General features: G+C 42.4%; 3 protein-coding genes and 1 non-coding gene across 4 annotated transcripts; 1 reads left to right on the top strand and 3 right to left on the bottom strand.

The window, feature by feature from the left end:
- Positions 1–14,245: 14,245 nt before the first annotated feature.
- Positions 14,246–14,317, top strand: trnad-guc. The gene has a single exon. It is a non-coding gene; the product is annotated as a tRNA-Asp (tRNA).
- A 43,500-nt stretch (positions 14,318–57,817) lies between these two features.
- On the bottom strand, positions 57,818–59,628 carry foxc1a (forkhead box C1a). Its single transcript, XM_035169315.2, has one exon. It carries the CDS (start codon positions 59,312–59,314, stop codon positions 57,896–57,898), a length of 1,419 nt encoding a protein of 472 aa, XP_035025206.1. The 5' UTR covers positions 59,315–59,628; the 3' UTR covers positions 57,818–57,895.
- A 5,402-nt stretch (positions 59,629–65,030) lies between these two features.
- foxf2a (forkhead box F2a) lies at positions 65,031–68,096 on the bottom strand. The gene is made up of 2 exons (XM_035170747.2): positions 66,817–68,096; positions 65,031–65,467 (listed from the first exon to the last, which is right to left on the bottom strand). Exons 1-2 carry the CDS (start codon positions 67,781–67,783, stop codon positions 65,295–65,297), a joined length of 1,140 nt encoding a protein of 379 aa, XP_035026638.1. The 5' UTR covers positions 67,784–68,096; the 3' UTR covers positions 65,031–65,294.
- A 1,395-nt stretch (positions 68,097–69,491) lies between these two features.
- On the bottom strand, positions 69,492–70,788 carry foxq1a (forkhead box Q1a). The gene has a single exon (XM_035170694.2). It carries the CDS (start codon positions 70,622–70,624, stop codon positions 69,770–69,772), a length of 855 nt encoding a protein of 284 aa, XP_035026585.1. The 5' UTR covers positions 70,625–70,788; the 3' UTR covers positions 69,492–69,769.
- Positions 70,789–72,089: the final 1,301 nt, after the last annotated feature.

The following is a 72,089-nucleotide window of genomic DNA, read 5'->3' as shown; positions in this document are numbered from 1 at the left end:
GACAAATTCTTTTGGGGCAGGTTTAGCACTGTAAAATGCCACCCCATTCCCTAGAATTATAGCAGGGACTCTGCTATAAGCAGGGACTCTCCAGTGCTTTCTGGAGCAGCTCCAGCAACTTGTTGGATCGGAATATGCAAAAGAAAACGCTCTGACTACAATTACAATCATTCCCAGTATAATTTCGTGGCGTTTTTATTGTATTACATTGTCACTGCACATGTTTTTCGGTAATTTCTTACCAAAATATATGTATAGGAAGGTCAAAAATAAATGTCAGGTGTATAAACCTCATGTAAATCTATAATACCTGAAATGGTGCATGGCATAGAACAGTGCTCTCTCATATGCAAAGCTATAAAAAAATAGGTAATTTTCTGTATATATAAGGAGGGATTTCTCATGAATAAAAATGCAGTTTGCTTGTTATGTTCCTCAAAAAAAGGCAACAAGCTGGATTTCGCCTGCCAGCTTCTCTGTGTTTCCAATCCTCCAGCAACACGTTCCAGGCGCAGAGCCCACATGACCATCCACAGCTGGCTCTTATTACAAACCAATACAGTAGCCATTCTTTTTCACTTACCCCCTCCCTGTTTGGTGATGCTTATTAGAAATGTAACATACTAGTCTAGGAGTTTGTTACAGATTTATGTGCCACAGGTGCACCCTTTTAAAAACGCATTGCAATGGTTACCATACAATGTGGCCCGAGATGATATATCTACCCGTAAGAAGGGAGGGGTGTGACTAACATTGATTTTTAAAAGGCAAACTTGTAAATAAAAAGTACATGTCCTGGTAGCTCAGCTGGTGGAGAGTTTACCACTTATCCAAACTCTGCTGTAGCCAGAATTTGAATCTGGCCATGGCCCTTTGCTGCATGTCACCCTCCGGCCTCTCTCAGGTTTTTAACTTATCTTATGTTACTGTCAATAAAGCAGAAATGCCTAAAAATGTATGTTTTGTACTTTGTTCCAAGGAAAGAAATATGGATTTAACTTGACAGAGAGTTGAGATTTTCTCATGAAAACAAGGTGAAATTTAAATGTGTAGATATTTTTACCTCTGTAATGGCCATAATATCTAATTCTTATTACACTGTAAGTGAAAATAATATGCATGTGTGTATTTGTTTGTCAGGATTAATACATAATCATTATGCACATAAAAGATACAACCTCCTCACGGCTAATTTTTTTGCATTTCTTTTCATCTTAAAGCTAAGTGCATAGAGAGAAATACAGAATTAATTAATGTAAAAATATTCTAATGCACAAAATTTATACCAGTATGGGAGAAAAACAAACGATAAATAACAAATAATCACTGTATTCATTTATATAAATCCCAGTTTCGCCCACTGAGGTTTACGTCTTTACTAAATTCTATTCTCTTTAGTGTCGCCCCCCCCACCCCCACCCCGCCCAGCAGCGCTAAATGTTCAGACAGTTATGTATAATTTAGTATTTAAAGTTGGAGCAAATACGTCATCTGAATTACAATGTTCACGGGTGATTTAATTTTGACAGATTTGACATAGCACCAAACATTTTCAGAAAGAACAATAAATTACGAAGCGAACTACAGTAAATGAGCTTTCCCCCTCTCTTGCATGGATGGTCTGTATTGGAATGAATTTCCAGAACTGCGTCTTGATGGACTTTGACTGGTACCTGGTGTGTCTGTTGCCTGTCTGTCAACACCAGATACCCTGAGCATGAGCCTTTGTGTCGGCAGACCGTTTCACCGAGCGTCTGCAACTGCTGCCAACACGCAGGGATGGATCACACGCCTGCCCAGAACACAAGAGGCAGAACGGCGTCCTGAAATTGCTCCCGACTGACTCCTGGCTCGTGAGCAAGCACGGCCACGTTTAATAAATAGAAAGCATTCTTCCCTGAGCTTCACAACATGTGACTAAAGGTGATTAGTTCATGGACTGAGCTTTGAGTCGTAAGCTGGGGTTCTGACAGTGTCTGTCTCTTTCAATCTTTGCTCCAGTCTTCAAGTTTCACAGGCCGCTGCTCTCCCTCAGATCCTGTCCCCCCCCCTGCCCCTGTTTTGACTCTTCACTTTGTCTCCAAGCTCAACTACACCTCTCCAGTTTCGTGGCACCACACCTCCTGGTTGTTATCCCCCTCTGCCTCTTTCCTTTGGCTCAGTCCCCACCCTCTCATGCTGAGGGGGGACACTCAATGCCTTTAATGTGGCCTTGGCCCCATGCTCCTCCTGCCGGTCAGGCTGATCTGGGAGCAGTAGGCTCCGGCTCCACCTTGGGTGATTGATGGCAGTGATGCCCTCTCCTCTCACCCTCCACGCCCCACCCCTGGCTAGGGGGACAGCATAGCGTTTCATGAGCTCATCTATGTGGCGCCCAGGCACCTCAAACGCAGGCACCACTCTTGTCTCGTCCTGCAGGACTCCCTGGGGGACACAAAGCATGTGTGACCTCCCTTTACCCAGCCTGCAACCCCATCTGCACACGACCCTCCACTACCCTCACTGTATCATCACTGTCTCCATGCTCAATCCCTCTGACAGACGGACTTAAACATCTACTAAATACCAGACTACCCCTTTACATTTACATTTCAAAAGTGTCAACAATTTAGGTAGTGATGCAAACAATGCAAAAACAGCAGTTTAATAAATTGTAATATATGCCTTTGCCAATGTTCACAATGCAGTACTTTCTACTACACTGGATAAAGTAACCATGTCAAACATCCACTCCATTAGCAGCCTAGTATACGCAAGAATTCAACAAGTCCTCTAATCTAAACACCATATAAGTCACTTGCCCACAGCCCCAATACAACCCACATGAGCAGGGCTCCTGCAGGTTTACCAAACCTTTGTCATCATCATGGTTACAATAATAAACACATTATTAAGCTTAGGGAACAGTCGTGGTTTGATTAGGTTTAGGCACAAAAATAATTTGGTGAGATTTAGGGAAACATCATGGTTTGGGTTAAGATAACTACTTCCTTAAGGTTAGAGGACAATCGTCATCATGAATACAATAATAAACAAATGGTTATGGCTCTGGAACAGTTAGGGATAATACAAAATAGCGTAGACTACTTATTGACAGCAGTCGCCTGTGTTAAAATCTTTTGTGTTTCGTGAGCCCATCTATCCCAAACTCTACTGAGGACAATTACTACGGCCTCTAGAAGTCGCCTGATAGTAAAAACGTAACTATGGGTTAGAGTTTGCAACTTATGGGCCTTTTCTTTTTTTTACAGGCAAAGTAATCGTGGGTTTTGCAGTTTTTCAACATTGATGTCCTTGTCCGATGATGCGGACGCCACTATCATTGTTACAGTTTCCAAAAGCTTGGACAAGTTTCCAAGCAGTCATTCAGAAACTTGTTAGATCAGTATAAAATCCAAAATTATCAATTTACAATCACACTGTGATCGATTTTTTATTTGAACAACCCATTGATTAAGTCAAGAATCACAGAGTATTGTGGGGCTGCTCTTCATCCACAACAACTCCCCCTCACCCTGTCACCCAGCTGCCCACACCTTACCTTAACCTCCATTCAGGAAGCTGGGAGGAGCCTGCCCTCGTTTCCATGTGGAACATTCCAAGAGGGAAGGAATCTGAGGACACTGATCACCTAATCTCTCCGACTGAACCAGCACCTGTTGGGCAGCAGTGGAGCGGAGGGAGATATCCAGATCAGTGGCAGCTCCGAGTTGACCTGATACGTTTCCCTCTGTATCAGATGGTGCTGGCTGCTACTTGACAGCCGCTCGTCCATTTAAACAGACAGGGTGAATGATGGATTTTGATCAAACTTTGTTGTAAATGAATGTGTGAAATATCAAAACATATGTTGACGACTCATCGCTATATTTAGGTAAATAATTTAATCAGTTTCTCATCTGACCCCATCTACCCTTACCAGCATGCAGTCGACTCCATCAGTCCTACGTTCACCTAATGAAGAATTATGAGATTCCTTAAAGAAACAGTAGAACAACCCAATTGCTGTGAGAGCACTGCTGAGGGAGCCATCTGACCCAAATGAAACTGGATCATTCATGTAAGAATAGAGCACCAATGAAAAGACATACAATACAGTCTACAAGCCCTGCCTGACAACCAATCAAATATCTCGCCCAGCTGTTCATGAGGTGACCATGTGCTGAGGAGGACCCCGAGAGACTGCGAGCACGGACATAAATCACAGAGCAGGACGCTGCAGTTGCTGCTCGTGTCTACACGTGGTGAAGACATTGAGATTTTTGCCATAGCTGCTTTTGAGAACTTGTCATTAGTCGCGCTCGTGTTATTATTCTGTTTACACTTGGGTTTTGAAAATGCGCCTCTCGTGATAAAAGGCTCGCTGCCTATAAACACCTCTGGTTCTTACAAGTAACACAACACAATGTATGTTAGATCAGAGCGGACAAACAAGCGACTCCATGAGAAGCTTTTTCATTGGTTTTGGATCATTGCTAACAGTGGAATCCATGATTAATGTTCACTGCTGGCCTTTACAAATTGACTACACAGTAGATGAGTAATATATGATACGAGTGCTTTCCTGCATGCCACATGTGTTCTTTGTGTAGGCTACAGTAGGAGTGTACCCATGCTTTGGTTCCTCTTGATAAACGATCTGGATTGCTCTTGGAGTGAGGTTGTTAATGTGGCCAGTGGAGGTCTAGTTTTTCCTCTTGTCCAAGGTTATTTAAACTAAACCAACCATTCCTTGAAATGTCTCAAATCCCTTACAGCATGGGCCACAGCCTTAATGCCTGACAGAGGAACGCTGTTTTGCATGTAGCCTGATTATTATCTGCTACGCAAATTGCTAGCAGCTGGGTTGTTCACGGCTGACGGTTCCATAGTTTATGTATTGAAACTGTTGGAATGTGGACAATTACCACTTTCACTTTCTCACAAAAACCCTAATGCAGTTTACACAAACGATTCTCTTGAAAATCCTATTTCGAAGGGCTTTATGAGCCTCCAGGGCTGGTTCAAGCAGATAAAGAATTTCCTTCCCGTTTCATACAGTTCTCTGGTAGCAAGGACAAACAAAGCGGAGACTATTTTTCATGGAAAAGCTCATTGATCCCCCCCCCCTCATCATATAATTGTACTTACGCCATGCAAGTCTTTTACATAATTGAGCTTTAACAAGGCTTCATGTAAGTGAAATATGTTTTACCACCCACCTCTAAGGTCTGCTGAAGGTTAAATTTGACCAGACTCGAACCTGGACTACCATATCTCTGTTGTGATTTAGGGGTCAGAGAAAGAGGAAACCACAAAGAGGGTAGCCAGCAAACTGCTGAACTCCCAACAACTTTCTCCTCAGAGTTGTTGCTCCCCATCATATGCTGATTCGTCACAGTGCAGGCTATTTCCAACTTGAAGCATTTCTCTCCTAAACAAGCCAAAATGTGGGTCGGTGAATGTCATTTTCGGTTTCATCTTGTAAATGATCACAATAGCTTAAAGTGAACGAGAAAACACAAGAATTCCTCCAGGATCATTAGAACTGGAAAAGTTGATGGACTTTTCAAGAACACACAATCATAACATGGATAATCTTACAGTTTTGATTTTGAGTGTCTATGTTTTAGAGGAAAAAGAGTGGAAAAGGAAAAGAGACGGACTGAAAGGAGTCAAGCTGTCCTCTTGTCAAAAGCCGGCGAGCACCTTGCGAGTGGTCGAACAGTTTAACCTATAATTACTACAATTAAAATAATACTCATATTAACAAAGAAAAATTGCTTCCAAATGGTCTTTCACATGCACAAGAAAAGAAAAACAAAAACACATGGCACAGTTTGGCTTCAGAACTCTGGCACCAGAGCATGACATTTCAAATCTGAATTATGAATCTCGCATGTATGAGAAACTGTAGCTGGTTTTATGAAACAAGAAAGAGTTTTACTGGATGACATTGTACATTTTGCAGAGTGACTTACAATTCTAAGACCCAGGAGCAGAATCCATACTTCATTCTTGTTTGGGTGATGGATACAGCCATTTTGTTCCTATACTCTTACAATGCATGCTGGGAATTCCCGAAGTACAAGTACAACAGAGCTTGACTTGAAGCATAACAACTTTAATGTGGCTCAAACCACTGAGAGGATTCAGAAAGTTGTTCATGGGCCACATAACTGAATATGTCATTGAGTGTAACACAGGATGGAAATCAGACTAGGGTTGGGTATCGATTGAGTTGTTTCAGATACTGGTGCTAAGTTGATACTTTTGAAAATGGTACCAGAACAAAAACTATTTTTATCACTAAGGCAAATTGAAAGTTAAGAATTAGCATATCAAAAAGTATAATTCAATATACAAATATAAGTAAGTGCAAAACTCTAAACGAGTTTACATAAGAAAGTCACTTAATAAATAAAACGTAACCCAACTGCAATAGTAATCCTGTGTGTCACCAGTTGCTTTATTACGTTTTTCATGTTCCTCCCTTTACACAGAATTGTTTTCAAACATTTGCTGCACATTTTAGGCATTTTGTCGCCATGTCGAGTTTGAAGTAGCACGTGCGGTGATGTTTATGTTGTTTGAAAGCAGGACAACTACCTCTAAAAAATCTACATTGTGATTCGGTACCGGCCGTGTAGGAGTTTCGTTGCTAAAGCCGAAATTTGTACACAATACAATTTATGTTAGTAAGACTGTGGATTTAGGAGCTTTAGTGACGGATCATTTCCATCCCATCTCTCACACTAAAGAGGCCTCTCAGGACCAAGAGAAAGGTGGAGTAAGAGAAATACAGTAAATATTGCACATACCACCCTGACATGTCACAACCCTTTTTTTTTTTTCAAGGAAAATTGCAGGGGTTGACATCAAAGTCAAAAGTATACTGGCGAAATCAAAATGTCAGCCGAATGCCCTATAAAAATCACTGGACCCCTCACTCCTGTGATGAAGAGAAACAAGGGAGACTCCAAAGTCAACACAATTTTCTCTCTTTCTTCAGGAAAAAAAAAAGCCCTCTCGCAGGTTTTGCCCTTTTGCTGCTCGTAGACTGCGGAGCGCTGTTAAAGAGACCTCCAGCAGTATTAGTGCTTGAAGATTTTTTTTTTATACTTCTGGCAATAACGACCTCATGTCCAGTAAGTGCCCTCCCAGTGAAGTATTGATGTAGAGGCCTGTTTTGCTGTGTGAGTGTGAGGGAGTGATCAGAGGAGTCCTGCGGACAACATCGCACCGCTGACCCTGGACATCGGTGATTGATGTCAAATGTGACCATGAAACTCAACAGGGGTTGTTGTACTTTTGATTTTATTGGCCACCATGTCAGGCTGTCTGCTCTCTGTGGTTAAAGAAAACTGCATTGCTACAGTGTAAGTCTTTGTACATGCATATTGTAGAGACGCTGCCGAACAACAGTGTAATGATACGTTAGGGCTCGGTAAATGAATTCTCGTCCTATTTGTAGACACAACAGTAAAAAGAGCAATTCATCTGTGACGGCCATCCAACCACAGTGCTATAGAATATTATACCCTGGATAACTTTAATTCATAATGATGATCCAGGTCATTCGTGGTTTTACAGTGCTGCCTCGATGTTGAAACAGAAAATTCCTGTTTGGTTTTACTCATCAGTGAAAGCAGATGGGTGCCTACAAGACCACATACACACACGGTGAACCCAACATCAGCTGTGATGGCTGGTAAACATGGGAATTAGGACACAAACCCCGGTTTTGTTTAATTCATACCTCGCTACGACACATAAATATCACACTTCCTTGACTACTAGCAAATACTGGCAGTAAATACAATCCATGCAATAATTATATTTCATGCCAAACCTCTAAAGGAAATTAGTCATACATGAGCATGGTCTGAGGAGATTGTGTTACAGAGTATTAATACTAGATATGTAAATGTTTCTTATTGAGCTATATAGTAAAATAAGACCTCAGAATACAAATGAGGACCTGACCATTACTGGATCTTGTTTTGGAAATGTCTCGACCACAAAGTGACCTTTTGAAATTTATTCCCGTTATCTCTTTGCGACTTCGATCTGTAGAATGGAGGCCTCTGGATTTCTTTAAGCCGAGAAATGAATACTCTCAGCGAGACATTAGTGGTGTTCGAAAATAAAACACACATTTTTTGTCCCTCGATCAGAATAATATGGTCTCTGTGTACCCTGAGCTAAACACGTTCTTCCCACAATATTTTGGTCGCTCACTCTCTGCATGTTCTTGCACGACACGATCTTCTAATACAGACACACCCACTCCCTCCACGTAGGTCACATGTCCCAGGTCACAGGTCTCACACACGGCCAACTTAAAAGCTACAGGTCGGCCCTGTAACAACACCAAATTAAACCGAACAATATTCCTTTTAAATTCCTCAACAGGGGTAAATTGTTGAGAGAAAGCTGAACGCTCACTAACAAACCGTATAAAATGAACACAGACTGACCTGGTTTGTAAATAAAAGCAATCTGTGTGCAATTTACTGACATGTTACACAATATCTGGGATCTAGAAGTGCAAATTCAAGTCCATGTTACCCCCGCTGCAGTTGTTCTAAGCTTCAGAAGCTGATATTGTTGGCAACCAGTCACGCTGTCTGTGCCCGACCAGTGAGCGAGTCCTACCCAGTGCATGGAAAGTGCACGAAGAGACCAACAAACTTTGACCATTTTATCTCCAACTGTTGTGCATGGAGAGCCGCCTATCTGCAGCCTGAGGGATGTGTTGGGTCTTTACAGACTGACCCAGCCATCATGTCCTCCCATGCTTTGCCTGAGCCTGTATACACCTACAACAATTAGTGGAGGCATTTGTGTACACACCTTCACACATAAATCCACACAGAAAACACAGGTTACACAAAACATCGTGACTTTCAGACATAACTTTACAGTATTTGCTCTGCAGATTACAATCATTTTACAGAGGAGGTTCTGCTGTGTTGAATCTACAATGGCTGTCATTTAGCAGAATACGTCTCATATATGTACGTGTGTGGGATGTGTGGAGAAAAGCAGCGGAGGGGAACACCCTCCCCTCAGCGTCCGCAGAGTGCAGTCACAGCAATGGGGGAGATGTAAAACACTGGCTGCATTTTTCTCCACATTTATGCATACGGCGGAGAGAGGAGAGAAATGGACCGGTGGTTTATAATTCCCCGATTTCTCTGGAACATGTATTGAAATGTAAACGAGTACAATAAATTTACTTTTAACTGCCTTCCTGGGAATTAGCCACACCGTCTGGACTTAGGGAACTCTCGTACTTTCATTAAAAGCCACATCGTTCCTTGTTAAAGTAACAGTGTCCATCTCATGGAGGCTGCAGCCTGTGCCGAGTGAAACTGTGTGATAACATCTGGGCTCAGAGACGTCGTGGTTAAAATGTGGAGGTAATGAGCGCGTCGGGTTTTCACCAGTGTCTCTTCACACTTTCCGAAATGGACCTTTTTATAGCTACGTTGTTGATTATGTTTCATATGGCTCACCTTATTTATGTAGTGTTGCTCCAACTGACGGTCCCTCACTGGAAGATGATGACAATGGCCACACAAAAAGCTTTCACTAATGACATTTTGATATGCATCTCAGGGGAGGCTGGCTGGACCAGGTCAGACAGAGGAGGGGATTTTCTGTTATGGATGTATAAATTAACTCGGGCTTCAGTTGCATGTCATGGACTCGGTAGTTTGCCACAGGAACAAATGTTCTTTTGGGCCTGCAGGGTGTAAGTCAGCCCGGGAGAGGAAAAGGAAGAAGGTTTCAAGTTTTCTCCAAAACCTCAAAATTTGTGAAATGTATTTCAACATTAAAAATGCATTAGAGCTATTATTCTTAGACTTTTGTATCGATCAAGTTACTGTTTATTTTGTTATGGTTTTTTAATTGAAAAAATTGAAAAAGAAAAAAAAACTGCAAAGACATGCTAATCCAAAACTGTAAAAAATACAAAGAAAACAAATATCTCTGGATGAAAACGTGGAGCCATAAACGTAGAAGACGCCTACGATGATGTCAACTTGGAAAGACAACTAACTTTTGGTGAGAGCTTTTGCCGACGTCGATGTTCTGTAAACAAAAACCAGTGAATTCTGAATTTACACTTCAAGTTCTGCCTCCTGCATCATGCCACCAGAAACCTGAATGTTCTGAAGATTTTTCCTGTTATTGTGAATGCATCTGACCTGGAAAACCTACTGCAGCATTTCTTCGTACATGAAAAGAAAAGACAGGACCCGATTGGAAGAAGCGTAGAATCAGCATTTTTTCATAATATTTGGAGGTAATGAGACAGGCTATTTCTTGGCTGGCACTAATCTTCTCATCTAACTTTCTGCAAGAATGCAAAAAGCATATCTCCTAAAACAGTGAGCCATTTCGTTAAAAAACAGAACAAATAGATTAATGCATTTGGTCTGTATCAGCTGTGTGCTGGAGCTTGCAGGGCATCAATCAGCAATCAAAGCTATGTTAGCGTCTCGTGGCCCTGCCAGAAAGGCATAACGCCTGGAAGGCAGCTGGAGCCAATAGAGATGGAGGAGACGGAGAAGCGAGGGAGGGAGAGGGGAGCAAGTCAGCAGGAGAGAGGGCAGCTATGTGAAGGCGAACTGTGGAGGCACTGGGGCGTAATTTAAACAGGGGACGGCTGTTGCGCAGACAGGAAATGAGAGAAAGGCTAGTTCCTGGGATGGGACTGAATTGGATGTTTCAGACCCAGACCGGTATCAGAAAGAGGAGACTTATGTGGCGTTGTTAAGGGTAACAGTAAGGTCATTGAGAGCAGCATTTCCTCTTCTGTGCACTGAGTGAGCTTGTCAGCGCCGCTATCTCGGTTCCCACATCCCTCTCAAATCATTTCAATGGGTTGGATTCAGACTCTGAAATTCAGGCCAGAGCTGAATTAGACCTCCTGTTGCTCAGCCTGTTTATAAGCTCAGCTCGTATATGCTGCTGCTTTGATTTGGAGTTTTGGGGGCAGTTTCATCCGATGGAAGGAAGTCGAAGTTGAAAAGGCAGGAATTATTTCAATATTACATTAAAAAAACAGGATAAAAAAAAATAAAAAAAAGTGCATACAGGTCTGAGAATGCCCCGATGAGGCCGGTTCTTTTTTTAGTCTGCAGTTCTGATTTAAAACAGACGCACAATCCCACAGTCAGAACCCCACTGTACCTAACCGTTCACATGTCAGTGTGCTGGGGGAGCAGGCAGGCCCGGGCTGCTCTGGACTGTGTAACGCTCGGCCATCTTGTGGGTTCTCACTGCTCAGCCTCATGAAGCGCAGAGTCCAGTGCCACGTCTGCCAGATTACTGCCCCTAATCAATCTGATTAGCCTGAGAGGGCGGACACCTCGGCTCACATCTGGACTGCATGCCCCAACTCCCCACGGCTCAGTCTGACAGCAGCAGAGCCGAAGCATCCAGCTACACAGGAAGCTAATTCTGATCAGTGACGTAGAAGCTCTTTCTGTGTGCTCGTGTATTCTCGTAACTCAGCCCATGGAAGCCAAGTCCTGATAAATGAAGCATGATAAATACAATCATCGGACGGATTTCTTACATGCGTTGAATTTTAAGTTTTAAACATTTGATATAAGGTTTTAATATGACAGACGGCATGACAGGAACTCGGGGAACTGAGGTATCTAATGCAATCGTAGTCTTGCTGTTCAAATGAATTAATTTCTATAGTAAAATTTCATAGCACTCCCCTGAGCTCATTTCAGTCAGGCTCTAATGATGGTGAATTACAAGGCCACACGTATCAGCCCGGTTCCCCTTCACTTTCGCCGCTCACAGGCAAGAATAACAGCCACATAAGTCATTCCAGGCCTCCTATTATAAACAGGTGTCACTTTGGTGATAAAAAATGACATCTTAATTCGGAGGCGAGACGCTTTGTCGGAGCGGATTAACACATCATCAGAAGCGATTTATTTTTATTGTGCCAGCATCATTTGGGTGGAGGTCGAGCATGTCAGTAGTCCTGGCCCCTGCGTGTCCCGCGGGAGCATCGGAGTGGCAAGTTCAGCCTTGATGTCTCTCTCCGGGTGAGGCATCTCCTGACAGGAGATTAGTGAGGCACTGTCGTTTTCTGGGAACAGATGAGTGCGCTCAGGATGTGTTTAAAAGAAAAAGTCGACTAAGATTGTTAGATTGCAAGATGGTTTGGATTGTGCAACATCGCTGCCAGACTGAGATGATTTATGTCACTGTCATGAAAAAGTTAAAGATAATAAAAATCAGAGCAAAGTCACGGACAATGACAGAAGCATGTTTGCGGTTTCAAGTCTTCATCACATGCCGTCACAATCACTGATTGTTAATTAGTATCACTTGGGTCGATGGCGGTTCGTTTTCAACGTGGCTCAAGATTTCTCAATCCTGTGCGAGGAAGTTGAGCAATAACACTCAGATTTTCTTTTCTCATGTAGGTAACAAAAATGTGCATCTTGAAAAAAACTGCTTGATTTTAGATTTGTTTTTAAACTTGCTTGTCTCAAGGAATTTTATAACAATTTCAACACATCTTAACAACTGAACAGCTTTAACTCCTGCTTCTTTCTTCCTTTCTTTTCCTTTTAAATCTGTGTGGGAACGGTCTATAGTGTTGTTTCATATTGCTGCTTTTAACAATCGTCATGCTGACAGCTCATATGGGACATATTGGTTTTGAGCTGCCCGTATGAAGGATGAACACGCAAGAGTCTGTCCAGCGTTGATTAAAAACTGTTTTCACTGTCTTCTTTTCTCTTTTTAGAGCACGCCATGTTAAGTTATTTGTTCTAATTATCTCTGACGCATTTCTCACTGTATTCAAAGATGTGATTGGCTGAGTGGCATCACGTAAGATGATTTGCAACACATGCAATTGGTCGCTAAACTAGAAAAGCTGCGCCGCTTAAAAAAGAAACACTCTTAATATTTTATCAGTTATGGGTCGGGTATGAAACACGTGAATAAAATCTGAGCCCCTAAACAGGATAAAAAAGTATAAATTTATGGGTAATCATACAAAATGATACACAAATAAATGCTGCGCAAGAAAATATTTTATCATTAATTCACAACGTTGTGTCATATTTATTCTTTGGATATAGCTTGTTTAAATTTAGAGGACGCAACAGACATGATGCATTTAAACGAGCTGTGTGACACCAACGGTTCTCCATCACGATAGACGTGTTCAAATGGCTCATTCTTCAGCTGCTAAACAGCACAGGAGAACTGACATGCAGTGGTCCCCGCAGGCTTGTGCTTGCTGTGCTTATGGACACACCCGACCCCAACCGTCTGTTTCTGATAAAGGATATCAAACAGTAAGAGCCGCCTGAGCCACAAAGCACCTGTTTCCGACACTTCCACTACATGTGTCTGCCGCTGTGTTCAAAGAGCCTGCAGAGGATGAAGACAACAGTAGTGCTGTCTTTGGAACTACTGTGCATGTGAGGGCTTTTTAATCAAGACGCTGTTCCAACTTTGGTTTGATGTTCATTTCTGCACCAGCCATATATATATATATTTTACTAACAGGGAAAACTGATTATTGTATATAAATCTCACACATTTCAGGTTGTTCACTTTGTAAACGCAAGCATGTGTTGCCCCAGGACCTCGCTTATTTCTTCTTTTTTTTTTTAAAGCCATGTTTTTAGTGTCATTTAAACAAAATCTGATTTCCTCAAAGGTTAAACATGTGTTTGTGGTTTAGGCAACATCAATAATCTGAAAAAATACATGTGTTCATATCCTGGAGGTCCCATCAATGGGAGCCGCTCTCGAAAAACAGACAGAACATTGCACACAGTAAAATATTATGATGACACTGATGGTGGAGAGGGACATCTGTGTTGTGAGTTGTGGGTTGTGACGGGGGATGAGCCGAATGTGATAAGGACAGAGGAAAAACATTAACAGGAAGACAGCAGGGTTTTTGGAGGCTCACAGCTCCTGCTGTATGAATAGATACTTGCATTTATAAACACGTGTGAAGTGATAAAGCCAAACCCATAGGAAGGAGAGGAAATAGTGTTATCTCCCTTGTTGTTGGCACAGCAGGGTGTTTCAGGTACAGTCCATGTGTGTGTGTGTGTGTCTTTAAGTGAGGAAAATATTGACAGCTGATTAAAAACAGGTAATATTTTTTTATGGAGGGGAAAAAAGTTAATGATCAACTGTCACTTTATCTTATTTATTAGATCTCTAGTGTCAGGTCCAGTCACATTTTACTAACTCCTCGTTAGTATAGTGGATAGTATCCCCGCCTGTCACGCGGGAGACCGGGGTTCAATTCCCCGACGGGGAGGAAAACTTTTGCAACCTGGGTGTGACACTCGACAGTCAACTCCCCCTCACTGCCAACATTACTGCAATATCACGTTCCTGCAGATTCATGCTGCACAACATCAGGAGAACACGTCCCCTTCTCACTCAGAAGGCGGCGCAGGTTCTGGTCCAGGCCCTGGTCACCTCACGCCTAGACTATAGTAACTCCCTCCTGGCCGGTCTACCTACTAGTGCCATCCGACCTCTGCAGCTCATCCAGAATGCAGCAGCTTGACTAGTCTTTAACCTAAATTCACTCACACTACTCCGCTCCTCCGCTCCCTTCACTGGTTACCAGTGGCTGCCCGTATCCGTTTCAAAACATTAGTTCTTGCGTACCGTGCTGTGAACGGATCGGGTCCAGTCTACATCCAGGACATGGTCAAACGTTACACCCCAGCCCGTTCACTCCGCTCTGCATTTGCCAATCGGCTTGTTGCTCCCTCACTGCGAACTAAACACTCATCAAAATCACGACTGTCTGCTGTCCTGGCTCCTAAATGGTGGAATGAGCTCCCCATTGACATCAGGACAGCAGAAAGTCTATACATCTTCCGCCGCAAACTAAAAACACACCTCTTGAATAAACCTTGAATAAAAGTTTAAACTAACAATTTAGTAGCACTTAAATGGCACTTACTGATAGCACTTTGGAGTTTGGCTTTCTTGAAGAAATTGTACTTTCTTGATGCTTGTTGTTCTGGGTTTGTACCCTCATGGTTGAATGCACTTATTGTAAGTTGCTTTCGATAAAAGCGTCAGCTAAATGAAATGTTAGGTTTTTAAACCTAGTTACCTCCACCAAGAAGGTTATGTTTTCATCTGCATCTCTGTGTTAGTTAGTAGGATTACACAAAAAACTACTGAACGGATTAACACAAAACTTGGTGGAAAGATGTGATATGGGTCGGCAAAGAACCCATGCAATTTTGGTCCGGATCCGGTTTACAGGAAAAAATTAATTCCCACTTTGCGAAACAGTTCTTGAGTTTAATTTCTCAAGAAATAATGCAGAGATCGTAATGACAAAAAATCAGACATCTGTCTAATAAATTCATGCAAATCCAGATAATGTATGGTAAGAGTAATTCTGTGTACATGGTATACTGTATGCATCTAATGCAATACATGTTTATTCAATAAAGTGATAAAGTGGCCATTCCACCTTGGCAGAGGTATGCGCTCTCTGAATGACCTGTTTTTTTCAAACTTCCCCTCAGTTTGAATAGCACAGTATTCCTGTTGCTGCCTAATCCCTCTGATGACCTGTGGAGTCCGTACAGCAGAACATATACTCAGTGCATTCACGTGCACACAGGACACCAGGTTAATCTGAGGAATCAGGTTATGCAGCAAACATGTTTTACAGACACTGCTTTGGTTTTAGTCTGACATCAGCCAATGTTGAATAGGTTGGAAGCCGACTTGTAACCCGGTTACTTATGTGCATCCAAATGTACTGAATGTGTCTGCACCGGCTGCTTATTTTCCACTGACAGCGAGATTTAGCATAATATATGCAGAGGTTTCTGCCACTTCCTGTCCGTTCGGGCGTGCACGTCTCCCGACCCACCAGGTGGAGTCACTCACAGATTTCCCACCCACAAAAAGTGGTTGGTTGCCACATCCGAACCAACCAGAACAATCCAGGAGGGAAAAACAGTCGAATTCTCAGAGCAAGACCGTAGTTAATTCAAAGTAAATGAGTATCAGCATTTCAGTTCCATAAACAGTGTTTGCCTCAGTGCCACAGTCTGACAAAGCAGAAACGAGGCCTGGAGAAGGGTCAGCAGGTCCTGACTGATGGCAGGAAGGTGCGCAGGTGAGGCAAAGCAACATTATGTGTATCCCCTGAGCTGTGTGTGTGTGTGTGTGTGTGTGTGTGTGTGTGTGTGTGTGTGTGTGTGTGTGTGTGCGCGCGCATTCCCTTGTGGTTAAAGAGGCAAGTCATATAGTCGACGACCACATTACCACAGCGCTCACACAACATAAACAGGAAGTTGTCGGAGCAGACACAAAATTGGATGGTGAGTTATGTCATGTCAGCTGACCGCGGCTCCTCGGCGACAGATACTTCTTTGTGAGGGGGGATGTTTCTCATCTGGATGTCATCAGCTCTTTATGTTGTCTTGGTCCACAAAGAGAATCTCTCTGCAAGGCTAATGTTGGCTCTGTGGACAACTGCGTAAGCTACATTTACTGTCTGAAGCGTTCAGACAAACATATACATTAAACTGCTACCTCCACTCCTCCTCCTCCTCCTTCTCCTCCTCCCTCTACCCTCCGCCCACCCCTGACCTCCCCCCCAGTAATGAAAACAAGATGTTTGTATTCTCTGAGGACAGTGGGTAGCAGCAGTGCAACACAAGTTAGGACTCCCTCTCCCCTCTTCACTCTGGACGCTCTATAAATACCCTTATGACTTTCTTAAATATGTGACAAAATACATTAACGCAGACTTTATGGGCACAGGTTTGGCTGCAGTGGAAATAAATGGAGTTACGACGTCCACCAGCCTGGCAGAGATGGAGAAATGAGAGCCGAGCGTTGTGGACCTGCAGAGGCTCCCGAGGCAGAGTTCAACAAACCCAGGATGTATTTTCGTTATCCGGCTTCACTTAATTTAACATTCTCATCCAACTACGAGGACGTCCGTGTGAGAGAGGCGGAGTCATTAATTATAAGCAACATCCGCCTGTGACAAGCAACAAATAAAAGTTACTTTCAGAAGACTGAAACGTGAATGACGGTCACATGACTAGAAGAGAAACAGTAGATATACATTTTGATCTTGAAAAAATTATAATAAGACCAAAGATAAACTGTTAATTTGAGGAATTTTATGAAGGTTATTACTGAGCATTTTTGTTTTTGTCAGATGATGAACAAGCTATTATCAACATGTGATGTCAGACTGTTTCTGCTGCCAAAGCAGAGAGAGAATTGATGTGTGATGAGCTCAATCTGACTGAAATGTTCATTATCACGATTAAAAAATGTATTGGATTATTTTTCAATAAAATACATTAGAGGCTTTAGTTTTTGTTCTCCTCATGTTGTTCAGCTCTGCATTGATTGAATAAAACAGTACAAGCATTAACCCTGTCAGTTACTATGTCGGAGTCAAACATCTTTAAAAATAATCAGAATTAAGCTATAATAGTTTCGATGCATTTATATATTGTGATAAACTCTCCCTGTTTGTTAGAAGCTCCTTTTTAAAACCAGCCTGGACACATGAAAAGTCTGGAGCAGAAAAAACATCCCACTCATCTATAAAAAATATCAGGACATTTGTTTTTTCTCACTTTACAGTAGAGTCAACTCTTTGGTCCCTGTCAGGATCCTGTAGATCGAGAACTCTGGTTAGCAGTTCAGCATAAGTTACCACAGTGATTTAACCCGGTAACAAGTGAATCAGATTTAAACCTGACGTTACCTGAAAAACCAAAAACTCCTCCTCTGTAGCACAGACCCTTGATGGACTGAGGCTAACTGAAAGGGAAATAAGGAAACCTGGCTTTCTGCGCCTGTGGTCTGAATGTACTGTAGGCGTCTGCATTTTCCACAAGGTGAGTATTACTCCCAGACTCTGCACCTGATCTTCATTTTTCAATTTGTAACCAATCTTCTCACAATTAGGCACCAAATTTAAGCATAAACACACCAGATATTCATCTTGGTTACATCAAAGCCCCGGAGTATCACTACACCGGCCCCCTGCTCCACCTCCACCACTTAAGCCCCCGGCAGCAGCGTCCCACCCAGATTAAATTCTGCTTTAGTCTGTCACAGGTTCTTTTCCTGCCATACGTTAATCCCAATCAAGGTCAATTCCTTTATGTACATAATGTGTTTGAAGTCAGCTATCTGTGTGTGATGAGGATGGATGCATGTGGCTGGAGCCTCCTGATCTGTGCCAGCCTGAATGCAGTACACGGCTACCTCCACCAGGGACGTCATGTTTCCGCCCCCTGTCCATTTGTTGTTGGTTGGTTTGACTGTGAGCAGGATTACACAGAAAATACTGGACAGGTTTTCACAAAACCTGGTGGGAAAGTGGAACATTGACCAAGAAAGAACCCATTACATTTTGAAAAAAAAAACTTTCTATAACATTGCAAGACAGGGCTTTTTTCATATCTAGGGTATGTATATCTATTAGAAGCTGCTTGACTGAATTTAAAGAGACTTGGCAGAGGTATGTGCATCTTCTCTCTACATACCTCAGCTTCAGATTTTTCTAAACACAAAAGTGTGACATTTAAAACCTGTAAGATTTTGATTTATATGTATTTTAAATTCCCATGAGTCATAAAGCAACGTGGTCTTTCTCTTTAACTTATTGGCTTGATGTCGAGAAGAAAAAAAGAAGGTACAGTAAAACCATATCTGATATTTTCATAAAACATTGAAACAAATCTTTTCATTACATGGTCAATATTTTTCTTTACACATGACACGGGACTCCTGCTTCTTTCATATGATTTCACTTTAGCAGAGGTTCCCTCAAGAGAACCACTGTACCACTTGTGTAAGAACACTCTGTGCCTCACTGAGGAAACCTGGGTTACTAATTAAAAGGAGAAATTCCTGAGTAACAGTTGTACAAGTGACGAGAGAGCGAGAGAGAGCCAGGGACATTTAAAGCGTTTCCTCATCACCTCGCTGCATTTTTATTTCAGTCGACTTTTTCGTTGTTTGGAAAATAAGAAAAGATGCTCAAACACTTTAGTGTGCCGCATCGGGAAAAACGTTCCACAGCTAGAAACACCCATGTACACGTCAAGGTGAAGAAGTCCAGTCGTACCAGTTCACCTGCTCGTGGCTCTTTGTGGAAAGGGGTTGGTTAAGAATAATGGCAAAAAAGCACTTGATGTGTAACTGAAAACAAAAAAAATATTAGCTGCAGGTCAGAGCTACCATGTTTAGGGGCATATTCTACTGCTAATAGCAAAGCTTGCTGTCAACCCACTATAGCTGCATTACACACGCACTGACCTACTATGCTGTAGATGAAAACGCAAATGTCCGAGTCCATTGATCCCGACATGCAGAATACAGCAGGAAAATGTCTGAGAAATTCACGAGTGAGTGGGCATGTCAATGACATTTTCCTGTTGTTACGGAAAATGTCCGGATCCTATTTTCCAGACATTTTCCAGAGTTCGTGTCTGAAATCAGCTTCAGTTTCGTCGCATGAAGAGAACTGAGCTTTAAACATCTGGCTGCGTTGTTCTTGATTACACTGCAGAACAAATTAGCTCTTTCCACGTCGTCTGCCTCTGCAATCTGGACCCCAGCCTCCGAGTGGGATCCAAACCCAATGAAATCAAGTCAGCGAAAACATTTATTTATGCATGTGTATGTAAATTGTTAGGGAACAAGTATGTGTATATTCCTGTGTATGCATACTTCTGGTAGTATTTTAATTAACCTTGCATGTGCAGTAAAGTTATGTACCACACGTGTGTAGTATTTGTGTATATCCATGTGTGTGCATGCCTGTCTCCCTCTTTGTGAGCGCCCAGGCGTGAGTGTGTGAATGTGAGAAGGCTGTGATTGACACTTGTGTTTACAAAGCTGACTCTCTCCTACATTTTGGGTGGACCGAGCATCTCGGGCCACCTATTGTTCAGTGCTCCGGCACAAAGTAGCCTTGAATTAAAGCAGCACTACTTCACGGCCATTTCTGTGTTTGGGAAAACGACATTGATCTCAATCAGCAGTCCGTTATCTTTAGCAGGCAATTATGCACATTGTCACTTTTGCATTTGGCCTTGTGACTCGGACGTCACTGGGGCCCGGTGTAACACAAGCCGTGTGGACGACACCCGGGGCTCTCGTATACAGAGTCTTCCAGGGGAAAGCACCCCCCAGGGGCCTTTCTGCACAGGCACACACAAAAGGCAGTTTTCCTCAATTCTTTATTTTCCGCTGCAGTGTGTCAAGCTTTAGTAATTCCAAGCTGCAAATTGGAGTTAAAATGCTGAGAGAAGTTACGGTTTCCTAAACTTATCAGTCAGTAACACTTTAGGTTACAGCTGAATGTACATTTCAGGATCTTACTAAGATCGAAGAGATTTTCCAGGTCAGACGTGTTCACAATAACAGGGAAATGTGCATTTGCGTTCTCACACATACGGCAGATTCAGGGGAAACATCCAAACTTGAGTGCATGTCTGGGGCTGATGGTTCAGTGAAATCACCTGGTTCATTAAATTAACTGAGAATTTACATAGCACATATTTAAGAAATTAGCATATGTGCTACTGCTTTATGCATGAGACTGCAGTTACTGAATAAATTCCACCTTTAAAACCAGAACCGCTGTGGTAGGAAACAAAGGTTTAAGCTAGAACCTCCTCAGAAATGTGAAATGGACATTTTGAAACACACTCACTTGCCCAAACATCAACTTAATTGAACCTAATAATTAAGAGCAACTGGCGACTAGTCAACAGGTACATGGAGTCCACTTACTGTAGAGCCGCCCATTAGCAGCCAGTGACTGGAGACAGTAAACAAAGAAATATGACTCACCTTCTACGATTGGTTAAAGCAAAATTACCTAGATTTAATACCAATGCTTGGCCATCTTCCTCTTTGTATAAATTTCCAATCCAGCTTGTTCGAAAGTAAAATATAGCAGACTGTCCCTGCAGGAAAATGTGAAGGTGTAATTTGAATGTATAATATGCAAGGTGTTGAATGATGTATAGCACTGCAGGAAGGTACGGCATGATGCAGTCAGCGCACTCTCAGACAATCACCGTGGCAATATTTCACGTAAACATTTCAGGGGAATATGTAAAATGGAGAGAGGCCATCCAGCACCAATATGAATGGCTGACTTTAAACACCTTAATGGCCCTCAGACCAGGACTTGGCTCCGGTTGCAGTTATGAGTAATATCCGTCTGCAAGCAGCTAGTTCATTTAAGAGACGAGCAATAAATGGCTCAAGTGAGGGGGGAGGAAAATAGTGTCGTTGATTTTAAACAAGGTACGGACTTGTTCCTTTCCTTTGTTTTTCAGCTCCAGAATGGAAATCGTAAATAAGAAATAATAGCCGGTGTTTTGTGGTTTCATATTTAGCATGGCACAACAAGTGTGCACTGAGAAATGATGGCTTGTAGCAGAATAACCAAATCCAGATTTTAGGTTATTAGTTCATCGATGCCTCTCTTATTTAAAGCTTCGCAAACTTTGACCTTCTAATCAGACGACTCTTCCCTGAAGCTATCCACCATGACGGTACCAAACACATTCTTTAACATCTTCTCCGCAGTGACATACTTTTTAAACAGCATTTGTCCTTTTTCTCTTTTAGCCCCCGTAATCTCCATGCTTCCTCCTCTAAGCCAATCCTCATGTTTTCTCTAGCACTGCCTGTCCCAACTTTGGGGGGAAAAAAGCCCATTTCCTCCTGGTTCCAAGTTCTCCCACTGAGGGACCAAGTGTGTCCCTAAGTTCAAGCAGCACCCGGGGCGATGTGAGGGATGAGGAGAACAAGAAGTGGACCAGTGTTAGAGCCAGGCAATACTCTGCAGTGTGTGGGAGAAGATTGTAGGGTTACTGACCTAACAGGGAAATAAGAAAGGCTTGAGAAAATACACAACAAAACAGGAGGCAGATCACAGTCATCTTCAACTCATGGTCCTGATGACTTTTGTCTGCATGACATGAAAAGGTCAAAGCACAGGCCAGCCGCTCGGATCTGACGTCCAGTGGCTATGTTCCTGCTCTGTTGCCTAATATAGAGTGGTTCAAAAAATGTTGTAAGCACCAGTAACAATGTTCATCAGTAGGCAGCAACAAAACAAACATTATGCTTCCACTATGTAGTGATTCTAAGAATGTTGTTGCCATGACGCAGTTCATCACCCATGACTCGCGTGAAGTCCAAAATGGGGAAATAAAAACAATTTGTTATTGCACAAAATTTGAAACCTCACTTCCCTAGACCACGAGGAATACATGTGCCAAGAGAGAAGTCCATGACATGATCGGTATATATGCGAGATTTGCTTTCCACTCACAGATAGAGACTTTGAAGAAATTTATTTTAATGATGTTCGTGTAAATACAAATTGTCGGAGGACCATTTTAATGTTGAGGCACAGGATGGCCTACTGTCAAACAGAAATAAACATTTGAGGAAGTTTATAGATTCATTATATTTTAGTTTTTCGTCAGTGTTTTTAACATGTTGTGCTTAAATCCCTGCATATTTCAACCTTTTTAAGTTTCTACCACAGAAATTGGTTTCTCTAATCGTCTAGTAGGAAAGATCGGCTCGAACTAACATGATGTACAAAATCGGAATTTCCACAGTAAGATCAGGATTACTGAGGTATGCCATTAAAGGCCTTTCACTGCCAGCAAGTGAAAAGAAAAATAATGCTTGTTTAACCAAATAATGTCCAAAGAATAACATGTTTTGTCCTACTATCAATTTAAATATTAGAGTTAAGGGACTGTGTTGATGCTTCCCTATAGTTGTGCAAACACAGACATAGACATACACAGATTTGTGCCTCTGAGCTGAAAAGTAAAGATGGGAACATTTGGGAGATCAACTGGAAAACAAGGACATCACTGTCGTGTGTGTTCTGTGGAATCATACTTTATATTTTCATTGAGTTTGACATTTGTTATGATTAAATGTCTTTCATCTCACACGTTCATGAAACAAACATATTGCAGATAGTTGAAATGGAAACTGTCAGTGAGAAAGAGAAACTTGAGCCGTCTTTGTAACATACACCAGCAGATGTCTGGATGGCACCGCTGCCCAGTAACGGATTAGCAGAAGAGATTTCATCAGTGTCTGGGCACAGAGTGTGATTGAGCGGGGGACGAGGGCTGAAAGACAAATTTTAACCACAGGCCAAGATTAGACAGTAGCGTGATGAATGTTCTCCTGCATCTAATGAAGCTCCTGTCTCATATTAGCCCAGGGTGAGGGAAACAGAAAGGGAGGGAAGGAAGAGAGGCTGCGAAGGGGAGGGGGGGGGCAAGGAGCAGAGAGTTATCTCAAGCTAACTTAGTTAGCTGATAGGCTCCAGGGATACAGGAGGAGAAGGGTCAAGACCCCAACCAACGTCCCCCAAGGGACCAAGGCACAGAGAAGTCAACATTCCTGAGAAACTCTGAGACCTTCCTCCCCTAGAGAGATGGAGAGATGAGGGAAAGAGCGATGGAAGGAGGAGACCGGGAGAGACGAAGAGAGGAAAAGAGTCAGAGAGCGTTGCATGTTCTTTCCATTTGCCCTCTTTACAGAACAACGAATGCACAGACACACAAAAACACATACACACCTCCCCGTGCATTTTTCAGCACTTCTGCAATCTCAGGCATTATTAGATGCTCATAAACTCACGCTGACCTGCGCGCACTCGCTCCTGTCATTATTTATGAAATATTTTTAGGCAAACTCCTAAAATAGTCTTGCTCTCCTCCCCTTGGTGAAGACATTTCCAGAGCGGTGGTGGCTGGCGCCTGCAGAAGTCTGAGGAGGAAGAGGAATTCTTACTAGTTGTTGGGCGGAGAGCCACTGTTACAACAATATAGCGCGTCGGGTTTATGTCTTGCATGTGTGTGCAAAAACTATTTGCATAATCTATACCTGTATTTGTTTATGAGGCACAGATTAAAGGAAATGCAAATGCACACTTGGGTGTTCTGACAGAATTTGGCAGATGTGGTGTAGGATATGATTCTGGGAAATACAGCACAGCACAGAGATAATCACATTATCATCCAGCCTTTGTCTTTGGTGTTCCATGTTGTAGCCAAGCTGACAGAGAGTCACAGCCATATTGAGCCAAGTATTCCTCCGACTCTTCGTAGCGATGATGTTATTATGCATCGCTTTAATAATGAATGTAATTATTTGAGACGAAATTCATCATCTCAAAAATAAATCTCAGAAAAGAGGCTGAAAATCCTGTCGTATATCTTACACAGCGTCTCTCAGATCGACCTCGAGCAGCCAACAATTATCTCATCTTCTAAACCCGTAACAAACACTGCTTTACTGAAAACAATCCTTGAGATGTCTAATCAATACTCAAATCTTATAGTTTCCGTTGTTTTTATAAGACCATTTATTTATCAGAGGGCTGGGGGAAGAACCAGGGGTCTTCATTTACAATATGCCAACTTCAGTGGCCTATGTGAAGTGCTTCATACACACTGTGTAGACTGCGTGTCCCTGGTAGTGCAGCCACATGTTTCGGTCTGACAACAATTTAACTGATGCACTGTAATGGCACTTTATCTGACCTCACAACCAAATCCCCATCACTCCCCCTACTGTACAGAACGCACACAAGGCTCCCAGGACAGTAAATCTGCACAACCACTGTGTCGGGTCAGTGTTGTAAAACACACCGTTTGATCGATGTGGAATCAGAAAAATAATGTGGATAGACTAAGGCCACGACCACACATGATGCTTTACGCTACAGTCACGTGTTTCCATGACAACGAGCAACCATATAAGGAGAAAAGCAGATCACAGAGGCAGTGCCTGATCACACACAATAAAGCGCTTGTTTTGGTTTTTAATTCATTGCCCAGTTCAAAGCGAGAGCCGGCACCAATAACAATGATTCCTGCCCCTTGTATGGAGCGGACGTTATTTTGTCCCATCTGCATGTTTGTCTTTCCCCATCAGATCTGATACAACGGGGCTTTGACAGCCCTCATACTGCCGTCAATCCCAGCCTGTCATCCTCATGTCCGTCCTGACAGCCCCTCCAAACATGGAGGAATGTATGGGAAATATAGCTCCTTGGAATGCCAGCGGCAATCACTGCCAGCCTACAAAGGAACAAGAGGGCAAAGCTCTACAACCAAACGTTCAACTTTCCCAATCACTCATCGATGGCCTTATTTGCAGGTTTTGTGCAGCAGGGAGGGAGTAAATGTAGCATTGCCCATCATGGCCCAGTGCTGTCCTGCTCGTCTGAATGGGAGCCATGGCCTCCAAACACCCCGTCTGGGCTGAAACGCTGAAGGTTCTGGCAGCGGTGGTTGGGGCGCTCACGGATATTCAAACTTTCATCGCTGGTTAAAAATAACCTGCCTCGTCTCTCAGACAAAAAGAAAAAAGAAAGAAGTGGGCCCTGCTAATAATCACAGCTCTGTACTGGCTGTCTCGAGCATCTGGTCTGAGAATGTGTCATTTTTTAGGAGGGGCCTGGGAAACTGTAGACACCACGCTTGCTGCCCAGAATAAGAACCATGGGAATGATTGAAGGGGTCTTTTTTTGTGTGTGTGGGCCGCTGAACTACAACTAGCCTGTCTCCAGGATTGGACTTGCCTTCCTCGCAGCCTCTCAGCTGCCGAGCCAGGCATAATTCACTCAGCGCCTGGTTTGCCAGAAACAGATGATTTTATGGTAACACATAAATGGAGGGAGACACGATGAGGTCAGGGAACCGTGGACATGGGAGAGATGTCATCTCCCGAGGGTCAGAGAGAAGTCTCATATCGCTAACCGTGAATGTGTGTGAGTGGTTTGTGACATGCCTATGCAAATAAATTTAAATTGCTACACTATTAAATGACTGCTTGACTTTTGGCCTATTTTTCCAAGCACGTTTTTCTAAACCTGAGGATCGCTTGACCCTGACATTTTTGGACATACGCCTGTTTGCTCTGTTGCCGAGAGCTGGACGAAGGATCAACACCTTTCTCATATTTGTCTTTTTAAAAGTAAAGACACTCCACTTAGCTTCAGCAAGGCAGGATAGATTTCCCCCTGTTTCCATCTCCTTATGCTAAGTTAACCAGCTGCTGTTTCATATTTACCATCATCTATACTTAAAAAAGAAAATCGTTGGACCACCTTAAAAAATTACTTCTGAATTGGTTGAATTGGTAAAAGATTTGTTTTAAAAAATGAAAGTTAACTCTGTTAATATATCTTGTTCACCTTAAGTTGAACAAACTGTACCAATTATTTGTTAAGTTGGTAAACGTTTGTCTTTTTCAGTGTAGCGCAGAGCAAGAACGTGAATAACTACTATTTCCCAAAACCTCACACTGTTCTTCTCAGACTGGGTTGAACATTGACAGTTTTGCTGAAATCATTCAGTGACTTTGGAGAAGAAATCTTTTTTCTCGGTTGGCCAAGAGAGGACAAGTTGCTCTATCTATACTGTCCAAATGATAGTCGTGGTGTTTCTTTGATATGATTACATATAAAACTGAAATGCAAAACCAGACACCACAACGGTGCTAAATTTATTGAACACAATGAACCTGTGTTATCACTAATTTGTCATCATGTAGGAAAACTGAATGGGAAGTTTGCATGATCATGCTTAGGTTTTTTCTGAAATGACTTAGAAGACTTAGACTCAGAAACCAATAAATGTAAATATAATAATTAGAATGGAGCTCAGCAGAGCACATACCTCCACCAAGGACCCCGTATGAAACCACATAAATTCACTAGATCTGGATTTATTTATGGATCTGCACCAAATTGCACAAACACTCATAAATATCACTCCCCTGAGGATGTGATTTTTTTCCATCAAGATCCATTAATTATTCTCTGAGAAATTTAAAAAAGTCAAATAACACCCTATGTCACAATGGTGAAGAAAGTTAAAGAAAAATATTGAATGGCTTCTTTCCTGATCCACTATCCTCCCACCAAGTTTGGAGGTAATCTGTCATCAGTTTTTTTCCACAACATTGCTTATAAACAAACAAACCGAAAAACCAAAAGACAGGAGTGAAAACATAACCTCCAGTATACTGACTTAACTTAATTTATATTAATTTGCACGGTTGATGTATTGCATGGTGTAGCAATGAAAGTGTCAAAGTCCTCATAAAGTATTTCCGCCACTTCTTCTACAGTATATTATGTGTAAAATGATCGGGGCCCCGGTGTGAATTGTCTCAAGCTAATATGTGAAGTGCTATAAATCGCTGAGGAGAAGTTTGTGCTGCTGTTAACCTGGCTAACAATTAGCCTCTATAACAGGCGGAGGTGTTCATGGGAGACAAACTGGTTAATAAGTGCTGTCATGGGAAACGTGTAGTGAAGAAAATAATCTGCTGCATCGCTGCGCCTCAGTTCAGCCACAAGAAAACTAATGCGATGAAGTTCTTAAACAAATAGTTAAGGTTCTGAAAACATTTGCTGTACCTGTAATGCTGGGTGTTAAATTTCACTAAGGGCAGAGGAAGTGACTGAGATTAATCTGCAGTTTAACTTGCATCGTGCACGCGCCTCATTTGTTTTGATGTAATCTCTCGTCACATGCACGTGCAGCGGCTTTGTATTCAGTGGACAGTGATGGAAATCAGTCTGGCTGTTGTTTGCATGAAGATAAAGGTCATTCCCACTGCACCTGAACTGGGTCATTCGACTTATCTGAAAGAAACCAGGTCAAATCTGCACGAGAAAGTTTGATTCTTGCAAACATTTGTATCCGACTGACACATGACGCGGTCCTGCGCTGATCAGTTATGATTGGCTTTCATAACTTTGGCCCACCAATTAGGGGTTTTCTATTTTCCTCACGTCATTCTGTGGTAACGCCGCAATGAGCGAGCAACAAACTGTGAATGAGGCCCTTGATTTCTTCTTGGATTAAGTTGCTGCGGCGGTGACGGAGGACAATCTGTGAAAAACAGCACAGTGCTGAAAACGATCCCGTCAATGAACTGCAAAGAATTAACAGATGGCGGAGAGACACACACAATTACCATCACATACTGCGACTCAGACACAAACGTATTTGCAGATGTAAAACACAATATGACGGTTAAATCTACAACTGGACTGGAGATGTGAAAAGTTAAGTCGGGCTCTTCATGAGCTGCAGGATTTGATATTAACCAAACAGTTTAATGCCTAAACTTCGCTTTGTTGACAAATAACCTCATCACACGATGCAGTGGTGAAGAAATTCCACCAGCTCAGATTTGTTGGCTTCGGTTGTGCGTGTCCGGAGATGTGTCCTCGGTCATGTGCATTAGGCCAGTTGACCTTTATTGCAATAGGAATAAATCACATATAAAGTCTAAATGTGTCACTGCATAGTTAGTGAATAACCACAAACTAGAAAGAAAATGCTACAGGAGTGAGAATCTGGAACTCCAACGCAGACTGCAGCACTTCTTTGGTCCTTCAGACACTAAAAAGAAAGTTAAATTACTTTGTTTGGATTGAATTATACTTCCACGAGGACATTGCAATCTCAAATCATTACTTTAGTCACCATTTTTAATTATATCTCAAATTATAATATAACTTCTACTTAATTCAGAATCAGCTTTATAGGAATTTCACTCCGGTTTACGTTGCTCTCAGTGTAGTAAGAGAGAAACAGACACACATAGGGACAAGGACAACAAAAAACTGAACAAATAAGTTAAATAATGCTACAAATATAATACAAAAATACTTAGGTTACTTAAATTATAGTGGTGGAGGGTTCAAACTGTACAGTAGCAATAACATGTGAAAAGAAAGTAGCAGAATATGCAGTTTATAATTTATAAAGATTAAGTTAAAGGTCTGCATATCCCCTTGTAAATTCATGATGGATTAACTTGACTTATTTCACTTTATTCCAGCCCTTATTCGTTGGAGGTCGTAGAGATGGCAGTACAGTGAGGGGGCTCCCTCTGTGCGTTTGTAATCGCCTCTCCACTTACTACCAATCAAAGCTCCATTACTACTTCGTTTTAAGGCATTAGAGATGTCAACATTGTTAAGGCATGTGTATTGTTTTCTCAGTCAGGGAAAATTAGAAAATGAATTCCTCTGGGCTGGTGTGTGTTCACGGGAGGGGGGGGCAGGCGAGGGCCGCGCGCATGTGTCGAGGTCAGTGGGGGGGTTGTTGTCTGTGGGGGTAGGGGGCGCCAAATTGTGCTCAGTCACTGGCGGATCATTTTCACTGAGACAGCTGAATTGTGGGAAAAGAGGAAGCATGGTGGCTCTGCCATTTGTTTTGCTTGCCGCAGCCCCCCCACCCAGACCTGCTGAATACATACTGATTAAAGTAACATGGTGAAGAGGGGTTTCTGAAAACTGTGGCCCTTGCAAACTGCAGTCCACAACTTTCTAGTTTTTAACAGGATGTTGTGGTGCAGGTAGGAAAGGAAAAATAACAAACTCGTGAATTTAGGGAAACCCTGCAACTTTTTATTCTCTTAAATTACCTAAACCATAATATATTTACCGTGTGCTCATTCGGAGTAACTATTGACCTCATACAAAGAAACTGCTCTCTCCATACGTCCCCCTGCATCCCCTCCTCTCTCCATCCCTTGCAAGGAAATGGCAGCCCGAGCACAGTTGAGAGCAGTTATGGCGTAAGGACAACAGAGGCGTGGCTGGGCTCAAATGAGGGGACAAATTGTGCTGCACGGTGGAGGGCCGGCAGCCAGCGGTGGCACATGGGAGGGAGGTGCAGCTCCTGAGCGGCCCAGCGGGGTCAAGCCGGCCTCCCTCTGCCATGTGAACAGGAAAGGTGTGTGAACTTTTGCCTTGTCCCGCTCAGTCCATCATCCAGCAAATGGAGCACATCAGCCACACTGGGGGGGGGGGAGAGAGGCTGGCTGGGGTGGCAGCGCAGAGAGGTGGGCGGTGGGGGTAGGTGAACACCTCACACAGGCTCCCTTTGTGCTCCGTGCAGCGGTTTGCATTACTATGGGGTTCGCGGGGCAGCTGCAGACTGCAGTAAAGGAGATGGGCGGGCAACGGTGGAGCAACACAAGGAGAAGACCATATTGTCGGAGCAATTACCACTTAGTCATTATCATGCTCAAACACATGATCATCTGTCTTCTCAGTTAAGGTGTCACCTGGTCTTCATTTTCTGCTCAGCGGCCATTTGTTAATTGTGTGCTGTCGCAAATGGGAGCCAGTCGTTTCTCTCCTGGAGAACCAGTGACCTCTCAAACGCAGGTGTAACTTATACCATTAATAATAACGACTAAGTTTCATGGAGCAGTGCCAACGGGTAAAGGGACCCAGTGGTTTACCTGCTGGCAAAGCTTACTGGCACATGTTAATGGAAAATAAACCACGACCCATGTTGTTAATTCCACCTGTGCTTTCATGGTTAGACTGGTCAATAAATCCTCGTTCAGCTATCTATTACCCAACACAGCACGTAGATTCTACAATGTTCTCTGTGGATTTGAGTATTAATGAGTCATAATTAACCAAATATGATAAAGCAAATATTTCTCAAAATCTGGAGAGGTCATGTAAATTTTAATGTCATGATCATTTTTAACAGATATTTCAGGATTTTTAGGACAACAAGGAAAACCCTGTTCTACATTAGCTGATTGGGGCGGACTTTTTCTGGATTTTGCCTTTCACATATGAAAAGCACGTTCACTACAACAGGGACGTTTCCCCGAAACATTAGGAAGCGATGGGTGGCGCCTGGGTGGAGGATGTGAGAGGCAGGACATCTCGTATAAGATCAGCTATGGAAAGCACAGTTTTTGTTTTTTTACCGCACATCTACATCGGTGTTAGCTCACGACTCTTATTGTCTGTATCTTCTATGTGTACAACATCTCGTTTACATGCTAAGGTATTTCTATTCTTACAGTTTCGCGTCCGTAGTGTGATAGAAACATCAATGCAAATGCAAAATTCTTTGGTTTCTTCTTGAAAGCCTTGTATGTTGATGAACATACTTGTCTGCTGTAAGTGATCATGTTAAAGGTGCAGAGCCTTTCTTTCCTCCTGTATCTGTTGCACTTGGAGAGGGGAAGTGAGACTGTATGTGAGGAAATGCCTCTGATTTGGTAAAGTGGTCGGGGGGGGGCTCTGTTCCAGGCCTGTTGTCCCACAAAAGAAACCTTTAACAACCACTCATCCAGCCTCTCACTCTCTAATGTTATTGTTTCCTTAAATGCAGAATAGCACTTCACCCAAATTTAACTAAATTCCAATATTACTATGACTATCACTCACTGTATTCTGAGATTGGAGTAAATAGAACTGGCCAGACTGCTCCGCTTCCTCCCAATGGGAGCTGAGTGGGAGTTCAAAAAGATTTAGAGGAAAAGTTTAGAACTGAATATTTTAAGATATGTTTATTATTCTGGAATAGCCGTCAAGATATTTCGGTGAATTTCCTTTGACGTAGCCGTTTATAATTTACACTGTTGGAGTTCAAATGTTAACGTTCCTCTCCAGCGAAGCTGCCAGCAGCAGTAGTTTTGGGATCATTGAAACCATTTCATGGATTTATAGGATATAATTTTGTTCTGATCATGTTAGTTGCTCCTGTAGTAAACTAGACAACATCTGCTTTTAATGTGTTTAGACTATAGACTGTATAAAGATGGACAACACCACGGCTCCCCAAAGATAAAGCCAAAGCGTCTCAATCGCCACCTGGTGGCTGGCTGCAGCATAGGTCAAATATCCTGCCTCCTCCATATTATTTGATGGGACATGGACCAAACTAGAAAGTACACGTGAAATACTTTTTTCTCAAAGATGTTTTTTATCATTTTAGGTTTACATCTTATCACACTGATGTTTGTTGAATTGCTCTTTTATTATGTAAGTTTGTTTTTAATTAGTTCTTTGATGATATGAAAATGGGCTGAAACGTGATGACATGTTTGACAGCTGAGACTAACTTGCGAGTTGTGAGGATACATCGACGGGATGTCACCAGCTCGGCTCCATCCCCCAAATGCTACTGTGCAGGAAATGTGCAAGACGACAGCGTTGGTTTCCTGCATGTTTTAGATGTATTTCTGGATAGTGGGAGAAAGTAGGGACGTGTCGCCCATCTCAATATACAGTTTATTATCTAGACAATGTGGGAGGAGAAGAAATCAACCAACAAACCCAATAAAATGTCAAATTAATGTATATTGTAATTGACCTCGATTAAAGAAAGTGTTATTACCTCATTACTAGGGTTGCAAAATTCCGGGAATATTCAAAGTTGGAAACTTTCCATGGGAATTAACGGGAATATACGGGAATTAACGGGCATTAACAGGAATAAACTGGAAATTTTGTGGGTAATTTATACTAACTGTATTTACCTTGTCATATACAGACATAAATATAAACATTTTGTGTTGTCATAAGCTGATTTGAGCCCTGAGGAAACTTTGGGCACTTGACTATATGCTTCTGCATCTTTGTGGCATTCTTAACATAGGTCTTTGCACAGTATTTGCAAATGTACACAGCCTTTCCTTCTACATTGGCTGGGGTGAAATGTCTCCACACATGAGATAGTGCACGTGGCATTGTTCTGTAGAATAAGATGAGAAAAAAAGCTTGTAAAAAACACTAATGCAATGCCAGAGATATAAATAGTTAGCTAAACAATTGGAATCGTCTTTAAAAATATTTTACAATTGATGGATAAATGAATAGAAATAGGCTAGATGAACAGATGAACAATCCTCAATCAGCATGCTTATATATTTTCCCCAGTAATATCATCAAAACTTACCTGACTAGTCCTTGGGCTAATGCAGTAGTGTGGCCTCAATAGCCCTGCTGTAGTGTGCAGGATACTGGGAATTATCTGTGCATGTGATGGAAGAATGCACAGTGCAGGGTTGAAATTCAACGTGCAGCGTGTGCTGCATTCCATACATCTTTAAAATAGAGTTTTGAATGATGTTTTTATTGCTCAGCATTTAATTTGCGGTAAAAAAATTAAATCTAAATTCCCGAGCTTAACTTCCCATGGAAAGTTTCCGGAAAGTTTCCGGAAATTGTCCGCCCCTTTGCAACCCTACTCATTACCAATCAAAAAGAGAGTGGACATGATCATTTAATCATAAACCAAATATAAAATCATATAGTCATATAAAATTAATTAACTAATTATAATGTGAAACAGATGAATAGTATAGATACTTAAAACATGGGCTTTTTTTTAAATCAGATCCAGGAATGAAAAAATAAAAAGATCCTTGGCACTCTCATAAAACCCGATGGTGAAATTTAGTCATGTAATCTCATTAAGATGTCACTAAGTGGATAGAATATTGAAGGGGAAAAAGCCAGAGATTTTGTCAATCGCTGCGATTGATTTAATTAACTGCAAATCTCTTGCTATGACCCTTGTAATCCTGCTTTTTTGCCTTTTTTCACCCGGTAAAAATTAAAGTTTAACTATAAATAGAGGTGGATAATGCAGTTGACCCGAGGGGTTAATTCTCAGGCTTTTGGATGCTTTCATCCCCTGGAGGCCCTCGGTCCATGCTCTCCTCAGGTTACATTACCATGAACTCGAGAACCACCACAAGGAAATGAGTTCATATGGAGAAATGAAGCCAGGATTTGGTCCGCTCGGGCACCTTTGTAGGCACTCCCAAGATGAGAGGCCGGGACGAGGCTGGGCCTAAGTCCCGATTAATACCCTGATTCCACGCTGCGTCATCAGGTCACTGGGAATTCAAATAGAGAGAGAAATTGTGGAATAAATGGAGCGGCTCGCAGGAGGGACCGCGGCAAACACGATCCCTTTGTTAGCACGTGCGGTAGCTTTCCTCTCTCAACACCTGTCAGAAAGATAGGCAAACTTACATGTGACAGGAGAGAAACTTTAATGAAACGTCTCAATTAATACCAGATGAAAAGGCTTGTTGAGAACAGCCACTCGGAGCCGCGTGCGCACACGCCACGGAGCCGGCAGCTTTTCCTGACTAATTGCTCCTTTACATAATCTTTAAATGTTTTTACATAATCTCAAATAGTGTTTACACATGAAAACTGCCCAGGATTAGTGTTATAAAGTGCTTTGTAGCGCCAGGATAAATATACATCCTACGCGACGGGCCCAAAGCGCTGCAGCATTTATCTTTCTACATTTGTTCACCAAATCAAAATACAGTTGGATATTTGGGTAATGTGGCGTGAGTACACATACAGAAGTCAAACAGCGGATGACACGTCAGTCAGTCTGCACCTTTATATCCACTATTTATTTGACCGCGTTGGTGACACTTAGGACCCGAGGCCATGGGATTTATGTCACACCACTATGATATATGCATCACGCTACAACACGTTCACACACCACATGCTACGCAGAGTCACAGTGTACAAACAAACACACGTGTGTGAGCGCTGCCATGCACAGTCACCCCATTTTCTTTGTTGAAGAGGACTGATTGCCTGAGCAGCTGAACTCCACTGACGTCTGGAAGCTCCATTGAAACTGCTGCTGTGCAGGACTTGAAGGTAAAAGTGCCTCCTGGGGGGCTGAGCTCTGGGAAAATGGCCACTCAAGATTTGCTACTGGGGGCATCGGCTGACACACGACCATCCGACGTAGCATTTAAGTTAGTGCAATTTTTCAACCAACGTTATTAAGCACTGCATTTGCTGTTTTTAAATTAAATAAACAATATTCTGTATTGGATTCTTGGTCTTCTTAAAAGGGACCATGCCATCGTTTTTCAAGTTGTATTCCTTTAAGTACAATATCATTCAGTCATATATCATAACATATCAGTTCATACATCAGTTTCAAAAGCATGCTGTAGAGTTTCTTAGGATTATTAGTAGATCTGTGAAACTTTCACAAGCTTTTATAAATTTTACTTGCATGATAACACAAGGTTTCTAGAACATCTGGTTTTCATATGGACATTTTTGAAAATACACACAACAGTGAGAAACGTTGCAGGAAGGTTTAGCCAGCGCTTCGCTAAATTCTTGATTTGACTTGTTGAATTTGTGGTTGAATTGGTAAAACTTGCAGAATCACTGTTATGATTTTGAAACCGTGAAAAGGACGTGAATGGATCACTGTTCTGCCTCGAGGAAAATAAATGCACAAGAGGAAAAAGAGGGAATTTTCTCCAGAGTGTTTGTTGTGTGTGTGTGTGTGTGTGGCCTCACAGGAAGCAGTACACGGATCCTGTGTAGCAGTGTGACGCAAGGGTCAGACAGTCCGAAATGTGCTGCTGACCTCGTTTACAAGATAATATCTGGACAAAACTGCATCAGCCTTTCAATTATGATCCATTATACACCTTAAAACCAACAACATAGTTCTTGTCCCACTGCAGGATGTCACGCATGAGTCCCTCACAGTGTGCAGACCTGTCCCAGATCACCCCTGCTCCCCCACTGCCTCGGCACGGCCAGGCCCCCGATGCATGCATTAATCTTGTACACCCGGGAGGAAAAAAACCTCCAGCAGCTGCCAATGACGTCCCACCCAGCAAGCTCGGTCCCAGGAGCTCTACTAATACCAAGGTCATGCGGCTGCCTCGGTCCCTTTCCTCTCGCCCCTGTCTGCTTACCTCAGCTGCAAGGGAAGGAGAGGAAGTGTAGGACAGAAGAGCGAAGAGGAGGGCAGAGAACGTGAGGTTTTCCAAAAAGCTCGGCCACAGCGATACCGTACAGGTCTACATCTCCCTCCTCCTCAGGGTCTCAGATGGTGGAGTGGCGATATCTGGCCTCTATCAATCTGATTCCACTGGAGACAAACAGATCCTTTGCTGCAGTGACGTGTGGTTCTGTGATGATAATAAATATGAGCTTTATTAAAATGTATTTGGAACAAACCTTGCGATTCATCTTTTCTTGTTTCTGTGAATAAAGCACCTAATTGAGCTTCACAATCCAGTGAATTTACCATTTGAAAAATGTGTGCAGTGCCTGTTTTAAAGCTGCTTGTTTGGAATGGGCTGTTTGCATGACCTGTGTTAGTGCTGGTAGTAACTTTCTTTGTGAAACTGTAAAAGTGACATGCAGTAATTGAGCTGCTGCAGGTAAAGACCGATGTGGTCCACAGAACCCTGAAGCTACACAAAGAGCTGTTTGCCTGTTTATTCAAAGTTCAGTGAAGCCCAACTCATGAGAATCAGTCCACACACAGACAGACAGAGATATCAGGAATTATTCGATAGAGAAAGCTACGATTAACGTTATACTGAATATTCATTGAGAAAATTACATTTTCCAGTCAGGTGAATGATGTGAGGCAAAGTTCTGTTTGACTATTACCAGTGTTACATGCTTGTGCAGATTTTGCTCGCTCTATAGCTGGTAAAGTAAACAGCGAACTTGCCAAGAATGAGAACGACCCAGACTAATTTCAATTTCTTACTGTTATTTTCCTCAAGTTTCTCTTTCTACCTGCTTGGGTCCTTTTAATGACTTTGCACTTCACTTAGTTTTCTGTTATGAACACTGTAGGTTTAAATTCTTGGCATAAAAATGCACGTTGCAAATCGAATACTAAGGCAAGTACATGCACCTCTTACTCCCCCCCCCTCGCTTTCTCTTTCACTTTTGGGACCCACTCTAACAACTGTATTTGTTCACATGCTGCCTCCGACTCACGTACTTCAGTTCTGCATGAGTGACGTCTTTTAGCCCAGTTTTCTCAACACTTCTTTTCAGTGCAGGGCGCGTGTTGAAAGGATGCCTTCTTTGTATTGCTTATAAGTGAGATACTCGCGGTAATAAATGGCAACTCCTGTCAACAGGGTGAACCGTCTTGCCAAGCTTGGATGTGCAGTGAAATGTTAAACTTTGGTCAGAGGTCTGGAACTCCCCGTGTGCCAACAATATTAGCTTACAATTCTCACATAGTGTTCCAAAAATACTGGGCTTGTATGAAAACACACTTATCACCCGTTGGAAGTCATGCACGGAGCTAAAGTGTTGCGGAATAAAGCGCTGCAGCTCTAAACCTTTGTTTTCCAGCGTAATCAGGTTTTAATTTTGTCCTCTTGCCAACCCCACGTTTAATTCTAATTCAATCAGCGAGTCCATATATTGCACTTTTTTCCTGCTTCAAGCATGGGGCCTATCAGACTGCGGCATTAATCATCCCTTTTAGCGAGCTCTCCCACCAGTGTACAACACACTCATTAGCTGAACCTGAGCTGTGGTAGTCATAAATCCTGTTGGGGGGGCGGGGGGGGGTTGACAATGGTATGTGACAACCATGGGAGAAATCATCAAGCTCTGGGATCCACCGTGTTTGCCATTGGAAAGAGACAGTTGTGAGAGGGAGGGATGCAGCAGTTAGGCATCAACAGGTCCCGGCATCCACTCCTCCGCTCAGGTTGGTTGGGCAGTGAGACCCTGACAGTGGGAGATGAATGGGAGGGAATTATCTACTCACTCGGCCAGATAATTGCTCCATTTGGCCCTGAGTTAGAGAATAGCTTCTAATTAGCTCCCTGCAGTCCCCTAGACCTTCACTCCCCCCCCACCAAAGAAAACACTCTCGCACATGTTGGGAGGTTTAACCAACTGGGTCACTTTGATGACACCTAAAAAAGTAGCAAACTCCGTCCTCACCCAGTTGGCGGCATGTCTCATTTGAATGATTTTCCACTTTAAAAGAGAGAGAAAGGTTCAGTGTTAGTAAACCCTGATTAACAATATGGTGCAAGTTGGCTTTCAAACTGTAGACGACCCAATTGAGTCACGCATTTGCATTACCTGAAGCAAACAGCAAGAGTTCCTCTCAGCTTAGAGGTTTGTGGTGGCGTGTGAAAACTCTGTGAAATGCATGTATTGGTTTTCTGGTGCAGAGATACATTAGAACATGTATACGACTCTTATATCTGTATTCTTAATATGAAGCTACAGCTCACGGATGGTCACCTTAGCTTGGCAGAATGTGTGGAAACGGCTAGCCTGGCTTTTTAAAAGATAAAATCCAACTAGCACACATCTGAAGCTCACCAGTCGCCACAAAGTATCTCATTTGATCAATCTACATAAAAACCATAGTGTAGAAACAACAAGTTGTGTTTTTTTTAAAGAGCTGGGATACTGGCAGACCAGCCAAAAGAAACTCCCAGCCAAGAATTAGTCCTGGCACATAACCTCGGTAAAACAGCAAATAATGTTAACTACAATAATGTTGGTTTTGTAAATAATAAATAAATAAATAAAAAGTGTTGATTAGTGAGTTTTAGAGGTGCTAGTGGGTGGATGCATGTTCCTACTTGAGGGGTCATTTAAAGTGTTGAGGAGGACATTTGCATTGCATTACTGCACCAGATTTGAAGGACCTTTTGGGGCTATTATCACCTCCCTGGTAATAAAGAGGTGAAACCGCCTCCCCCTTGATTGGCAGTTTTCACTGTCAGTGGGGGGGCATTTACAACTGAACTGTTCTCATTAGCATTCTGTTTATTTGTTCTCACAGTTCAAGAGCAACAAACTTCAACCATTTCCTCCTGCTGATAGGATCCACAAACCCAGAACAGCAGTCGGGTCAACCAGCAGAGGCAAAACTTTATCTACACCACAGCTGAGCTCTCATCAAGGATAGTTGGTGTTGGGAGGTGCCACAATGTTGCCAAGTGCAAACTTTAACTTTTAAAATGATGGGTGATCTAATGTTATGACTCCAGATGCCAGGCCTTGTGGCGTTTTCAGAAATGCATGGAACTACATACATATTCCGGGAATTTTCAGTTGCTCTGGACACAAAACTGAAAATAATAATAATGCAAATATCTCAGGATGCAAAAGTGCAATAATAAAAAGATACCACGAAGATGTCAAGTCATAAAAACAAGAATTGAGATTTTATTGATGTGGGCCAGCGCTAAGGGCAATGTACTGTAAACAAAAACACGTAATTTCCGCGACGCAATCCTGCCTCGTGCATCTACCCAGGTGCCTTAATGTTCTGGACACGTTTCTGTTGTTGTGAACGTGTCCGACTCGACTTATGTGAAAAGCAAACTCCTCAAAACGTCCAGAACCAGTTTTCCGCACATTTTCCGGAGTTCATGTCTGGAAACAGCTTTGCAAATTTAACGACAGAAGTTGGTGAAACAAAGGTCCTTCAGTAGTAAAGATCAAACGACTCCATTGGGCCGGTTGGGACTCCTGTGTGGAAGATAACCTCCAGCACTGGCAGCAGTGGCAGGCGGTGACAGCTTTAGTGCACATGCCTGTGCCCCTGTGAGTGGACCGCATGGGGACCCCTGACATGTGGAAGCCAGCAGACAGTGGCCCTGGCTCTGGGCTGCCGTTGGGGTTGAGTGGGGTTAAAGTGGGTGATGATGGTTGGAGGAATAGAAGGATAGAAGAGGGTTTAAAGCATCGTGATACCCCTCACCGACAGCTTCTCCTGTTGACCCCGGCTGAGACGAGGACAGCAGGCCACGGACGACATGGCATGAATGTGACACGGCATGAAGTGTAGATGCATGTGTTAAAAATCGAGCAGCTTCATGATAAGAGCTGACAAACACTGCTGCTGCAAAGGAACGGTGATGGTTCAAACGAGCACTAAGCTTCCTCTTCCTGACTTAGTATTCATGAATTTTTCATGGCAGAGTCAATTTCAGGTTTAATATTTTCATATTTGTGGAATTCCATCTCATCTGTCCACTGTTTGTTTGAAGTGATTCGAGATATCCCAATGTAACCACAGGAACTGAGGGCTGTGGAGATTCCACTGGCAAAAAAGGGGTGGGGGAATAATGGGAAAGGCACCATGGGAAAATAAACTGCAGCCAGAGATCCCTGCATGCAACACAATCCTTTCCCAAACTCCCCTGTTTATGGATGTTGGGATTTCTATTTGCAAGTGTGACATATTTCCCATCAACAGCGTCACGTGACTGATAGTCAGGGCGAAGGTGGTGTGCAGCATGCAGAGAAATTAGGGGCTAAATGATTTGTGCATCATGGGAGCACTATCTCCTTGATTTGTTGATTTAACTGACATGTTCAAGTGCAGGCAAATACTTAAACACAGACTCACTCAGAGTCAAAAACCTGATGGAGCTTCAGCAGCCTTCAGAGACAGCAGTATATCATTAAGTCATTAGTCATTAGTTTTGTTTGACAAGCAAAGAATTATCACTTTTCCTGAAGAGGAAGGTTAGAGAAAGTAAAGTGGGGGAAGAGATAAGCATTTAAATGCAGGTAGATAAGAATTGTGCAGTTAGACGTAGGGTTGTTTATACGTCGTATATTATGTGCGCGTGTGATTTCAAAACAAAAAGTGGACCTTTAACAGTATATAATTCTTTTCTTGGCGACTTAAATACGATATAAATCAGATCGTAAAGTCGGTATTGGTGAGTTGAGAATGTGTCACACATCACCTCTGGGAGAGCGAGCGTAGCAGAGCTCAGTAAAGTGGATGGAGCTGATAAAGCTGGATTGTCTGGCTGTAATCAGAGCCAGATGTGGTCAGGCCCTCGCCATGGTGGTCCGACCACATCTGCAGCGTCAGGGGGAGAGTGGGGGGAGGTGGGGGGAGGTGGAGGGAGGAGGGGGCACAGCTGGATGACCCCTGACCCAGAGGAGGGAACCACGAGCCGAGGCTGACAGCTGCCATGGCCGAGGCAGGCGACCTGCTATCATCTCCTGCGCTCACATGGTTTACGACTCGGCTCCAAAGGTTTCGGATGACCAAAGCTTTTGTTTGGTTTTTTTCCCCCATTTTTACGATTTATTTATCAATTGTTGTATTTTTTTTTTCATGTTTCAGCAGTTTTGTTATCACAAAGTTGTGAATGCCCGCAGATGATGATTATATCTTACTGAACGGGTTTTGTTATGAGCACAGTGATTGATTTTACCATCATCTTGACATTATCTTGGTATCTTGAGCAAACTGCTTCATATTACATTCACATTGCACATTTTACTTACTTAAAGACTCACTTGTCTGCAACCTATGGACACTAGCAAGCACTTTGTAACCTTGTTCAAGTGCTATACAAATAAAGTTATTATAAAAGCAATCTGATCTTGAAGGCAAAAAAGCTAATATCTTTGCTGAGTTGGAATTTTGTCTGTGAGATTTAGTAATAAAATAAATCCTTTTTACCAACATTTCTACTTTGCATATTCTAAAAATTACAATAAATAACTAATTACAATTCTTTAAATTACTTTTCCTTTACTTGTTTTCCTTTTTTATTTTATTTCAAAAGCCATATTGTAAAACCCAAAATGTCTGCCTGCAAAATCTAGAAGCCAACAGGCCCAGTGAAGCCATCACTGCAGCAGGAAAACTGACTGACATTATCTGCACGTTCACTATTAACCCAGAGGCGGGATCTGTAGCTCGATGATGGACAGCCCTGTGGTTGAAGCTTGCCTGGGGGCCATTAGTAGATCATTGGAGGAGTAACTTCTCCCTTCACGTCCTCTACTGTCCTTGGAGGTGGGAAAAAAAGGATATTGATGTGATTCAGCTGTTAAACGGGCAAAGTAAGACAGCAGCTGAGGTTAGCCATTTATTCCACCTTCATGAGGTGTGCGATCCTGTCGATGACAGCACGGTTGTTATGTGGCTGCAGTTTATATTTTTAAAGGTAAGTCTATATACATTGTTCAGTTTGCTTTTCATAAGTTAATAAAATCTTACTTTCCGCAGCAGTGGTTTCCGCTTTCCCCATGTTTTTCATATTTAGGAATTTTACCCTCACTTTCCTGAAATGTTCATCATTATGACAGATTTTTCATCCTTATAGACCAGAATGTCATACAGTAGCCATGGCCAAAAAGTCCATAACCCTTGAATAATTCTCTTCTGAAATCAAGAAAATTTGAAAAACGCAATGTTAAACAAGGTTAAAAATGTAAGGGTTCCTCCTTGGGTCATGCCCAACCCCTCAATAACATTTCATGGAAATCAGTCGAGTAGTTTTTGTAAGACCCTGCTTACTTACAGACGCAGGCGAAAACATATAACCTTGTGTTTTACATGTGTCATCACTAGCACACAGTGTAACACCCCATTTATGCCAAATGGGCGATATTCTCGATCCCACAAAGTCCTTTCATATCTGCTCTTGATGGATACGGGGGGGGGCAGGCAGTCACACATAACTCCCTATACTTCAGGCCTATGTGGCGCTGCGATAGGGGTGAAGTCTTCATCACCATGGCAGCAGCGACTTTATCTCCTGTGCCTGATGATGGAGTTGCCATAAAAGAAGAGATTTGTCTGTCTTCACAACCCCTGAGATGAACGAGGTGCCGCATGAAGTATCGCCACGACGACGTGCCTCCTCAGTTTGCTTCAGGTGCCTCATACTTCCCTCCCTCCCTCCCTGCCTGCACCCCCTCATTTTACTACAGTGAAGGTATGCATTTATCAAGAGGAAGAGACCTAAATCATTTCTTGCAGCCAGGCTAGGGGTTGGAATGCCAGGGCTGATATGGCTGAACACACTTGTGCTTGAGTGTGCATGCTTACATTGTGTGCATGCCTCTGCTCAGGTACATGTTTCTTGTTGCTGTTCAAGTTTTCTCCTCAGAGATGAATCCAGGTGACTAAGACAAGGAAACCAACCATTTACAATCCCAAAAAAACAAATTCACAATTAATATGCGCAGGGTTATTTCAGGCACTTCTTTAAATGGCACTTTGATTTAGGATTAAAAGGGTCCTAACACGATGCGTAAATCTCAAGCTTTGGACACTAATTAGCAGCAGCAGCAGAACTCCAGCAGCAGGTTAATTATTGCTTGGGCAGAGGGTTATTGTCAACTGTCATTTCCACCCCCAAATTAACCCATCATCACCTTAAATGGATAATATTATGAATTATTTTCCGACGTCCGTCCTATAAACAGATTCAAAACAAAGACGCCTTAGAAGCCTTGTAGATGACAGAACAACAAGTGGAAAGAGAAGAATGAAGTTGAATAAGTGATAATAAACAGACCACCACATCAAGATGGGTAATAATTAGAACTGATTATAACGTCTGTTAAATTAATTGCATGGCTACAGACTAGTTTTGTATTTATGAATTTCAATAAAAACACAAATAGCAAGTTGGAAATGTGTCAGAGTTTCTCCATTTTCAGAAGAAAAGAAAAAAAAACACTGAAACATAATCAGTTATTTTACTCGCTGTACTTCTCCATTTACATAAATGTGTTTTTGCCAAGAAAAGAAAAACCCAAAAGAGGAGTAATGTAGTTCAGGAGGTATGTACATGTATTTTTCTCTGACTTCTTGTTATCAGCGCCCCACACTCCATTACATAAGTGTGAAAACACCCAGGACTACGGTAAAAGAAAACGAGGAAGGGATATAAAGATAGAGAGAGCACAGGCACCTCCTTCAGAGCTCAGGCATTTCCTTCTGGGATATCCCCCTTTTACGAGCTCTGAGGGGAAAAGGAGAGATGGTGCAGAGGAAAAAGTGAATGTAAAACTGGCAGACAGTCCATTAGGGCGTGTTCTCCTGAGGGTTGAGGGGTAGCGAGCTACAATGACCTCTAATGGACGTGAGTGACAGCCAGTCAGTGCTGGATCAGCCGGCGAGGAGTGGCTGGAAAGGGGCCCTTTCCCCATTGTTCTCGCTGTGACGTTCCCTGCCATGCTTCAGTGAGGGCAGGTGCTTTAGGGTGTCAAAATAGGAAGACCCAGGGACAGGCTTGGCTGCTGTCCATGCTCCTCTGACACATGACAAAAGATCCACTCTCACCTCGGCACAAAAGGGAGAGCAGAAGTGAGAGCAGGTCGTTCACAAAGACTCCGCTCTTTGCTTCAACGGGAAAGGGCTGAATAACCTTTGGACCCAAATGAATGTGTTCTGGAAAGATTTGGTCATCTCCCCTTTCTTCGTTTGTGAGTTTGCCACGATATGAATATCACACTGACAACTGTCTTTCCATGGACGGTGATATATGATCGTCTTTAAATAAGGTGCATAAGGACTTTTTGTCCTGATCACGTCAATTTGACAAATGGCGTTTTCAGTAACTTTGAAGCGTCGTTAATTAAAGATCAAGAATTAGATAATAAAAGAAGTAATTGGAGACAAAATATGGATTACAGATGCAGATCTTACTTTTAAAAATCAAAATCATAAAAAAAAAAAACATTGATTAACGTGATGGCAGGTTGGATGCGTGATAAATGAAGAAAGGTCGCACACAAAAAAGGAAATCAGAGCAGGACAGTGTCCGAACGAAGAGCAAAAGAAGGAGCCAAGTTGTTATCAAAGCCCAAGTGATTATTTTCCACAAGATTTTCCTGTCAGGATGTTATGAATGTCTCCATGTTCAGCGCTCGGTGATAAATGGTGTCGCTTGTGCAGCGCTGATGTCATATAACAGCCTCAAGGCCCGACTTCCTCTCCAGTAAGTGTGCACCGAAGGATGCACTCGTTCCGTCCTGTCCAGGGCACATGGACTGTGTGTGTGTGTGTGTGTGTGTGTGTGTGTGTGTGTGTGTGTGTGTGTGTGTGTGTGTGTGTGTGTGTGTGTGTGTGTGTGTGTCAGAAAGGTATATAGATGTCTTTGTGTTTCTCATACTTTCCATCACTGTAAAAAATCTTCTGGGGGGATTTTAGCCATCTGTAACCCAAACGTTTCCCCCTTTTTCAAATTTCAGAAGCCTGTAGACAGAAGCAATTAGATCCATCATCTACAGTTAGGCAGACGGCCATTATTTACACTAGTTGCTGCATTATTGATTATATTTCATCCCCATGTGTGCAACGTGAGGGTGAAATGTATTTATGTTGGCAGTAAAAAAAGGTTTCCCCTACAATAATGTATGCCACAGCATTAATTTATTAAGTCTCCATGCGTTGTTTGTTGTCATAGTATATCGAGGCTTTACTTTACAACTGAGGGATTGTGTGAGGTTTCCTGCTGCGCAAAGAAAGCCACGGCAGGAGTATCACCGCTTTCTAAATTCGACACTTAAAACATTTTTCCCAATGTAATATCTCCTCGATGTGGGAATTCACCTTTCCCCTCTACAGTGATTGACTGCGGATTCGTCATCGCTTAGCAACCGCTGCCAAACACAGCGGGCCTGACAAACCTCGGATTTCTCCACACGCATGGAATTAAGTGCATGGAGCTCTAATAGACGTGATGTTCCAAAACAGTATGAGCAAAAATAAAGACAGTGATTAAACAATGTGTTTATCTGCAACAACAAGTATTAGCATGTCTGGTAGACTGACTTAACAGCAAGGACGAGACAATGGGAACATCCCCCCGATACAACAACACCAAAAAAATGAAACAATATCAAGAAGATACTGATGGGAATCAAATGATATTTTTAATGTATATACTTTAATGTGTTTATCCCATTGACTGAATGTAAAGATGGATGACGCGTCTCCACTCCCTCTCACCATCCAGAAATAAAAATACATACAAACATCACCATCATGTGCATTTAGAACAAGAATCTGCAAAATACCGACTGGGGGGTGGAGCCACTGTAGCGAAGTCACTTCGACACACATGCTCGACCAATCAGGAGTCCGTCTCAGCTGTCAATCATGATGTTGCAACTCGTTTTTTCTCTTTTCCAACACAATGTGATAAGAACTACAGTAAATGGCAGAAAACTGTATTGTCCCATCCATTAACATGGAGGAGGAGAGATTTATTAGCTATACTGTAGCCAGCCGCCATGTGGAGATTGAGACACTCCGGCCTTATTTTGATGTCGTCCATCTTTATGGTTCATCCAAAGGCACCAAGATATTAAAAGGGTTAATTGTAATTTAACCCAATGAGTGAACTTTCCAACCTACTTGACTGACTCCTGTCTCTAATCGTGACTGAGACATCCATTAATATAAATTCAGAAGCCCCAGAGCTTGTGTTTAAGTCCACGTGCATGTGAGTAAGTGTAATTTTTGGATTCCTTCCCTCGTTTTCCTCTTAACTTTATCTCCTCTCACAGTGCGAGCGAGATTGCGGGCTGACTAAGTCTCTCCGATGCCAGCGGAGTCTGCTGCCATTGTTCTGGGCTCTGAGGGCAGCCAAGCTGTCGTTGATGGACAACACCACTGATTCCCTTGCGCTTCCTGTACAGACCCAGACAGAGCGGTTTGCCTCAGCGCTCTTATCATGCATGTCACTGTGCCAGGAGGGAAGAAAACCAAGGGGAAGCTGGGGGAGCATTAAGAGCAAGAAGAGGGTTTTTCTTTTATGTGCTCTTGCTTGACAAAGAGCCAATATCCAATGTGAGTGGATGAGTGAAGACGCTGCGTATTAACTTCGACTCAAGTGCATTATTTGCGGGAGCTAAAATACCCTTTTCATTACGATTCTGTTTCTCCCTGTTTGGGCACGACGAGATGCAAGATTATTGCTGCTGATAAGATAAGAATGTAGCAGTCGCCTGCTCTGGTTGCTGGTGCAGAAGGAGGAAATGCCTATCTGATGGGGTTTTCAAATTGGATTTTGAATGGCCAGACAGGGAAGGAGAAAAATATTTACACTATTGACATCTCCATCTCTGGGAGTTGACGGCGTGGCCTCTGGGCAGAGTTATAAACAACGGGAACGCATTCAATTAAACAGTCGAAGTGAGATTTGGCCAAAGGCGATTTGCTGATGTGTTCGACTTTGTGGTGTCTTTCACTTCTCTCTGGATTTCTTTAACTCATTCGATTCAAATTCATGTTTTATAATACATCTTGAAATGTGCTGAACACTGACAACTGTCTAAACAATATTTAAGGTGGCGCATTTAATTTGATATTATTATTATCATTAGTTTTCATATCTGTCTGACATAGTATGTGACCATAATCCATACATCTCATCTATCTCAAAATCGAGATAGAAAAGGATGGAGTCGATTGGTAAACACCACAACCCTGGTGGGTTAATGGATCAATAACAGTAACATTAACAATACCATATATATATATATATAAAAATCTGACCATAATACGATCCCTTTATTTAACTCTAACCAGGCTCTGTCTGCATACTTGAACTTTTTAGTATGTCTAGGACTATCCAAATGAAATATAAGCTATTTCCTAATTCATTGTGTCATGCACTTATAAAGAATGTTTGTCATGACACGACAACTGGCCTCAGACCCGCTTCAGGTCAGCTCCAGCATGGCAGTGATATTAGTCAGCATGAAAACAAATGACTCAGCTCACATGGACAGAATAAGATTGGATAAATCTGGCAAGCGGCTGTGGAAGATATTGGACTCAACAGAGATTAAAAGACTCAAACGCAAACAAAACAAAGAATCATTACTTACATTATTGATTTTTAAAAGTTAATCTTTCATTTAAATTTGTATTTGATTTGTATTTGCTTCTCAAAGATTTTAATGTTGAGCCATCAACTAGTCACCTCATGAAAACATGAGAAGCCGTTTTGCTTTCCGCATCATAAAAGGTAAAACCTGTCTATAATCCCCCAGCTGGTGGAGATACAGGCCCAGGTGGCCTGTGAATCCTTCTGTCTCCCTGCTCGCACTGTCCACTAACATGCATCAGGCCACAAATATTTCCAATTTCTTTCAGAGAGAAGACATTTGAGTCACTATGTCTGCAGCAGATCTACGCAGGTTTGTGCAGGAAACACAAGGTCTAAGCCTCTAGGTTGCAATTTTTCCAAAGAAACCACTATAACATTATTGCATCACCAAATCATTTAAAGGTGTGGTTGGTATGTTGTTTCTAAGACACATTCTATCTTATTTGTTAAAATCCTTCAAAAGTCCCGATAGATAAGGTTGTCTGAAAAAAAGCTGGTGTGGCCCTGGCAGGAATGTGATAAACACAACTAATCATTTCATTCGGTCCAAATGAAACAATTGGTTGGCGTACCTGTCGTCTTCTAGCAGTTGACACGTTGGCAGTGAATGTTCAATATGGCCGTAACTTTGACGAGAGGGCCGATGGGAGGGGTGGGATGTGTCGCTAGAATTTTATAGTGTAGCCTGCTCTTGCTTTTCCAGGATTACCAACCCTGGCTTTAAAACCACTCACACAAAGATACTTTTGTCCATTTTCTGTACATAAACAGGACTATTCTCCTCAACTGCTTCACTACGCCAACAGAAGCTGAATCCAAGACATTTTTAAGTGGACTAACTAGACTCCTGACCTCACCGTCAACCACTTGTCAGACCCTTTGTGTTTGTCTTCTCATGGCAAAGGCGAGTCAATTATTGAGAAAATGCATGAACAGAGGGGTCAATGTGTTTTTTCCAGAGGTTAAATCAAGTGTGCGACCTCCACATGGAAGATTGATGGTTGCCTCACGACAGCCAATGCAACACGCAGCCTGGGATCTTTGTAAACTTTGGAGCGGCCGTGCAGCCCTGGTCCTCAATTTGAAGGAGTGGCTGTGCGAGGTGAGTGGAGCACAGAGCTATTTATTTCAGTGAACTGCCGGGGACTGCAGCCCTGCGAGCGCTTTCATGTTTCCCCATACGCCGTGCCCTATGCAATCCGCCCGCCTGTTATGAGCATGAAGTAAACAAAACATTAGGTCATCATAAATCACTGGCCAATGACATGTCTGGAGCTGAGATTAGACAACCAGAGTGGAGCAGTGGAGCACAGAGCGGGGAGGGCGGCCTCTCGCCGTGCAGCCTGCAGCTACTTCTCTCCTCCTCGGTCCCAATGTGTAAGATCATTATTAAAATTGCAGCTCAATTAAGATAAGACTAAATTACTTTCTCTGTCTCCCCCTTTGATGTTCAGGGGATTTTTCTCCTTTCTACATTTGAAAAACAGGCTGTTTAAACGGAGCAGGGAGGGGGCAATGGCTCAGAGCGCGCTTTGATGTTGGGAAGTCGAAGGAGAGTTGCACAGGCTTTGGGTTTTGATTGGAAACGTGCGTGATTGTTTTTTTGTGAGGTTTTACAGACAGAGCTCCATTTTCAAAAGCAAACGCAAGATCCCGTTCGCTTCATTGCAAAGTCAATTCTTGGCAGAATGAGTAAGAACAAATGCGAGCGAGTGCTTTTGTGTGTGTGTGTGTGTGTGTGTGTGCGCGCGCACACATGCGTGTTACATTCCACTTGTCGTGAACTCTACCACTCGGTTGCCACAGGCCCTGAGCGCTGAAACGTGACTGGTTTTATTCTGGGTCTGCCCATGTCTATGCTGAATCAGTGTCATTTAACTTTTTTCCTACTGTGTGTAAAGGACAGTGCACAGAGCTAATTGTGCAGTGTGTGTGTGTGTGTGTGTAAACCTCAACAGGATAAAACGTAATTATTTTAATCTCATCATTAAATCTGATTACCAATGACAAGACATAATATAAAGTGTGTGCGTGACTCATGTCTTTAAATGATTGGTAAAAGAAATTATAAATAAGAATCCCACATCAGATAAATAATCTTTTTGCATTTTAGTACAAAGTATAATTTTTCACCGCAACTAATTCAAACGCTGCCCATTGTTCCTCTATGTTCTCTTTGTCCCCTAAAGTTCATGTATTTGCCTGAATTCTCACTGTAAACACAATGGCAGAAACATCAGAGGCCCCTGCACTGGGGATGTTTATATGAGCGGAGAGCCTGGAGATGGAACAGAGATACGAGTGCTGATCTGTGAAAGGAACCACCGCTGTATCGCTGCTGCTCGCCATCACACACAAACACCATCTGGATGCCTCTCGCCCAGACGGAGAAGACCTCACACCTGCACACCTCCGCAGAAACACACACACACACACACACACACACACACACACACACACACACACACACACACACACACACACACACACACACACACACACACACACACACACACACACACACACACACACACACACACACACAGATATTACATGAAAAGTGAAGTTCTGACACGCTCCCAAAATCGAGGTGAAAAAAAACACACACACACGAATAACACACTGACCTTTGCTTTTCCTAATTCTTTGCCGTCTGCAGATCGTATCTTTCTCTGTGTTGTGAACTCCACAGACGCTCATCCTTGGTTTCTGACAGTTCCTTACAAAGCAACCAGGCACGACAATAGCGAGTGGTCGACTTACGGAAAATTAGTTAACTGGCTGAAGAGTAAACAATGGGCCAGTGAGGAAAGACCGTCAGGAGGAAAGGTTTTCCTTTCAGAGGTCAGAGGTCAGTTTGTCCACTGACACCGGCTCAGACAGTTGACATCTGAGACACACTTTGAATCGCTCCAAAGAGCCAGGCTGGTTTTTTTTTGTTTTTTTTCAAATGCAAGATTGTTGTATTTGTTTGCACGTGTGTATATTATACTACACATGTTTGAAAGAATGTCTTTTTTTACATTTTGCTTTTGTTCCATGTTGTATATTTTATTACCTCAACAGTCTTATACTGTGTGTTTATGCTGTTTGAGGTCACAGGAAACATCTCCATTCAAGGTTAACGCTGATAACAGGATCCATGTGGTGATTATGAAGAGCCAAGTGCTTGAAGCGTCATTAAGGCAAATAAAATCCTTAAACAGAAGCTTTTAAGTGTGCCATCATCTCCGTTTAAACCTTTTTTAAATCAGCACCCATCAAAAAAACTTTTTTTTTCCCTTTTTGATGAAGCGTTGCCCCATCTGCACTCGAAAGTTACTAATCTAGTAATTTAAAAGTTTGTTTTTCCTTCTTGTGGCCGTCTGTGTGTGTGTGTTTTTGTGGGAGGGGGGCTGATCACATAGGTGAGACATGGAGCAGACTGACACAGCTCCTCCCTCTCGCTCTCTCTCTCTCTCACACTCACACACACACACATACATACACACACATACACACACACACACACACAGTGTCAGTATTTCGGAAGCACAGTGTTGTGAGTTAAACAGCAGCCATGGCGAAGTCAATCAGTCATGCTGTAATTGACCTGCAGGAAAACTGATGAGTAACCGCCGAGTACAAGTATCAAGACACGTTTAATGTTTGCTCACGTTTCAAGCTTCGAATAAAGTTTAATATCGATGGCAAGTGTCATCACATAAATAACCTGAATCTCATTTACTCAAACATCACTTATCAAATCTGTTAACATTATAAAAAGGCAGGAAAGAGGAGGAGAGAATGACGCGTCTTCTTCCTGCACTGGACGTGTTATTGTTGACATTCGGGATTTTCTGTAGTAGCTCGGAATTTTTCATCACTTCCCCATCAGATAATTCCACGACACGCTGACCCGCTGGAGTGATTGACAGAGCAAATACGTGATCAGATGTTTTCATCTCTGATGGGTCTAAAGAGAAATAGCAGAGGGGTCTGTTTTTAATAAATCTGCTGCAGGACATTGGATTAGTGGAGTCCCAGAGAGCACGGAGACATGTTCAACATTCGCCTCCTTTTTGATTAACTGCTGCCATCTGAACTTCACAATACAAAGAGGAGGCAGGAGAGGAGAGATGTGACGAGGCGATTAGTGGGAAATGATTCCAGAGGAAGTCGGATACAGACAGTTTTCGTGGTCACACACGTTAAAAAAACACGACTAATACATGATTTCATAATCTCTCAATGCTGCACAGTGGAGGACTACACCGACTCTGCCGGGAACTAATGGGTTTCTTGAAGATTTTAGATCTCTCTCACTTTACACACACACACACACACACACACACACACATGAAAATCTAATTTCCAGTGTGTTTTCCTCAGTGATCCACCCCCTTGTGAGGAGCCACTTTTCCCTTCTATTTTAAAAGGGAAGATAGGAGACATCTACCCTGCAACACAATTCATCACTGTCTCTCCCTCTGGATAGTGTGACACTGTTTTCTCCTCCTCCTCCTCGGGATTATAGAACTCAAAGCTGAGATGGGTCACTTCCAGCACCGTCTCCTATACATCTTTGTAGGTGCACATGACATCCGCCCGCCTTCCTGAGCTTTAAAAGATGTGGGGATCAGGACAGTGTGGTGAAAACTGATGATGCAGGCATGGGTGTATACATTTCCACATATATGCCCTCGTAGCGGGACATAAAAGAAATTGCATTCTTTGAACATAAATATGCAGTCATGTAAAATTGTGTCTTTCAACGCCCAATAAATTGTGCGTTTGTGAATTTATTGTCCTGAACAATTGTTTTCTGGTTGTATTGTTTAAGAATAATAACATTAACTATATTTATTTTCTATATTTTTCAATGATTAACATTTAAGGTAAATCAAGGCATAGAATTCAGGCTGTATATGTCACCAATACTTTACTGTCTTGTTGTGCATTGTTGTTTTTTTTCCTCTTTGTACAGATAAAAAAGGACAAAAAACTATGTTATTGCATTTTCTAATTGATTTTAAATATTCAGGTTGTTATAACATCTAACAAATAACGTTTATACATATTTCTTATATTTTCAAAGCACTTGATGAGGCTCTATTATTTTTTTACGCCAGTCTTAGTGGAGTTCTTCATGTGCTGTTGATGTTTTCATAGCCCAGTGGTCGCCCTGCACCATAAAATGACATGAGACCCACGAAAGACACAGACAACTGCTACTGTGGCTCAGATAGCAGGAGCTGCCCCACTCTGAAGTGGCCCTCTCATGTCACAAGCTACAGAGTTCAAGTTTGTTAAGTCTGCCTGTTTGACTCAGCCAAAGCTGGATTTGTTCCTTATTTAAAAGGATTGTTTAGCCTCATGTTTCATACATGTGCATGTAAGTTGCAATTTGCAGAACTTATTTCAGGAGGCAGGGACAGATGTTTTGGGCAAATAAAAAATTCTAAGTAATTTCATGTTACTTTTTTATTGTTCTATTGAATTGTTTTATTCTGTTTTAATATACTTATGTTTAGCCATTTTCTATTATGAGCTCAAGACACTTGATTTGAAAAAATCCTAATTCTAAAATTTAAAGAGCTGGCGAATCATTCATTTATTTTGCATGTCTAAAGCACCTACTTTTAAAATAAATACAACGTCTCCTTATGCATACATAAAATGTCCCATACTGAGAAAATATCAAAGTGTAAAAACGTGCAAATGAAATAAGAAAATATATAAATACAAGAAGGAACTTTTTATCAACCACACCTGCAACACGAGCTCAGTTTTATTTATTCCTCGTCGACCATTCAGATTAAAAAGAATGTTGTAAAGTCGACGGGTACGAGACCTTCAAAATGAATAGCCTATAATCATAAAATTAAACTACTTGACAGTAAATTACTGTATGTCATGCCGGTGTATAATTGGGACATTCAAGTGCTCGCTGCGTTAAAAGGTGCTATAATTAGAAACCGCAGGCCCGGGCTGCAGAGAAGCACGTTTTGTGTAACTTAAAGGCGACTCTGTTCGTTTTTTGAGGTGGACTCGCCAAGGCTGTCGGGTTATTCGCAGGTCGACCGTCGTCCCCCCCCCTCCCACACCCGGTCTGACTTCACAGTACCCCATTATCCCTCCACTCCAGAACCTGCACCAGTTCGTTTCTCCCTCTCTGACTTGAGGATGCCGCAGCTTTAATTCCAGGAGCCTTGTTTACGCATCGCCTGTTCGGTGTGAATCGTTTCTTTTGACAATCACCATTCGTCTTTAAAAAAAACATGAGACGCGCAGCATAAGAGGCCGCACGCAGCGGCTATTTTCCCCCTCTGAGAGACAAGTGCTGGACCTCCAACCTCTCGCTCGTTGGGCCGCAGCGCAGACAGAATCTGCGTCTACGGGACTCTTTAATTAGAAGCAGATGGCGCGCGGGTCTTGTACATTATAACACAGAGCAAAAGAAAAAAATACTCCCAGCATTTTCCATAGTGAGCTGGTTACTGCAGCCATACAGGTGCAACACACACAGTCTGCAGCGAGACCTCAGTGCATCTCAGTCCCTGCCCTCCGCTCCTTCTAAACTGAAGGGAACGGGTCACTAAGAGCGCATTACAGGGGATTTCTTATGGGAAGGGTTTTTTGCTCAGTCGCGTTGCATTTGACGCATAAAGCTACCGCCCTTTTACGCGCAGTGAAGATGGAATAATAATCGGTTCCTAGATTACCAAATATAAATTGCGAGCATTAACATCTATTGACATGGTGGTCTACAACTATCCCCTGCGACAGTGAACGCATCAGAGACCTTATTTTATCCTGTCAACTTCAATCTGCACTGATGTGAAAAATACGGGAAATCCAGTTTAATAACTTTCTATCGAATAAAATGGCTCCAGTATCTTTGCTGCTCTAGAAGTACAGATTCGTGCGTCATTTGGATAAAGTCACATCAAAGCTAAAGGTTTTAAGGTCAAGTTTTACCTTTACATTTTTGGATGCGAATTAATTGCACATAACTGTATAATAAATTCACCAGTGCAGATTTATAATTGATTTCATTCGATATTTAGCATTTAGTTGATATTGTATACAGGAAAATAATATGAAGTTATTGGGAAGCTGTTTATTTGTAAGTGCATTTCTTTTAAATTGAGCCTGACCTCAGCCAACTGTATCTGACATACACAGTATAGGTTACACATGTGCAATATTAAACATGGTTGAAATCACTATCTTTTTCCCAGAATAAAAACCTTTAGCTACTTGTTTAAACAAAATCTAAATTTTAAATTAAGTTTCTGGCAAAGCAATCAGCCACATATTAACATTAAATACTGTTATTTCAAATGTATTTCAAATGCAGGCTTCAAAAACCACATAAGGTAACCAATCCAAATCTGAGAGGTGGTTTGGATTTGTTGAATATTAAAAGCATTTCTGCCACAGGCGCTTTTGTCTTTGCTATTTGACCCAAAGCACTGAGGGAAGTTGTGCATTTTCAGGAATGTAGCGGAACGTTTCAGGGGGAAAGGGGCAGAGTATAAAAATCTGTGCACAGGCTCAAAACAGGGGCCCCCCCAACATGTCCCCGTGTTGAGGACAAGGGCCCCTGTTGGGGACATCTGATTAGACTTGTTGTTGTTGTTGTTGTTGTTGAAATAACCATCTGCAGGCCACTTTAGGTGGGGGCATAACTGTAAAAACAAAAAAACAAAAAAACAGCAACCATGCTCCATATCCAGAGAAGGGAAATGAAAGTAAAATTTAATTTGTCCTTATTTTGCAGTGGGGCCCCTCGGGACGGATGAAGGGCCCCGGGCCACACATAGAAACCCATAGTCTCTAATGGCAGTGGCTACCACCTTCATTTACAGTGACAAATGTATGCAGCCATTTCACATCCGTCTGCAGAGTGTGTGTAGCTTCTTTTTGGGGAAACTTGTATTTCTATCATTTAACAGTAAAGGAATTCAGATCTGGTCCCTCTCTCTCTCCCTCTGTGTCTACCTCTCTCTACCCCTCTCTCTCTCTGCTACGTCCTGTTATATTGTTGATGGTGCTCTCTGCTCTGGCGGCCGACATCCTCCTCATTGACCCCCGTCTCTCCCTCTCTGCCTTTTCCGTCTCATGAAAAACGATTCCAGCGCTCTGATTGAATTTTATTCCTTCCTGACCCGGGCTATTCTGCGAGGGCGCCATCAATCTTCGGACTAACACGACGTTTGTTTATTGGGGCCTTTTACTTTGGGGAGAGTATCTAATGGCTTCTATGAGCCGGCTTGTCGCTGCAAGCATGGCGCAAACCGGGAGCGCACGGGGGGAGGGGGGGGGGAGACGCCTGAGCCCACGCAGGGATTCACCGTGGCTGCATGTGAACGATCCGTGTTTAGCTGTCAGTAAATATTCACATCCTTCATCTTTGTTTGGATGCGTTGTTTTATTGTCGTTCTCGTCCTTGTTGTTTTGGAGGCCTGAGGAAGCCGGAAAAGGGAATAAAGAATAAACTCAGATAATCCGCCTTCCTTTTTAAAAACAAGGGTTTGAGACTCACAGGATAAATGTTGGTGATTTGATAATGAACATGTTGTGTCTCAGTATCTGTCACAGGCTGAGGAACATGTTGCCACAAAGCAAATCAGTAATCTAAATCGTCCAAATGACAAACCTCCGAGGTATAGGTTTTTAAAGGAGCAAATTATGGATTGCTATGTATTGTTTGTTGGTGTAATTAATACAACTGAATATTGTTACTGTTATAATTACCTATAACTATTTTGTAAAAATGTCTGTTACTATTTCCATGTTATACTATTTAATTCAAACCCTCGTTGTCTCTTTATGGTAGTGGTGTGGCAATCACGACAATAGTATTGAGTAGGATATTTCCTATTAATATTATTAATAATAATAATAACAACAATGATTGTTGTTATTATTATTGTTGTTATCACCAACGTTTTCATACTGTAGCCATACGAAGTCTATCCAAGCAAAAAGCATTATATTGTTTTTATCGTGTAAACATTATGTCAGCTATTAGTAAATATCTAAACTACCAAATAAAATAGAATTAAATGAAATAAAAAGCTAGTTTGACAGATATATATACATACTGCATTTAAATTAGGGCTACTGATAAACACCATACTATTTGATAAATGTGTATTTTGAGGTACTCGGCCAAATGTATGATTTGTCATTTATTGTGATTAAAAGAGACTGATTGGTGACGTAAACCAAATGTTGGAGCCTTTTCCACTCTGAAGATTTAAAACCAGCGCAGACTGGGGATACAATAAAACATCAATTTGACATTTCGACAAAATAAAACCAACTTAATATCCACTCGATCTTTTCAATTAAAAAAATCCCCAAACACTGAGAAACAATGGGATGAGTTCACGTCATGTACAACCTGCCGGTGGTGGAGCCGTGCACGTCAGCGGCGTGTCAGACTGGCTGGGGATTCAAACGTCAAACCTGAAGTGACAACGGCACCATATCTTTGGCATGTGTGGTATGATGACATTAAGTAAGCGCTGGTATGTGCCAGTAAACACACAACGCGATCCAAAACAAAGTTGGGATGTGCGCAGGTTATTTCTCAGGTCTACAGGCCTGGAGGTCAACGTGATATCTAACCGTCTATTATTAACGTGTAGAGTACGAAAATGGAAATATTAAATAAATATACAGTATGAATAATACATTTTTAAAATGTCTGGGGATGAAGAGACTATTTTCTCTTTGGACGTGCGCACGCAAAACTGTTTACCCTTAGTTTTCCAATAAGATGAGAAATAAAATAAATATTCCAGAGCATCGTCACATGTAAATAAATATCATCTCACTGTTTCTTTTAGGGTTTTTGCAGCAGAAGAAACTCTGAACATCTTTAATTTTAAGTATGAATATATTTCTATTAGCTCGCAGCATTAAATAAATTAAACCTCACAGGGTCAGATCAGATTAAGGCCTGTTTACCCTCCACACAAAATTGAACCCGGGTCAGACCGAGTGTAAAATATCACAACAGCCTGCATCCAAGTCTGTAAGAAACGAGGCGCAACTTAACTCACATAAAATGACAAATTTATTATTAAACAAACAAACAAAAAAATCCTTCAAAAAAAAAAAATACTTTTCAACAAATGAAGAATCTTTGAAATAGTACGGCGGTATACACGTTCCTTTCTTAACTTTTATAATGGAACATTATATTTTTTGGACAATTATTTAAGGCAGTTCAATTTAGAAACACTTTTTTTTGGTGTTTGGTCCATAATATCCGGCTACAGCTTAGAAATAAATTAGTATATGCACTTTACACGTCCATGAAAACTGGCATATCTTTAGCATATCATCACATAAAGCCACAAAAGCAAAGAGAGACTTACGTGTTATTTTTTCTGCAGTAACACTGTTCTTTAGAAAAAACCGAGATCAAGTCTTTTCTGTTTTTGTTTTCTGTCAGTCCACGAGGTGAGGGTGGAGGAGAGAAGGGGGATTTTACTGAAATAGTTCAAACACCGTGAGGAAAAGATCGAGCCTGTCTTTCTTTCTTTTCTTTTGGTCAGAACTTGCTGCAGTCATACACAAAAGCTCCCGAAGTGCGATAGATGGATTGGCTCGGTGGGAATGACATCTGACAGCTGTTATTCCCATTCACCGGCGAGTTATTCAAGCCAATTCGTTGGGATTCAAACATCTCTCGGACCGAGTGGAAGTTCTGCTGCTGCGCCGGGTACGTTGCGCCCAGGTGGCCCAGGTCCCCGGCCTGGTTGAGGTACCAGGAGGTCAGCCTCCCTTGGTGGGGATGGTGGCCCTCCTGCCCCGAGTTCAGATTACCGTGGTTCAGGGAGGATGCGGTGGTCGTGATGGAGTAATCTGGCAACGTTTCGTCCACGGTGGTGCTCGGTGCCAAGTGGCTAGATCTGTCCCCGGCGTACAAGCTCATGGCTTGCATGTTACAATGATAGGTGGCGTTGGAGGTAGTGGAGATGGAGTTTTGGTTACAGGGTGAACTATAGACGGAGGTCTGGCTCGGAGAATAGTTTAAGGACAAAGACGGTGTTATACCTGTCCTAGTGGAGGCGCTGAGGCTGGGGGTGAGCTCTGTGGCCCCTTGCGGAGACCCCCGGAGGGAGGTCATGATGTTGTCTACGCTGAAGCCCTGCGTCGAGGCCTGGCCGTGGTGCTGGTGGTGCTCGGAGCCGTCCATGCCTATGGACCTGCTGGATGGGATGCTGTGGGGGCTCCCGCTGGACATGCTGCTGCTGTCCGGGCTCTCGATTTTGGGCACGGTGCTGAGTGAGGGCGAGTCGGCCTGCGGCGGCGTGGCGCTGCCGTTCTCGGTCTTAATATCCTGGATCCTCACCGGCTGGGAGCCCTGCACCGCCTGCTCCTGCTCCCGGCCTTGCTGCCTGGGCGGCACGTCCTTCTGCTGCCGCTCTTCTTTCTCCTTCAGCGCGTCCTTCTTCTTGAACCGCCGCCTCCTCCTCAGGAAGCTCCCGTTTTCAAACATATTGTAAGAGTCCGGGTCCAGGGTCCAGTAGCTGCCTTTACCGGGTTTTTTATCATCACGGGGCACCTTGACAAAACACTCATTCAGAGACAGATTGTGTCTGATGCTATTCTGCCAGCCCTGCTTGTTGTCTCGGTAAAATGGAAACCTCTCCATGATAAACTGATAAATCCCGTTCAGGGTCACCTTCTTGTCAGGCGAGTTTTGGATAGCCATGGTGATGAGCGCAATGTAGCTATAGGGGGGTTTGACCATATCCTTGGGCTGAGGTTGAGGTGTGTACGGTCCATACGCACGGGCCATGCTGGCAGGGTATTGGTCATGTGCCGCATGGGAGTACATGTTCATAGGAGCTGGCATCCCCGTGTATCCTCCACCAGCAGCGGCCCGGTAGTAGCTCGGGTCGCTGCTGATGTACGGCACGACGCCCAGGGAGTTGGGACTGGAGACGGAGTAGCGAGCCTGCATGTCTTCACGTTGATCCGGCGACAATATAGCCACAAAAAAATAGGCAGACGGAGAGCTCCACTTCTCCCTCCTCTGACGACCGAGGGCGCACAAATCTCAGTCCCTCACTGCTCAGTTAAAAAACCGCAAAAAGAAACAGGAGAAAAGTTCACAACAGTGCGGCGTGCTGGTTCTCTGAGGAGCTCAAGCCGTCCCCATCCCCGTGTCTCTGCGAAACAGACGCACATTGAAAAAGTTCTGGACTTTGGACATCCGTCACCACACAGGACTTTTTGCGCAGTTAAATTCTTTCCTCCTTTTTGCTGCCAGTGGAGCTCCTCCCCGAGAAGTGCGCGGCTCGTCCAATGAGGGAGTTGGAGAGAGAGAGGGAGCAGAGAGCTCCCGGCCACACTCAGAGCTTTAAGTAAAACGAGAGAAGGTGTTGGTAACTCCCAGCCCCGCTGCAGCCAAGACCTCAGACGTGCCAGAGCAACTCACATGAACACAATCAGATCAGGGAGCACATATCCCTGCACAGTGTTTCAAAACAGCATCCTCCATCAGACCTGTGTTTGTCCCGAGACAACCCAAACATGTGTCATCTCTCAAATGTTTTACACACATTTATATAGGCCAATTAGTTTGGATATTAAAGAGTTAAATCATTTTTTCTCTGTGCGTAAAAACTGTTTTTACGCACAAGCAGCCAGTGACTTTATTTGGCACGCTCTCTTGCAGCTGTCCCTTTTAATAAGTTAATCAATAACACTGTGTTTCCACTATTTTATTTTTTATTGGAAACTATAGCAGTTGTATAGTTAACCAAATGGCGTCGTTTACGCGCCGCTCCGCGTCTTTTAAAGGGCGTTTTATTAGTGCAAAGCCTCCACACCAGCAGCAGATCACCGTGAGATCAAAGCAGGGGCATCGGTGGCCGTGCTGCGTTTAAGTGCGATCTCATTAAAACCAGAATTAAAAAGACAAGTTTGTGCTGAGAGGGACCAGAGGGGGTGAGGGTTAATTCAAGAAAACGATTTAGAGACAAGGGGCCAAATGGCTCAAGCTTGTTTACTGGCTGCCTAATGTGTTGTGATGTCTGAGGCCTACTGGGGATTTATTGCCCAATTGACAGCCCAGAAACAAAACTGATTATTGGATTATTTTATTCGATCGTTTTCTTCACACCGACGTACGTCTTCAATTAAATGCATAAATAAAAAAATATCAGGATAGTTTAATCAATGTTATACCCCTCTATGATTTTCCCATGCCAAGTTATTTATTCTATAAGGCAGAGTTTTATGAAAAGAATAAAAATTCTGACCAAACATAGAAAAAGAAAAGGTTCAATAAAGCTGTATCTGAGATGTCAGAGGCGACCGTGCTTGAAATTGTTAATGGTCATTGTGAGGCAACGTTACAGTCCCAGTGTCGCAGTAATCCTCTGCAGGTCGTCTTAATTAAATGTCCGTGCAGTGGCCTGGTGCTGCGCCGGTTTCTCCTTACATGGACCCGGGCATGAACTTTTTCCACCGCCCTGGGCTGTTTACACAGTTCACGACGGGCCTTCCACTTAATCCCACGGCCTGCCCACCCAGTCCACCTTAACTCTTTATTATTTAAAGGCATCCACGGCTGAGGCCCAGTGAAGAACACGAGAAAGTGTCACAAGCGAAGCACTTGATGGTCGTTGCTTTTTTATTTTTTAATAAAATGAGAAATTATCTTTATTAGAATAGATCTTTTGCTCTTATGGTAATTTACCTGTACTTACATTTTATTTCTACTCATTTTATTTTATTCATTTATTTATTAGATTTTTTATTAGTATGTTATTATACTAGTTGTACTAGTTTTTTTTATAATTTGTGTTATTTGTGCATTGTAACAACAAACTGCATCTTTCAAATTATTTCAAATTGTTATATAAATTATAACATAATACGAGATGATTATAAATAATCAAACAATGGGAGTATAGACATGGCCTTTACTTTGTAAATATATGCATATATATCTTAAATACGATACTATATAAGAAATAAAACGTAGCCTAATTATTCAAATAATTATTTGTAGCATCTCCAAAAACTGATGTTGACATAAGCAGCTCATTATTCAGTTTACAATGATGCATATAGAACGATAGAGGTAGACTGTCTGTCTGTCTGCCTGCCTGTCTGTATCTGTCAGACAGACAGACACAGACAGAGGGTGTAATAACTTTGGATTTGGTTCCCTCTGGCGTTAATAGTGTGTTAAATCTTTGCTGTCGTAAATACAAGTAAACTGATTGGTGTAACTTTTAATTGGAGTTGTCTATCCAACCATTTTAATGATATATTCAAACCGGACCTCATAAATTAAACGAATACATAAATACATTTGAAGAAATAATTAATTGAACAAATAAATAAGCAAAATGACAGATGGCTGAGAAGAAAAAAATAATAAAAACATAACGGGCAAAGAAGTTGCAGGGCATTTATGAAACACTGCTGCCACCTAGTGGTCTGCTATAGTACTACAGACAGGGATTGACAATGAGGAAAAACAAGAAGCAGCATCAGACAAGGAAACAGCAGGGACCAAAACACTGCTCCAATGACATGGTTAAATATGTGGGTCATTTATTTGTATTGCCACATAGTCTGCTGCCTACACCATGTTGCATGGCATTAATGGATTGATGCATGATAAAGGGCTACACATATTACAATGCATTTTCTGATGGAACCAAGGAAACTGAACCAAAGCCTATAGGACTTTCTCCATATGCACGACATTTGAAGCATTGGTATAAATAGTACCTCTCTGAGTGTTTGACTATAGATTATCTGGAATGGCCAGGAATTGTTCATGAGTCAGCAGGTTATATGGGGTTGTTCAGTTTTTCACAGAGTGCTCTGAAATGTAGGGTTTCCAAATAATGTGCCCATCGCCAGCTACAATTGTACTGCAACATCCCTCACACACACACACACACACACACACACACACACACAGTACCCATCAGAATGGCTTACAATGTCTTTCTGTTAGATACAAGGGAGGAGATATGACGGAGGAAAGTAAAGCAGCAGCAAAGCAACACACACATTTGCATTTTGGCTTCAAACTGAGGTCCTGTCACATGACGGCTCACTTTACTGCAGTGCCCAGGACGCACCTGCGTTCACACAGCGAAAATAATGTGGCCATTTGCGTCACAGACTAGATCTCAGGACGCATTTGGGTGCGTTCAGGCCCTTCAGGAACACTTGTGACCGGATGATTCAGGACGGATGTAAATACCAAGTCTGAACGGTGTCGCTAAGTTTCTCAGATCACAAACTCCTGCTGCCAGTTTCCAACACCACAGTATTCCGCTCATAGACCTAATGCTATCTGTATAATCATTGCATAGGCATGACTATATAGAGCCAGAATATGTGGCTCCACCACGAAGTTGCAAATTGCATTTATAATAAGCAAAAGAGGAAAAAAACAAGATGCACTTACCCTTAAGACATCATTGGTTGTTGAGTGACAGTATCCATGTTGCTATCCTGGGCCCTTGTTCTCGTCCTCTCGGTGTTTGTATCCAAAAGTGCCACATTACTGGTTCAATAATGTCCACTGCTGCTCCTGGAGTATCTCACAGGTTTAGATTGTGGCCTTATGTGTTAGTGCACATCTGTTTGTATCCTCCAGTCTGTCTCGGTCCTGTTCAGCGATCACCAGTTTCATTCCATTTCCACCAGTTTCATCACATTTCCACTTCCGTCAGTCACTTTTACCACTATTCGTTTCCAGGTTTCCACTGAGTCTCCACGCGTTGACGTGCAGGTAGAATCCACATTCATCACGACACACCTCGCTAACGCTAAGTCACCGAAAAAACCGCGCTCAGGGTAACAGGAAGTAGAAGTAAGGTGAAGGGTTCAATGCGTGCGCCCATTGGCTGAATCAGATCACCTGTGTTGGCTGCGGGTTTTTCAATTTAAATGTAATATTTATTTTCGTGTTTTTAATTATTTCTCAAAATATAAATGATAGTATTCACACATAAGAAGTTGTAATAAAAAACAGACATTTCTAGAGGAAACTGTGGCTATACTTAAACACCCCAGTCACCTCTGTGGCGCCACCTAATGGTCAAAAAGTCCAGGTCCTCTTCTTAGAACTCACTGAGGAGATGTTGCTGTTGTGCAATACCCTAAAAAAGTTGTACATGCAGTCCATCATGGTTGTGTGTCCCAAACACTGCTGTGTCATTTCATTCGTCTTTGTGTTGGTAGTTGGTAGTAGATACAGGAGCCTATATTATATATATATCACAGGATAAAATGTATGCACAATTTTCTTTAGTATTATGGACAGAAACATCAACAAGCTCGTAGAAAGTCTGTCATGGGGGCCCTCCCTTTAAATTGCCTGTTCAGAAACACAACACTCATCTATGGATCTGCCTATATATCTCTATATCTATTATTAAATTTGATGTCAACTTATGTTTCTATGACACTGTGCCATTTTCTACACTTGACCTCTCAGACATGGTTGTATCAACACGCAGCCAAAACTCTATAGACTTAATATTCACCTGATGAATAAATATAGTTCTACGTTTGGATTGTCACGTATCTGTAACAATTCATCTAAACCACCCTGGCTCTGCCTTTAGAAATGATGTCTCAGGCTTATGCTGTGTACAGCCCATTAATATGTACAAATATTCATACAATACATTTATCACAAATAAAACTAAGCCTATTGACTTTTGAGGCATTTTAAACAGGTCTAAACAATTTCCCCTGTCTTTTTATATTCATTTTACAGAGTTGATGAGCCTTCTGCTAATGTATTTCATAGAATCATATAATGTCTATCAATCAATAATCATCATATCTGTTCAGTCGTTAAACGTGACCTGATCAATTGGCTATTCTGTATAATTTATTTTGTTAACTCTCAATTTCTTTGCAAAGTGAGGTTAAACAAATAAGACAGCCCACAGAATTTTGTTCGAGCCATTGCACTTGCAGTCTCCACTAGGTGGCAGTACAGTCACATTTAAAACAAAAGACCTAGAGATGAAGAATGAAACATTTTTAACACGAGAGTTTTAGGTTAATTATTTTATGTTGACTTGGTCTTTTTTCTCTATTTCTTTTTACTCAAATTTCGCATTGAGAATTATATGTAGGTCTCTTGGGATAAATAATACCCTAACCCTAAATTTCACTTAAATTCTCCCCATGATATAAACAGCTGGGCCTAAAAGAAGGATTTATTTCTTTTGAATAATCTTAAAACTTAAAAATAGTAATGGTGTATCTGTTAAACTGATGATAAGTAGCCCTCAGTGTGTGAGCATGGAAAGAAAGAACAGCATCAAATAAATAATAATCTACCTATATTGTTTACTGTATCTTAACCTTTTGAAATAATTTGTTAAATTTTCTCTTTCATAATGTTAAAATGTCGTAGGAAGAGACCAGAAGAGATAATCAAAGTCAGTAGCTCTCAAACAACAACAACCACAACAACAATAGATAGACAGTATAATAATAGTAATAATAATAACAATAATAATAATAATTTGGCAAAAATAAAATGTATGTGAAATGATACTCAAATAATTTGAGTTGAATGATTTTCCATAAGAAACACTTCCAAACTCTCTTTTAAAAATAAATCTGTTTAATGACTTGTAACATCTTTCAGTAACACCAGGAAACCAAATTAAGTGCATGAAAAAAAAAGGGTACGTGTTTTATGTAGTCTTTAAGTAAAAATGTAAATGTAAATGTAAATGTATTTTATCCACTTGTGTTAAGTCAGAGGTTTGCTGAAAAAATGAAGTGCGAGTCCTCATATCATCACCATCACTAAAAGGTTTCAGAAGTTCATTAAAAAAGAGTCTTCAAAAATTAAAAAAAATCCTTCATCAATACTTTTATTGTCTCAACAGTCAGCCTGAGGGTTGAATTCAGAGGGACGGCAGCGGACAGGTGTGTCACATGACGCACGGCTTGACGTCCTGACAGACGTTCTGGTGATGGTGGTGGAGCTGGTGGTAATAAGAGCCTCCGCTGCTGGGATGGAGGGACGAGATCCCGTTCAGGTTCAACACGAAGTCCTTCCTGTCACACACAGGAGCCGAGTGACCGGAATACCGAGACAGTCCCACTGGAAACAAACAGCACAAGTCAGGGTCACTCATCTCTTTAGCTGGGCTGCATCATTCATGTCTGTTATTTTTATTCCTGGTACTGGATAACAAAAGATAACATATACGTAATCTGTGATCCAGGGGAAATGCGTTTAGGCCATTTTGAATGAGGTCAAAGTGTTTTAATTTGTATCCAGTCTATTAAAACGCTATAATAACAATTTAACATACTGTTGGTTGCCAGGTTGCGAAAAATCATTTGGCTGATATTTATCTTTTGTATTTGGTAAAGTTATAATCGAATAACAAATAATCAGCAATTTCTCCTTTTTTTTGTTAATAACAATGAAGTCAATGCTAATGAGACTAAATTGTGTTAATGTTGCATTGTACGATTTCTGCTCTGCAGCCTTGATCTTCCTGTTGAACTAAAAACGTGAAAAGACAAAGTAGTTTATTTTGGTGAAGGAGGTTAAAACAACAGCGATGAGATTTTGACAACGTGGCAAATCGGAAATGTTTTTTTTTAGTTTATAACGGATCAATTGAACAAAGGTAAATCGCATGTTTATCATTGAGCCCCAATTCAACCTATATATTCAACTCATAGAGTTTATGTGGGTGTTTTATTAGAAAGTGACTAATTTGATTCATGATGTCACTAAAACAAACAATCATTCAAAATAAAAATATAATGACACTAAAAACGAAATAAAACTTTAACAATAACAGGCTAAATAATTGCAATAAAACAGTAAAAAAAAGACGTGAATATTATTACACGTTAAAGGCCTGAATGAAGTTGCACTGAAACTAATGTTTTTCCCCCCCCAGAGTTAATAACGTATTTGTGGATTTGTGGACGAAATGTAGATTAAACACTAGATCATGTCGTGTAGAAAAACTGTTCAAATTTTACACACAATTTTATGATTTACAATGAAATATTAGAACTGAAAAACAAATGTTAGGATGATCTCTAGATTTTATTTGAACGACGATATAATCAATTCGTGCCGATTCGTTGGTACTTGACAGACACGTATTTTGTGAGTTACAATAAATAGTAAATATTCGATTAGGTTGTTAAAATTTTGAGTCAAAAACTGGTCATTTCACCTGTAATTTCTTTATGCATTGCTCACCTGATGCAACTCGAATAATAAAACATGAAATGTGAACGTTTCTATAGATTTAATTCGCATTGGCTACGTTTTGCTGTTTGTGATGCGTAAAGATAACGACTCCCGTTTGGGCTGACAACCCACCACTGAGGGTAACTATGAATTATGAACTTTGACAACAATTGCTCTATCAGATAATTCAATACATAGTTTGTGCATAGGAGCAAACAGCGTGTATCCACCTGGGATGTCAGAGGAATCTCGTGCGTTATGGTGCAGATAGCCCTGATCCAGAGGGTAGGATGATGACATCCCTGTGTGCAGAGCAGAAGAAGTGGGGCTGCCTGATGCCAGACACTGCTGCTTCATGTATGAAGGTACACCAGGTGAACTCCAGTGAGAGGCTGCGTTTACGTAAGGCGACTGACTGTCCAGAGAGCCCAGCATTGCAGGAGAGGACTGCAGGGGACTGCTGTTGCTGTCCGGGCAGTAGTCCGTGTTCGAGGCCGCCTGACACGCAGCCATGTACGATGACCCGGAGCCTGATGACATGTGTGGGACGTGGTGGCCCCCTCCGAGGCCCTCGAAGCCGCCTGGCACTGGGTTACCCATCAGGTCTATGTTATAGCCGCCGTGACATGTTAGTGAGCCTGAAGGTGACTGGAAATCAAAGTTTTGTGGCAGCATTGACGCACCGAACCCGATGCCATTCATCATCCTGTACATTGGTTTCAAAGCCTGGCACTTCCTGCGGAATCCCCGAGGTCTGCGGCGAAAGGAGCCCTCCTCGAACATGAACTCACTCCCCGGGTCGATGGTCCAGTAGTGGCCCTTTCCGGGTCTACCCAGACCTTTGGGCAGCTTTATGAAACACTCGTTCAGAGACAGGTTGTGTCTGACGGAGTTTTTCCATCCCTGGTATGATCCCCGGAAGAAAGGGAAGCGCGCCTGCAGGAACTGATAGATCTCGCTCAAAGTGAGCCTTTTGGTGGGCGAGCTTTGGATCGCCATCACAATGAGGGCGATGTACGAGTAAGGGGGCTTCTCGGGGCGCCTCAAACCCGAGTTCCCCTTCTTTCCTTTCACGGATGCAGGGTGCTCGCTCTCCATCACTGGCTGTGCGCTCAGCAGAGTTGAGTTCAGAGCCGCTTGTCCGGAGCGTGGAGGATTAGATGGATCCAGATGTTGCTGGGAGCTCTCGGTCGTCATGGCTGCGCCTGTATTTTTTTGGGTATCCAACCCACTGTGGGTTCCGGCACCTGGGACAACTTTCTCTAAACGCTCACAGGTTTCCTGATGTGACAATAACAGAGGTCAGAGTCTCTTTGCGATGCTCCGCGCGTTTATAACCGTGTAACGCCAGCCGCTGTGCCACCTTCCTCCCTATGTCCATCGCTGGCAGTAATCCCATATGAGAGGGGGAATAAGGCTCCTGGACTTTGCTTGCGCATATCCACCGCGGCCAAACACAACCCGACCACCTATCAATTCTTAAATCTCTCTCTGCCCCTCGATCCCCCAAAATCCCTCCAAGAAATCGCCAGGAACTGCTCCCTCCCCATCTGGCCCGGATCCAGACTAGAAGCCGGACACGGCGCAGTGGAGTAAGACAAATCTCCTCCCACGTCTCCCTTTTCCAAAACACCTCTGTTCACATTTGTCAGACGAATATTTGGCACGATAACCTGACATGTCGTTGAATAAAGGGACTCGGTTTGCATAAATCTTTTTGTCTCATGGACTTGCAAAAAGTTGACGTCATTTTGCAAAGGTGCACATGAGAGGGAGTCCTGATTTGTTTGGGATCTGTTCAGGGTTATGCCTCTGACATGAGTGGGAGCATGCTTTTTCCATCAGAGCGTGCCAACATACCACACACAGTGCACGAGTGTCAGTTTACCTCTCGGGGGCCTGGATTTCATCCCTGGGGAAATGAAATTATTGTAAAAAGGTCCCAAATAATGATTTAGATGCTGGAACAACGTCAATTACTGTAAACAGCTTATTGCATTAAGTCAATTTGGAGTCAAGTCACCACATTTATGACGTGAAATAGTGAAATACACCCCCCAACACACACACCAGCAGAGTTAAAACACAATCTGCCCTGAATATCAGCAACATCAAACCCGCAGTCCTGCTGCGTCCAGGACGCGTAGCTGCTTTAAAAAGGAAATTTACTTTCTAGCCTCAGAAGAATGGGGCCTATAGTTGGAAGACATTTCTTCCTATTGTGGATTCCAGCTCGGTTCGCTCAGGATGCACCATTTGTATAAACTCTTTCCTGCGCATGTGTGTTGACTGAGGCGACAGCTATTTACAGAGCCAGACAGAAAACATAAATATTGAATGCCCCCATCCGGTTGCTGAGAGGGTCTTGAAGAGTGGGAAAATCAGATTCACTTAAGAAGCTGTGGTTATTATTTTTGTTATTATTAATATTATTATTATTATAATTATTATTATTATTATTCGTGTTATTATTGTTGAGATGTTATTTTATTGTATATTTTAATATTTTAATTTATTTCAATTTCAATTATTCCACTTTCTTTTATCTTATTTTATTATTCTGGTGTATTGCGTGTTGCTTGTCTTCTTGTTATACTTTGTGAAGCACTCTGGTCAACCAAGTTGTTTTAAATGTGCTATATAAAGAAAATGGACATTGACAATGACAATAAATATGATAATAATAATAATGATATTGTGATTGGAGGAGGTTAATAGGAGGCCCTTATTAGTGCACTTGCAATCGCATCCAACAGCAGTCACGTGAACGTCTCATACAGGTGTGCCAGTCCTTTTTTAGCCCCACAGGAACCATCATGACTGCTTTGAGTACGTTTATTTTTTATATTTCATCGTAAAGAGCGTGTTGATTTTGTGAGAAAGTGAGACAAAAACAGTGGAAGTGTTTGTTTTCAACACGTTTATTGAACGAACAATTCAGTAACATTCATAACAAACAACAAATATGTATAAAATATCAAATCTGATAGTGCTTTAAAAGGGAAATGACCAGAGGTACAAAAATAAGCGTAACACCATATGCCGCCACAACAATATCACAAAAATGGAATCCCAGCAAAGATGGGGAAAAGTTCTGTCTTTGGTGCATGGCCCCCTCCTGCCTCCTCTTTTCCATCATCAGTGCACGTCGATGATTATTTAACCATCAAGTAAGAAGAGAGTTTATCTCTGATATTGCAGCATATGCGGAACAGCAGCTCGGGCGTCCATGTGGCACGAAGGAGCCTTGACGCATGGGAACGAGGCAGGTGTATGTGAATAAGGTGCCATCAGGTCAGTGTAGCGCGGCCAATTGAAAGCCACAGGGTAGAGGGCGAAATGTTCCGTGTTCGAGTCTCTCTTGTACGGTGTGCTGAGGATGCTGTCTATAGCAAATGAACTAGTGAACTTGGGGCATGGATCAGTCTTGGTTGCAGCCGCAGATCGTGGAGGGTTCTGCGGCTCCTCTGCGCGCTCGGACGCCTCCTCCTCCGGCTGATGCTCCTGCGCGCCGAACTTCTTGTTGATGCGCTTTCTCCTGCGACGGAACACCCCGTCAGCAAACGTGTACTCGCTCTGAGGATTGAGCATCCAGTAATTGTCCTTCCCCCAAGGTCTCGACGGGTCCCGGAGCACTTTGAGAAAGCAGTCATTCAGAGACAGGTTGTGGCGCACCGAGTTCCTCCAGCCGGTGTAGCTGCCCCTGAAGAACGGGAACTTTTTCATCAGGTACTCGTTTATCTCCGCCAGAGTCAGGCGGCCACACGAGGAGTCCCGGATGGCCATGGCAATGAGGGCGATGTAGGAGAACGGGGGTTTGGGTCTCCGCGTGTACGGCTTCGACTTGCTGGTGCTGCTGCTGCTGCTGCTGCTGCTGCAGGGATTGACAGGTGGAGGGCTGTGCGCCACGCAGTCCCCATCCGAGCCCAGCTCCTCCTCAGCGCACAGAGAGGAGCTCACACTCCCCCCCTCTGCATCACTTGACACCTCAAAGTGTTTCATGTCAAAGTGGCTCCCGCACAACACCTCCAGCTTCATCCTTTTATTGTAAATCCCTTTTAATGGTGCTGCGTAAAGATCTGTCCAATAGGCTCTCCGTTCGTAAAGTTGGTAACTAGTGTTTGTCAAGACGCAGACTGTTTGGAACTGGATCCAACGATTTCCTTCTGTGTTGTCATACCGGCAAGTGGACTAAAGCACCATCTCACCTACAGTGTGCGTGAGCAGCAGTTTATAGCCGGCTCACCTAAGGGCCAACCCCAACAAGGCGGGGCCATAGATGATCTGGAGCGTCACACAACATCTTCCCATTCCAATTGAGCGCACGATAGTCTATAATAATACCACGGATCTTAATAAAAAGTTTCACCATGACCCTAAAGTAAAGTATCGACCATTATCAAGAGAAGATATTCACCAGAAACACCAATGAGTGCAGCTCTCACCTGTGAGGGTCACCTGTGAAATATGATCTGGCAAACAGCTTCGGACTATTTCACCTGAGACAACCAGGTGGCGTATTTTTCCTTTATATTTGTGAGGAGGTGCCTGCAGGTAGCATTAGTCAGTTTCATCCAGCAGAGTATAATCACAAAGAAACATCCGCCTCTCTTTACTTGGATGAAATTCTTTACATCCACCTTGTAATTAAAAACAACCCATTATACTGTTTTCTCCTATTATGAAGAGCTCTATTTATAACACAGTCTGTGGGAAAAGATGCTAAATGTGTGAGCAGGATACTCATGCCAAAGGCTGATCTTTAGATGTGTATGCCAACTGTACAGCCCACGTAGAAACCAGTGTTATTTTGTCTCCCCATTTAAAACAAATAGTGGAGCTGGGCCTGAATTGTGGGTTCACACTGCTAATTATTTTCTATGATTTATAATCTCCCTGAAAATAAATCACAAAAGAGGTGAGATCACAAAACAAGGGTGTGACGTGATGCCCAAAGGACAGTAATGAAAATAGGCCAGCAGGTGAATACACCTATTAAAGATACTCCCAAGCACTATAGTATGCCCTTTAAATAGCAAATACCAATGTCTCATTCTCATTAATTGCAAGTGCGCAGGCTGGTTCTCCACCCACTCACTCCCTACAGGTTCATCTGGCAGTCACGTTGAACTCAACAACACGTAATTCACAGTCTTATTCCTCGGCAAATTGTCAGAGCAAATCGCCGGCTTAGAAAACACTGTCACCAAATCATCGAATGGAAAAACAATCCCCACATGGGAACCAGCGTTGACGTCACACTGCGTCCACCGATACGCTGCTCCTGGGCCAAGTAACCTTTGTTTATACACGCTGTATTTTTCAGGCTGTTTTTCTTGCATGCAGGTTACACATGTTTGTGCTTGGCGTGAATGTTTTGATTTTCAGGTAATGATCGGTTTGTGTTGAGTGTGACACCCAATCCACGGTGAAGTCACTATTTTGAAAGGTGGCATGTCAAGGATGGATTCCTCTAAGCTAACCACACAATGACAAGAGCTCA

The sequence above is a fragment of the Hippoglossus stenolepis genome, chromosome 11 (genome assembly GCF_022539355.2).
Source record: "Hippoglossus stenolepis isolate QCI-W04-F060 chromosome 11, HSTE1.2, whole genome shotgun sequence".
In the NCBI taxonomy this organism is placed as follows: domain Eukaryota; kingdom Metazoa; phylum Chordata; class Actinopteri; order Pleuronectiformes; family Pleuronectidae; genus Hippoglossus; species Hippoglossus stenolepis.
Note: the sequence above shows the minus strand (reverse complement) of the source record. Positions and strands in the feature narration are given on the sequence as shown.

Coding starts and splice junctions, on each gene's coding strand:
- foxc1a (XM_035169315.2), bottom strand. CDS start 59,314: ATGCAGGCTCGCTACTCCGTCTCCAGTCCCAACTCCCTGGGCGTCGTG.
- foxf2a (XM_035170747.2), bottom strand. CDS start 67,783: ATGACGACCGAGAGCTCCCAGCAACATCTGGATCCATCTAATCCTCCA. Junction 65,468..66,816: donor AGATTCCTCTGACATCCCAG/GTGGATACACGC, acceptor GTTTGTTTCCAG/TGGGACTGTCTCGGTATTCC.
- foxq1a (XM_035170694.2), bottom strand. CDS start 70,624: ATGAAGCTGGAGGTGTTGTGCGGGAGCCACTTTGACATGAAACACTTT.